Source organism: Zingiber officinale, chromosome 10A, assembly GCF_018446385.1.
Source record: "Zingiber officinale cultivar Zhangliang chromosome 10A, Zo_v1.1, whole genome shotgun sequence".
NCBI classification, from domain to species: domain Eukaryota; kingdom Viridiplantae; phylum Streptophyta; class Magnoliopsida; order Zingiberales; family Zingiberaceae; genus Zingiber; species Zingiber officinale.
This window is the reverse complement of record NC_056004.1, coordinates 77,970,212-78,042,300: the sequence shown is the minus strand read 5'-3', so window position 1 is coordinate 78,042,300 and position 72,089 is coordinate 77,970,212. Positions and strand designations below refer to the sequence as shown.

At 37.4% G+C, this 72,089-nt stretch overlaps 2 protein-coding genes across 2 annotated transcripts; one reads left to right on the top strand and one right to left on the bottom strand.

Annotated features, from left to right (window-relative positions):
- Window positions 1-37,102: 37,102 nt before the first annotated feature.
- LOC122026355 (putative methylesterase 14, chloroplastic) lies at window positions 37,103-56,143 on the top strand. Its single transcript, XM_042585039.1, has 5 exons — window positions 37,103-37,691; window positions 53,292-53,531; window positions 53,606-53,749; window positions 54,070-54,204; window positions 55,737-56,143. Exons 1-5 carry the CDS (start codon window positions 37,431-37,433, stop codon window positions 56,007-56,009), a joined length of 1,053 nt encoding a protein of 350 aa, XP_042440973.1. The 5' UTR covers window positions 37,103-37,430; the 3' UTR covers window positions 56,010-56,143.
- Window positions 56,144-56,208: 65 nt separating this feature from the next.
- On the bottom strand, window positions 56,209-57,688 carry LOC122026356 (phytolongin Phyl1.1-like). The gene has a single exon (XM_042585040.1). The coding sequence runs from the start codon at window positions 57,168-57,170 to the stop codon at window positions 56,346-56,348; it is 825 nt and encodes a 274-aa protein (XP_042440974.1). The 5' UTR covers window positions 57,171-57,688; the 3' UTR covers window positions 56,209-56,345.
- Between the last annotated feature and the right edge of the window lie 14,401 nt (window positions 57,689-72,089).

Here is a 72,089-nt window from a genome sequence, read left to right as displayed (position 1 = left end):
CCATTAGTAAACATTGACGGAAACAGCATTTCCGTCGGTAAATCATTACGATAATTATTGACGGAATACTGATTCCATCGGTAAAATAAAAAAAAAATACAAAAAAAATTTATATTCTTTTTTGTACCCTATTTACAATCCATATATACACTAAATTATCACAGACGATGACATTTCATACATACAAACACATACAAACAATCATATTCATACAATTACATACAAACAATCACATCCACACCTACAAATACATTTCATACATCCTAATAATTTATACATATATTTCATACAATCCATACAAACATAAATAAGCTATAACATCCATATAGATAGATTAATATAAATAGAAACAATCATAATTATCTAAAACAAACAAAATCTAACAAATCACAATAATAGAAACAAACTAAACTATCCAAATATCCATATCTAAACCTAAATTTACAGAATCAGATATTTTATGCATAACTAAGTTTGATACCTGGATAAAAATGAGCAGATGATCAATATGTCAATAGGAACTTCTGAAACATACAATAATATAATATTTAGAAATGTACAGCTTAAAATATGAAGATAGAATAAATATATTTTTATAGTGCTATAATGAAATGCTAAAACCTAAAAAAAATATACTGCATGCCTCAACTATTCATGATTAGATCTCTCAAAAATACTCAAACAAATAAAGAAGAATGTTAATAATTAAAATTGAGTGGGAAGAACTACTTATAAAAGGATGATCCCTCCAAAACTATGGTAAAGACTTCCTCTAGAAATTGTTATAAAGACACTTGTCAAATATGCAAGAAAGTAAGTGAGAGTAATGCACTAAAAAAGTATAATGCTTAACTAATTTTACATGTCAACAAAAAAAGATACCTAAATCATATTTTGGATATCTGCGGGTGGTGACGAATTGTTCCTGAGAAAATATAATACAATTAGAGGTGAGTAGATTATAATTAATATCAAAATAAAATAAATATATTTTGCATGTTTTATAAGTAATAAACAAAAAAGGTAAGTAATAGTTACACAAACCTAATCAAAGTCTTGTGAGTCTTGAGTCTCTTGTGCTTCAAGACGATATAATGTTTGGTTCCATTGAGCTTTCATTTTAGTTAAGAAATAGCATTTCTCGCATCATGATCGGTCATCCTCTGATTCATTATGGACAATTGATCTCTTAGTTTTTAATTTTCAATTCTTAATTACTACACCTCAGTAGAAGAAGAACTAGGATGGGTCCTGGCTCTAAAATCTTCAGATGATTTAGAAGTCTTAAAAATTGATGAGCCTAGTATAGTTAGTTATAAGCTGACACTATCCTATGGAACAATTTTAGATTCAAAAGCTACTAGATTGTTTTGTTGAGAGAAGGATAAGGTGAAGATATTCTTACAAAGAGATGAAGGTGGAATGAAGTGAAAGAGGCACAACATTGAATCTGCAACAAATTTTACAGATGTGATAGCAAAGGGCTTATTGTCTAAAATGCATGACTAGATTGCTTCACTTGCTGATCTCATTAGTTTTGGCTGCTTGTTGGACTTTGAGGAAGATGCAGTGAGCTACTTATTGAAGAACAAAAATCTCTAGTTGTTTCCTGAAGATGAAGAGTTTCTAGAGTCCTTCAAGCAACCAAAACTAATGAGCTCAGTAAGTGAAGCAATATGGTCATGCATTTCAGACAACAAATCCTTTGCTATCAGATCTGCAAAATTAGTTCCATATTCAATGTTGTGCCTCTTTCACTTCGTTTCACCTTCATCTTTTTGTAAGAATATCTTCGTCATATCCTTCTCCCAACGGAATAATCTAGTAGATTTTGAATCTAAAATTATTGCAAAGGATAGTGTCAACTTATAGCTAACTATGTTGGATGTTATGTTGGATTAGTACCTAGTTTGGATTTTGGCTGCATCAGAAGATGTGGTAACGAATTAAATGAAATCAAATAACCAAGACCATAAAGGATTTTGAAGTTGAGGTTTAGCAACTGATTCATACTTAGTTCATGAGTCAATAAAACATCATATCAATTGAACAAAGCTCGTGACTCAACACTTAGTTGTCTTGTTAGTGTAACAAAAATTAGAATTCACAACCAATTACATAACCTCATCTAACTACCATGTAAGCCCCATATAGGGGAGGATGTGTTGGTTCACACGAAGATAGTCTTCTCCAAAATCACACTTGAATGATGTTATAAACAAATAGACTCTATAAGATCCTATCAAATAATACAAGTGATATGACATGATTCACCGTTATGCTTATTCCATTTCCTTACTACATCAATAGGATGAAGGATGAACTAGAGGGCACAACTATAAAGTTGGACAAAACATCACCTTCCATTATATGTATCTAACAAAATATTACATAACTTCAATCTCTATTTTCTTGGTATTATTGAAGCTTGATAATGCCTAAAGAATATCGAGATGTGTAATTTGTTAGATAATTAATATTAACAATTAAAAAATAAAATCTCAAACATCAAAAGAATAATCTCATAAAATTATATATGTATTTTTACTAACTGAAATGTGCTATCCTTACTCTTCTAGCTACATTAGGTCTATCCACCATGACATATCGATCAAACCTTTTGGCATAGCCGTCGACCACGTGCTGATGACCAACATAGCCACCGACCACTTGCTAGCGGCCGACACAGTCGTGCAGTCGCTTGCTAGTGGCCGATACAATCGCCAGCATGCGGTTGGCGGCCGGCATAGCCGCCGACCTCTTACTAGCGGCCGACCTCTTGCTAGCGGCAAGCATAGCCGCTAGCATGCAGCTGGTGGCCGACACAACTCCCAGCATGCGGTTAGCAGTTGGCACCACCGTCAGCATGCAGCTGGCACAGTCGCCAGCATGCAGCTAACGGCTTGCAAAGCCACCAGCCTCGTGCTGGCGACCGACGGAGGTTGGGAAGGGGAGAAAAAGCTCGGGAAGGAGAGAACTTACCCGAAGATCACCGGAGAGAAGAGATCAAGCCGAGATCGTCGGAGAGGAGAAAGACGAGTGTGCGAGAGGAGAAGGGCTAGTGCCCTAATTTTATTTTCGAAATTATTGACGAAATCTAATTTCCGTCGGAGATTATCGACGGAATCTAATTTCTGTCGGAAATCTCCTACAGAAATTAGTTTCTGTTGATAATCTCCGACGAAAATTAGATTTCGCTAGAAATCTTGTTATTTTTCCTGATAATAAATAGTTTCCATCATTTTATCTACGGAAATTAAATTCCATCAGAAAATATTACCTACAGAAATTAAATTCTATGGGAAAATATTACTGGTGGAAATTAGATTCAGTCGGAAATCCTTTTATTTTTCCTAATAATGAATAGTTACCGTCATTATTTTATCGACGAAAATTAAATTTCATCAGAAAAATTATTGAAATAAATTTAATTTTGTCATTAATATCGAAATATTATCGATAGAATTAAATTTTTATTGGTAATATTGAAATATGTCCGACAGAATTAAATTTTTATCAATAATATCATAGTATAATGACAGAATAAATCAGATTATTTTGTAGTGTTAACAGGTGATTGATAATTGTAAATTTAAAAAGGATAAAACCAAGCTCAGTTGATTCATATGCTATTGATAATTAACCGACGGCAACGTCAACAAGTAAATTCGGTCAAAGGATAACATAGTCAACGATAGACTCACGAGCCGTCGATTCTTGTTCAACATTCAATTGACTAACGACAAAGTCATCATAAATATTGGTCAAAGGATAAATTATTCAAAACCATTCGACTTATGGAAGATATCTAATTGACTAATGACACAGTCAACTGATGATGATGTCTTTAATCCTATGACACAGCCATAGGATTCGATCTCAAAATTATCTAGTTTACACAATTGATAACAGAGTTAGTGAATAAAGACCAAACGAAATGGTTGATGTGTCAAGAGTGAGTTGACTGAAGGCAATTGATTGATAAATAAGGAACGGTGGTTATTATTATTATTATTATTATTATTATAGAGATTGATTAATCTTTTTATTATTATTTTTTATTATCTATTTATATCACCCTTTTCTTTATAAACCTTACGATTTTATAATATAATTTACTAGCCTCATTTTTCTACTACTTCTTTATCTCTTTCTCTTTGGGTTTCCTTTTACATTCATTTGCATTCTTTACTTTGTTCAATGATATTAGAGTCAATCCATCTCCCACATGGAATTGGCTCAATCGAGAATTATAATTTCAAAAGGAAGCTATAGAAGAATTGTATTTTCTTGGATTTTAACGGTTGGATCACCTTGAAACTTTGAAAAACATTCATCACATTCAGGACTACATTTTGAACGGTGGAGATCATATTTTGAGTCATTTAAGTCCACCTGATAATAAAAAAAAATGATTGGTGATTCTGATACGTATATTGTTTTATCGTTATAATGACGAGTGCAAAAGATGATTCACTTCAGTCTATTAGTGTACAATTGAATAGGTAAAATTATTCCTATTGGAGTCATGTGATAAGGAATTTTTTACAAGCCAAATGATGTGGGGATATGTTTCGGGAACATTTGTTAAACCTGTAGATAATGAAGATGGAAAATATGAAGAACAATTAGATTTCTAGGAAGCTTGCAATTCAAAAATTATCACTTAGATCAACAACTCTATGTTGCAATCGATAGGCGCCCAACTTGCAAAGTATGAAACCTCCAAGGAAGTTTGGGATCACTTGGAGAGAATGTATACTTAATCTAATTTTGCAAAGCAGTATCAATTGGAGATCAACATTTGTGCTCTACAATAAAATAGTATGAATATCCAAAAATTTTACTCTGCAATTTCTAACCATTGGGATCAATTAGTACTTACAGAATCCGTACAATTGCAAGGTTTTGTTCCATATGTTGCTTGTAAGGAAGAATAATGTTTTGTGTAGTTTCTAGTGGCTCTTCAGGATAATTTTGAGGGCCTTCGTGGAACCATTATGCATTGCAATCCACTTCCTTCTGTTGACTTTGTAGTCAATGAATTGTTTGCTGAAGAAATTCGCTTGAAATCTTGAGGTGAAAAAGTGAGCATAGAAAAAAGAATTCTTCCTCCTCCCAATCCTTTTATTTTTGTTGCCAAACTCAGGCCTCCCCCCAATATTTAAAATAGATCTCAAACAAAGGTAAGTTATGATGAGTGCAGTTTTTGCAAGAAAAGGGATCATTGGAAGGCTTCAATCGATTGGCAAGAAATGTGATTCGAACAGAAGATTTTGAATTGATTAGGAAGATTGCATAATCGATTGAGACATGTTCTAATCAATTAGGTTGATTATCTAATCAATTAGGAGTTATTTTTGCAAAGAACGATAGGGTTTGGAATCAATTAGTAAAGCAATTAACCCTAAGGCCAATCGATTGAGGCAATCAGTTGGGATCTTTTTAGCGAGAGCACTGAATGATGTGGAATCGATTCGATAATCGATTAGAAGCTAGCTAATCGATTGATATAACTCACAAATCGATTAGACATTCAAAAAAGAGTCATTCTATGGCTTGAACAGTCGAATTATGATGTGACAACTGATTGTGAAGAAAAACTAATCGATTATGAGGCGGAAATTAGCTCGAGAAGAATCCCTATAAAGGGGAGTTCATGCAGATTTCCACACACCAGTTCTTGAAGGGTTGAGGAAGAAGTGTTGTTGTATTTTCAACCATCAAGAGGCAATCCAAAGTGATAAGCAAACATCCAAAGCAAAGAATTCATTGTAAAGTGTTGTGTTTTCATTTTCCATTTATTTTTGGTGTTATTTGTTTTTTATTCTTGTGAAATAGTTTGTACGAGACTTCTCCACCTCTAGAAAGTTTTCAAGAGATAGGAATTTCATAGTGGATGAGATCATGAGAGCCAGACCCTTGGATTAGTCACCTCGAGGAGGTAGAGACCAAGTAAATTGAAATGTTAGCATTGCTTCAAGTTTTCTGCGGCAACATCAAGTTTGAAGAAGCGAAGTGAGCTATTCACCCCCTCTAGCTCTCTACATGTATTAACAATTGATATCATAACAAAGCTTCTCTTCATTGGACTAACCTCCGGAAGAAGCAAGAGTTAGATGAAGAAGAAGAAGTTGAAAGTTTGAGCCATAATTTCAACAAGTTAAGGACTAATCATCAAGGGAGCTAAAGTTCAAAAATAGATTTCTGAGATGGATTCGGATATGACATCCGAGCATCTCCACCCTTCGGATTGGGAGGATTCAACCAATGGAAGGTTAATTAAGAGTTTCCTAATGATGAACATAGAATAATGGTTTGCTCTAATGGTGAAATTTGAAGCTCTAATGGATAACAAAGGAAAACTTCTCAAGAAGAAGAAGTGGACCGAGGAGCAACTCCAAAAATATGAGGCTAATAATAACGTAACCAAAATTTTGGTTAATTTATTGCCTAATAATATCATGTGTAAGATAGGGGATTAAGAGAGTGCAAACGAATTATGGAGCAAGTTGGCAAAGCTCCATGAAGATTCATCCTCAACACAAAGTGAAGAAAATTCAAAACGGGGAAGTCTTTGATTCAAGAACATGAGAATTCAAAGGTTGAGAGGTGTTCAACATCCGAGGAGGAAATTAAAAAAATATCCACCTCAAGAATTGAGGGAGAGATATCATTAATACTGGAACGAGAAGTCTCAACGTCCAGAACCAATGAAGAAGGATCATGTGTCACCCCTATAAGCAAAGGTATAACAATTTCAATTACTAAGAATAAAGATTACATCATTTGTTTCAAGTGAAGAGAGACATGACACTATAAGAGCAAGTGTCCAAAATTGACCATGAAAAATATTCAAGTGGCACCCAAGGTCAAAGAAATATCAAGGGTTGTCAGAACCTTGATATTAAAGGGCAAGGAGCATATAATGTGCTCCTATGCAATAAAAAATGATATTATCAAAATTAATGTCCAAAAAGATGGCTTTAAATTAAGAACAAGGAAAGTCAAGAGGGAGCTTCTAAAAGTAAACCCAAGGTATCATTAGGTAATGGTAATTCTTCATATCGTGATAAAAAACATGCTAGGAATAAATTTTATGTTCTGGGTGTAATTTATCATGAAAATAGGAAGCATGATAATTCTAAGGAGAACTATAAATCGTATCATGCTAAAACTACCTTACCTAAGGATAGGAACATAGAAAATAATTTAAACAAGAACTCTAAATAAATTAGATATATGTCTAAAAAGAAAAAAAAAATCCAAGGTAATAGGAGAAAATCTAAGTTTGAGGATTTAAGTGTTGGGACTGAAATGTAGCTAGAGGGGGGGAGGGGTGAATAGCTCGTCGCGCGCTTCGTGTTCTTCGTTGCTTGTTTCTTTGATGGTGTGCAACGGAAATACAAGAAACAAAAACATACAACGCTAACACTTAAGGATTTACTTGGTATCCACCTCCCAATAGGTGACTAATCCAAGGATCCACACACGCATGCACCCTCCACTAATAAAACGCTCCTTTACGATAACTACCGAAGGTGGAGAAGCCCTACAAGACTCTCAATACAAGAAGAAAGAAGAGGGTAGTAAAGAACAAGCAAAAGCTTACAAGAAGTGCAATAAAAGCCCTAACCCTAACTTCTCTTCTTCGCCTCTTGACTTGGACAAAGCTTCCAAGAATCTTCAAGATCTGGCGTGGAGAGCTCTGTGGAGAAGCTGTGGAGTTGCCTGTGAAGATCGGAGTTGTATGCGTGAAGTTCTGCCGAAGGAATCGAACGCCTGTAGCTAAATACGACGCCAACGGTCGGATCCCGATCGATTGGAACGCTCCCAATCGATCGGGGAGGCTTTAGATTGACCGACCGATCGATCCAGAGCGCCTCTGTGCTCTCTGGAATAGCCTGGATCGATCGATCGATCAATCCAGGGCTTATTGCGCGAAATCGCGCCTCCCAATCGATCGACTGATCAATTGGGAGCTCTGGATCGATCGTCCGATCGATCCAAAGGGGTTCTATTCGCGGGACACTTCTCCCCAATAGATCTACTGATTGAGTGGGATAATGCTTATCGCGGGGACTCACCCGATCGATCGGCCGATCAATTAGGCATGATCCAATCGATCGGCTGATCTATCCAGATCTTGGTTTTTGCCAAAACCAAGTCCAAAGCCCCCTAAACCAACATCCAGTCAACCATGACTTGTTGGTACATAAAACCTAGCATCTGGTCACCCTTGACCAGCTAGGACTCTCTCACCAAGTGTCTGGTCAATCTCTTTGACTCACTTGGACTTTTCTCTTCTTGCCAAGTATCCGGTCAATCCCTTTGACCTACTTGGACTTTTCTTCCTCGTGCCAAGTATCCAGTCAATCCCTTTGACCTAATTGGACTTTCACCAGATGTCTGGTCAACCTTGATCCATCTGGATTTCCCCGTGCCTGGCTTCACTCACCAGGACTTCCCTTCTGCTTAGCTTCACTCACTAGGACTTCTCTTCTGCCTGGCTTCACTCACCAGGCCTTTCACCTAGCTTCACTCACTAGGATTTTTACCTGACTTCACTCACCAGGATTTTCCTCTGCCTGACTTCACTCACCAGGACTTCCCTTCTGCCTAACCTCTAAGTTAAGACTTTCACCTGGCTTCACTCACCAGAATTTTTTTCTACCTGACTTCACTCACCAGGACTTCCTTTGTCTAACCTCCAAGTTAGGACTTTCACCTGGCTTCACTCACCAGGATTTTTCAATCAAGTATCCGGTCAACCTTAACCTACTTGACTCTTCATCACAATCTCCACACATGAACAATTGCACCTGCAATCTCCATGTGTTGTCTACATGTATTGTCAACATATATTATCAAACCATCAAAACATAAACATTAAGACTCGAGCTTGACCCAATTCAAGCTCAGTCAAACTAAGTCAACCTTGACCTGGGGAATATTGCACCAATAATCTTCCCCTTTTTGATGTTTGACAATACCTTCTTTAAGTTAGGCTAATCTCATAGCCTAAACCTCCTTCATGTCACTAGGCAATGAAGGCATAAGTTAAACCCTTCATTTTCCTCCTAAGAGGGCAAACTCCCTCTTAGATAATGAAGTCCTAACTTAAACCCTACATTTCTCCCCCTATTGGCACACATCAAAACAAACTCTCCCCCTGAAGAGTTACTCAACGTTGTTCACAACTTCACTCGATGTGATCAACCCGATAATGAAAGTCTTATACCTTTCATTTTCCTTTAACTCTACATTCTTCCCCAATGTAAACAAATGTCCATCCTTGAGCATTTTTAACTTAAACAATGAAGATATCCACTCTCCATTGTAAACAAATGCTCAACCTTGAGCATTTTTACTAAAGAAGGTAAAACCACCTTCCAAGGTGTATGAAAATAAGTTTTCATGTCCTTAAAGAGTAACTCCCCCTAAAGACATGCACGTAACTTCTGTCATTGCACCAACAATGACTTGGAATCCCTAAACCTTTAGGAAACCTAAAATTAGAAGTTTTGAGGTTCAAAAATTCAATATTGAAACCAAACCTCAACCTAAACTTCAATTTAGTCTTCCTCAACCAATCCATCCTTGTTTTCAACATAAAAACACTCTTTTTATGTATACAAATGTATTTTGAGGGGTTAGGAATGGTTTCCTAGACTAAACTTGGTTTGGAATGCTGAAATCAGGCTTTCCCATCCAAAATCAGCTTCCTCAATCGATTGGAGTTGGGTCCCAATCAATTGAACCAGCTTGAATCGATCCACTGATCGATTCAGGAGGGCTGGATCGATCGGTGGATCGATCCAGGAAGCTTCTGTTCGCGAGAAGCTTGCTCTCAATCGATCGTCCGATCGATTGAGACCCTTCAATCGATCGGGTGATCGATTGAATGCCTGATAGTTCTGAAATTCACTTACGGGGAATTTCATAAACTCCTCAAAAATTCCCTAAAATTCTAAAAATCATGAAAATTTGTGTAGACACTATTTAGGGCATATATTATCATGGAAAAATATTTTTATAAGAAAATACTTCATATTTTCAAAGATTTACACAAACTAGAAAACTTGTAAAAACTTTAGTGTTTTCTTCTAGTTTGTGCATAACTATTCAATGGTGATTACTATCAAACGATAGCCTTCACCAATGGTTTTCCAAAAGTATTTTAAAACAATTTTCAAAAACCAATATCCCGCCATATTCCTTGGGCTTAATGCACATGACTTGTACATTAGCTTTCCCAATGATGGGAAAAACACATAACTATGTGTTTTGATGAACTTAAAACTCAAAAGAATGCACTAAATCAACATCTTGAGTTTTGTTCATCATCCTAATATCTCACTTGTATCTAATGTGCACTAAAACATATACAAGTCACCTTATGGGTCTTTGTGAGATGTAAAGTTTGGTTTTTCCCTAATCTAGGGATCATGCATATCTATCTAGGTATTTTTGAATTATAGACATCCACTAAGGATGTTACTTGTTAATTAATGTCATTAGTCCTTAATTAAAAAGGAATTAAAATGATGCATGATGATGTTATGGCATACATCAAAAAGAAATAATTTTCAAAAGAAAATTTCCTATAACTATATAATGTATGGATGACATGACATGGTATTTTGTGTTTTTCATAATAAGGCATGAGTGCAAACACAAATAAATAAATATGATGTCATGACATTTGACGGGCAAGCAAAGCATGGAAAGTTAGCATAGATAAAATACCTAGATTACCTACCTAAGTATCCTTAACCCTTAGCTAACTTAAAAATTTAAATCCTAGATTACCCACTATTTCCCAAGAAAATGTCAAAAACCAAATTTGACATTTCTTTTGCTTTTCCTAATTTGTGCCAATTTAAATTAAGCATATTCCTCAAATTTTGGCACAATTTACTCTTTTAAAGAGTAATCAATTGAGTTAAGGCTTAAATTTGCCTTTAACTCCCTAAGAACATACCAAAATCCCAACTTGGTAGTTCTTATGATTTTCTCAAATTGTGTCATTTAAATTTCATCCAACTTCTTAAAATATGACACATTTTACTCTTTCCAAGAGTAAATCCTTTATCCTTTTCATTTTCAAAGGTTAATAATAACCTTGAAAATGCTCCTTGAGTGTCAACTTCATCATGATTAGGTTAACTACCCTTCCACTTAGAGTTGACACTCTCTAACCCATCTATGGGGTAGAGAAGATGCTCCTAGGAACCCAAAACCTATTGGTGCTCCTTGGATGCTCTAGGTACTCACTAGGGATAACTTCCCTAGATACCTTCCTAGTGACCTTGTTTGGCTTCTTAGAAGCCTTGGCTACATTTTCTAGGTCAACCCTAGGGATTGCTTCCCTTGTGACCTTCTTTGTGACTTTCTTGGACTTCTTAGAAGTTTTAGTCACATTTGTTGCAAAGATACTCTTAGGAATAACCTCCCTAGTATTCTTGACTTGACCACTAGATCTAGGATTTGTTTCATAACTATATGGAACTCTATGGTAAGTGGGTACATCCTTTTTAGTTTTAGGTTTGTATCCCAAACCTCTATGGCCCTTGGATGACTCTTGTTGTCCTAAACCTAGATTTTGCTCATTTTGCCCTTTAAGGATATTTTCCATCCTTTTTAGGGTCTTTTCTAGTTTGTCAAGTCTTGACCTCAAGACTTGATTTTCCATTACTAAGTTCTTAGTTTTTGGTTTTCCATTAAGTCCATGAGCATTTTTATTTCTAGGCTTATAGCTAAAATCCTTAGAGTTCTTGCCTAAAATTCCATCTACCTTCCTAACCCTAGGTGTGGTAGTTTTAGCATGGAGAGCCATGTGTTTTTCCTTAATGCTATCATGCTCTCTATTTTTATGGTAAATAGCATTAAAATGATAAAGACTTGAGTTAGCATGCTTTTTGTCATTGTTCAAGGGAGTAGGCTCAATAAATGATACCTTTCTTTTTACCTTGGAGACTCCCCCTTGAGGTGTGCTTCCTCCTTGAGCCTTGACGGTCTTCTTCCCCTTGGGACATTGACTTCGGTAATGTCCCTTTTGATTGCACAAAAAGCACACAATGTGCTCCTTGCTCCTTTTTGTTCCGGGAGCGGTCTCCTTAGGCTTCTCCTTGCCCTTTTGTGTCACTTGGCCCTTCTTCTTGGCCAATTTAGGGCATTTACTTTTGTAATGCCCTTTTTCCCTACACTCAAAGCAAATGATATGATTTTTGTTATTTTCTATTGAAATTGTTATACCTTTGCTTGTAGGAGTGATATCTTCTCCTTTTGATCCGGAGGTAGAAGCTTCCTTTTGATCCGAACTTGATACTCCTCCAATAGATTTGTCTTGACTTGTGGAGGTGGAAGCTTCTTCATCCTCTTCTTCTTTTGACACGGATGTGGAGGCTGTTGGTGCAACCTTATGTCAAGGTTGACTTGGTTGACCTGACTCGAGTTGGTCAAGGGTGACCTGACTCGAGTTGTATTTTGATGTTTGACAATGTTTGACGAGAGTAGAAAAGTTGTATTCTGATGTGTTCACAAGAATACGAACTTGGGAGATTGTTGGTGCAACCGTAGGTCAAGGTTGACCTGGTTGACCTGATTCGGGAAAAAGTCCAAGCAGGGAGCTTGGCACTGGAAAAGTCCAAGTATGGAGACTTGGCACTGGAAAAGTCCAAGCAGGGAGCTTGGCACGCGAAAAGTCCAAGTATGGAGACTTGGTACTGGAAAAGTCCAAGCAGGGAGCTTGGCACGAGGGAAAGTCCTAACTGGGATGTTAGGCAGTTGGAAAGTCCTGGTGAGTGAAGCCAGGCAGTGAGAAAGTCCTAACTGGGATGTTAGGCAGTGTGGAAAGTCCCGGTGAGTGAAACGCAGTGGGAAAGTCCTAACTGGGATGTTAGGCAGTGGGAAAGTCCTAACTGGGATGTTAGGCAGTTGGAAAGTCCTGGTGAGTGAAACCAGGCAAGGGAAAATCCAGATGGATCAGGGATGATCGGACTTCTGGTGTTGAAAAGTCTAAGTGGGTCAAAGGGATTGACCGGACACTTAGCGGGGAGTGCTAGCAGGTCAAGGGAGTGACCGGATACTAGGCATGATGTACCAACAGGTCAAGGTTGACCGGATGTTGGTGTGGAAGCCTTAGGTTTAGGGCTGAAAAGTTTGGATCGGGCTGCAGACCGATCCAATGATGGTGACCGATCAGTGACCGATCAGTATGCTACTGATGGTTATCTGATCGGTCTGGAGACCGATCAGAAGGAGAACAGTGGCAGCGGAGAAAGAAGCCTGATCGGTCCGTAGACCGATCAGGAGGTTCCCTGATCGGTCTGTGGACCGATCAGGAGGTTTCCTGATCGGTCCATGGACCGATCAGGGACGGAACAGAAGCATAGGCTTCTTCCCTGATTGGTCTGCAGACCGATCAGGATGTTGCCTGATCGGTCCACAGACCGATCAGGGTTCTAGCCGTTGCGACGCAACGGCTAGTTTCTTCGCTGTTTCTTCTTCGCAGGTATAAAGGGGCTGAGAGCTTCTACAGGGATACTGCTTCTTCTACTTCTCCCTGCTTCTAGCTTGCTGCTGCTTGCGATCTGAGCTTTGTTGAGCTCTCTGTTATCCGAGAAGTTGTTGCTTCACATGCAGTCGACGAGAAGGCGAGTTAGTGTTTATACATTGTTCTTGTCTTTCTACTTGTATTCCTTGTATTCTAGTCTGCTGTTGCAAACGTTTGTGGCGAGGTTTCTCCACCCACAAGGAGTATATTGTATTAGCCGGTTTTCCGGGGGCTCATCCACCGACGGATTGATAGGGCTCGTCCACCTCACGGACACGCCGAGGAGTAGGAGTTCATCTCCGAACCTCGTTACATCCTTGCGTTTGAGGTTTGCTTTCTTCTTCTTAGTTTCTTCCTTGTATTTCCGCTGCAACTAACCTAATCGTAGGAAGAAACGCGAAAGATTGGGGTTGGCTATTCACACCCCCTCTCTAGCCGTACGAAGAGATCCTAACAAGTGGTATCAGAGCGAGGCCGCTCTTCGACGGATCAACACCCGGGGGAGCACGGGCTAGAGATGGATCTCTATGGAGAAGATATCACGATTCAACCCTTCTACGAGTCTCACGACAACTTCACGTATTGGAGGGTAAGGATGATGTATTTTCTTAGGACTAATATGTTAAATTGGTTTTGTGTACAAGAAGGGTTTTCCCCTCCGATGGATGAGGAAGGAAAACCTATCAAGAAGAAGGAGTGGACGAAAGAGCAAATCCGACAATCCGAAATCAATGACGAGGTAACAAAAATTATTGAATTTGCGTTACCTAATAATGTTTTGTGCAAGATAGATAGGTACAACAACGCCAAGGAATTGTGGAACAACTTGGCCAAGTTCCATGAGGAGAGCTCCACTTCAAGCCATGAAGAGGAGTCAAGTGAGCTAAGTAGCTCACACCATGGAGGAGAGGAATTAGAAGTTGAGGGTTACTCAACATCTAAGGAAGAAGAGGATGAGAGCACTTCTTCAAGATTGGAGCAAGAAGAAGAAGCATCTACCTCCGAAAGGGATGAAGAAAAGAGCATTCATCCATCTTCAAACCTAGGTAACTCAAACATGTTAATTTCAAGTAAATTGCATATAATGTGTTTTGAGTGTAGGGGATTTGGGCACTACAAGAGTAAGTGTCCAAAGAGGGTAAGAAAGACTCCACCGGCACCAAAGGTCAAGAAAGCAGGAGTCCCGATACGCAAAGGCAAGGAGCACGTAGTGTGCTTCCAATGCAAGCGAAGGGGACACTATAGGAGCCATTGTCCAAGGGGGAGGCAACCTCATAAGGACAAGGGATGCACATCGATAGGGGGAGCTAAGACAAACCCTAAGGTACCTTTTAAGGCATACTATTGCAATTCAAATAAGAAACATGCTAGTAGTTTTATTGCTATTGCAAATAATGATGAGCATGTTAACACTAGAAATCAACACATGTGCTTAGGTGCTAAACATGTCAACCTAGATAGGGATACTACTAGGAATGCCAACCCTAGAATTATCTCATCTAAGGTTAAGGAGAACCTAGGTAGGAATCCCAAATCAACTAGACACATGCCTAGGAATGCCTCAAAGAAAAATGACAAATCAAAAATTGAGGTATTAGAGAAGGAGAATCAAGTCTTGAGGTCAAGACTTGATACTTTGGAAAAGGCTCTTAAGAACTTGGAGAAGTCATCTCTAGGGTTTAAGGGTCAAATTTCAAAGCCCAAGGACAAGAAAGGTTTGGGTCACAAACCTAAGTCCCAATTGGTCAAGCCCACTTACCATAATGTTCCATTCGATTATGGAACAAAATCTAGGACTAGGAAGACCACCACCAAGGTCACAAGGAAGTCACCCTATAGTTGACCTTGATGAGACCCAAATGACCAAGGCTTTAAAGCCTAAGAGGGTCATTAGGAGGGTTGCTAGGGAAGTCATCCCTAGTGAATATTTAGTGAACCCAATGAGCTCTAATAGGTATTGGGTTCCTAGGAGCATTTTCTCTACCCCATAGATGGGTTAGAGAGTGTCAACTCCAATAAGAAGGGTAGTTAACCCAACTTTGAGGAAATTGACACTCAAGGAGCATTTTTAAGGTTTTTGGGAACCTTTGAAAATGAAATGGAATAATCTTTGTCATTCACTCCTTGGAAGAGTAAGTTGTGCCAAAGTGAGAATATATTAATCTTACTTTAAATTGACACAATTTGGAAAAACCTAGAGAAATATCAAATTGGGATTTTGATATTCTCTTAGGTAATCAAGGCAATCCGGGCCTTAACTTAGAAGTGCTACTCTTGTAGAATTTTAAATGGTATAAATCAAACAAGAGATCAAGAAATGTCAATTTGGGTTTTGACATTTTCTTGGAGCACTTTGGGCAATCTAGGATTAGAATTTAAGTTAGCTAAGTGATTAAGGATACTTAGATAGGTAATCTAGGTATTTTATTTGTGTTAACTTACCGTGGTTGTTTGCCATATGCCATGTCATGACATCATATTTAATTTATGATCATTTGAAATGCCATGATAATGCTTAGGTTATTATATGTCATGTGTTAGTTTAGTTTCAAACTTTATGCCATGACATCATGACATTGGCACATGTTTTTACTTATGATATCATTATATGCCATGTCATCATCTCTTGCATTATAATCAATAAAATTGATTTAAGGACAAACATATAATTTGATATTGAGATCAAATTGATGTTTAGAAAATGCATGAGAACTTAGCCTAAGTTGACCTTAACCCATATCTCACATCAAATTGACTTGAATGTGGTTTGATACACCTTAGATGTGTGTGAGATATTAGGATCATGAGTTAGGATCAAGATGCATAGTTTTTGTACCTAGATGAGCCTAATTCAAGAAAAGGAGGATCATAGGGAAAGCTTGTGTACAAGTCATGTACATCTAGCCCTAAGATTATGGTCCTAAATTCAAATGATTTTAAAAGCATTTTAAAATTGATTTGAAAAACCTTGATGAAGCTTTCCTAGTGATAGCATTCATCATTGAACATTGTGATACAAAGTTGAGTTAAACTTGAACTATTTCAAAGTTTTTGAACTTTGTATCAAGATTGAAAAATGGAAACTATTTTCATAGAAAATTATTTTTCCGTGATAGTATATGGTATGAGGAGTGTATCCTCAAAATTTTACGATTTTTGGAATTTTCTGGAATTTATTAGGAGTTTCTGAATTTCCGGGAAGGGAAATCAGAAATCTCTGATTTCAGAGTGTGGATCGGTCACCAGACCGATCCAGGGAAGTTCTGATCGGTCTGGTGACCGATCAGTGACGATCCAGTGCGATCAGTGAAGCGTGGATCGGTCTGGGGACCGATCAGTGCGTGCCAGTTTCTGATTTTCAGCTGTTGGTCTGAAATTTCAGCTGGAAGTTGGGTTTTGTGGATTTCTAAAGGTTTGAAACTCGCCAAGACATTGTTGGTGCAATGGTCAAGGGGGAGTTGACCTTTAGGGGAAGTTTTACCTAATTGTCAAGGGGGAGTTGACTTTTAGGGGGAATTTTTACTCCAAAAGACTTTTAAGGATTAGTGATATGGGATTATCACTAAGTTGATTGTTGAGTTTAGTATCATAGGAAATTAAGAGTTTCAAATGAAAGGTATGGGACTTTCATTAGGAAGAAACTCTTGACCTTGATACCTTCCTTTTTCTTTTTGATGTGTGTCAAAAGGGGAGAGTGTTCATTGGAGAATTATTGGAGAACCCAAGTTAGGTTATCGGGTTAACCTAAGCTAGGAAGAATGTCATGGAATGTTCAAGGAAGAACATTGGAATTCTTTTGATGTGTGTCAAAAAGGGGAGAATTATTGGAAAACTCAAGTTAGGTTATCGGGTTAACCTAAGGGGAGAATGTCCAGAGAATGTTCAAGGAAAGAACATTGGACATTGGAAGATGGTTGGAAAACCTAAGTTAGGTTATCAGGTTAACCTAACTTGATTTTGGATTTTGTCAAACATCAAAAAGGGGGAGATTGTTGGTGCAACCTTATGTCAAGGTTGACTTGGTTGACTGACTCGAGTTGGTCAAGGGTGACCCGACTCGAGTTGTATTTTGATGTTTGACAATGTTTGACGAGAGTAGAAAAGTTGTATTCTGATGTGTTCACAAGAATACGAACTTGGGAGATTGTTGGTGCAACCGTAGGTCAAGGTTGACCTGGTTGACCTGATTCGGGAAAAAGTCCAAGCAGGGAGCTTGGCACTGGAAAAGTCCAAGTATGGAGACTTGGCACTGGAAAAGTCCAAGCAGGGAGCTTGGCACGCGAAAAGTCCAAGTATGGAGACTTGGTACTGGAAAAGTCCAAGCAGGGAGCTTGGCACGAGGGAAAGTCCTAACTGGGATGTTAGGCGGTTGGAAAGTCCTGAGTGAAGGTGAGGCAGAGTCCTAATGGGATGTTAGGCGGTGTGGAAAGTCCCGGTGAGTGAAACCAAGCAGTGGGAAAGTCCTAACTGGATGTTAGGCGAGGGAAAGTCCTAACTGGGATGTTAGGCGGTTGGAAAGTCCCGGTGAGTGAAACCAGCAAGGAAAATCCAGATGGATCGTGGATGGACTTCTGGTGTTGAAAAGTCTAAGTGGGTCAAAGGGATTGACCGGACACTTAGCGGAGAGTAGCAAGTCAAGGGAGTGACCGGATACTAGGTATGATGTACCAACAGTCAAGGTTGACCGGATGTTGGTGTGGAAGCCTTAGGTTTAGGGTCGAAAGTTTGGATCGGGCCGCATCGATCCAATGACATGAGCTCATCCGACGGTCGGTGACCGATCGTGACCGATCAAGATGCTATCGATGGTTATCTCGATCGGTCCGAGACCGATCGAAGGAGAACGATGGCGCGGAGAAAAAGCTGATCGGTCCGTAGACCGATCAGGAGGTTCGATCGACCGGACCATCAGAGACTGATCGGTCCATGGACCGATCGGACGAAGCATAGGCTTCTTCCCGATTGGTCTCGCACCGATCAGATGTTACTGATCGGTCCACGACGATCAGTTCTAGCTGCGACGCAACGCCAGTTTCTTCATTTCTTCTTCGCAGTATAAAGGGGCTGAGAGCTTCTACAGGGAAACTTCTTCTACTTCTTCCTGCTTCTAGCTTGCTGCTGCTTGCGATCTGAGCTTTGTTGAGCTCTCCCCAGTAAGCTTCGTGTGAGCTTCCAGTCGACGGTCAGCTGCTGCTGTTGTCCGAGAAGTTGTTGCTTCACAGACAGTCGACGAGAAGGCGAGTTAGTGTTTATACATTGTTCTTGTCTTTCTACTTGTATTCCTTGTATTCTAGTCTACTGTTGCAAACGTTTGTGGCGAGGTTTCTCCACCCACAAGGAGTATATTGTATTAGCCGGTTTTCCGGGGGCTCATCCACCGACGGATTGATAGGGCTCGTCCACCTCACGGACACGCCGAGGAGTAGGAGTTCATCTCCGAACCTCGTTACATCCTTGCGTTTGAGGTTTGCTTTCTTCTTCTTAGTTTCTTCCTTGTATTTCCGCTGCAACTAACCTAATCGTAGGAAGAAACGCGAAAGATTGGGGTCGGCTATTCACACCCCCTCTCTAGCCGTACGAAGAGATCCTAACAGAGGCTTCTTCTTGCTCTTGATCCGGTGTCAATGAAAATTGCTCCCCCTCAATCCTAGAGGTGGAGGCTTCCTCATCCTCATCTTGTACATGGAACAAGGAGTATGCTCCCTCCTTGCCTTTTTCATTGCATTCCTTTGAAGATGAAGCTTCTTGGACTTCCTCTTCTTCAGACGTTGAGCATCTCTCAACTTCGGAGTCCTCTTGCTCTTTATTTTGATCCAATGAGTCGCCCTCTTTGGATTTTTCTTGGTCTGGTATAGTGGAGGAGATCTCATGAATTGATGTCAATTTGCTCCAAAGCTCCTTGGCATCCTTGAACTCTCCAATTTTTCTAAGAATGTGGCTAGGTAATAAATTGACCAAAAGCTTGGTCACTTTATCATTGGTCTCACATCTTTGGATTTGTTCTTGGCTCCATTTGTTTTTCTTGAGGACTTTGCCCTTGGAATTTGTTGGAGCCTCGAAACCTTCCATGAGAGCAAACCATTGTTCTATCTCCACCATCAAGAAATTCTCGATCCTTGATCTCCAAAGTGTTGGAGTGTATACTGAAAGCCTAAGCTTTGTAAACATTCATTATGAATAAAGAATCACATTTGGTCAAATTGTCTACATTTGTTTGTAGTTGTTCATTTAATTTATATTGTAGATAACATAGTATGTGGTGTCACATACAGAAGATGATGTTATCAGTACCTTATAAATTATAAACAGTAGCTCACGACTAAAATGGAAAGGAACAAATCATTAGAAGGTTGTAGTGTAATTAGGTATTAGTTTATCTTGACTATATAATTACACTAGTACACTCAGAGTGTATTGAGTAGGACCATTAGAGGTCGTTTCTTTTATACTGACTTTATAAAGGAACAAAGACCTCAGTTATTATGGAAGCGTGTGCTCTTAATCCTAATATAATAACAAGCACATATGTTTGATATTTATTTCTTTAATTTATCAATGGGTGAGATTTAGTTCGATGAATCAATAAACCCGATAAGTTGGGAAATGGTATCACTTATAGTGTGTGTTGTTGATTATAGAAGGAAACTGTGTCCTAGAGATACTAGGTTGATAATGTCCCCAAGAGGAGCTCATAAAGATTGTCATGTTAAACCCTGCAGGTGGACTTAGTCCGACATGACGATAAGGTTGAGTGGTACTACTCTTGGACTTAGATATTAATTAAATGAGTTATCAGTAACTCACTTAATTAGTGGACATTCGATATCTTAAACACAGGGAGACTAACATGCTCATAATAAGAAGGAGCCCAAAAATGTAATTTGGGATTGGTGCGGTAGTTCAATGATAGTTCTCTAGTGGAATGAATTATCATTGATAAAATTAAGTTGTGTGTTCGGGGCGAACACGGGATGCTTAATTTTATCGGGAGACCAAAACCAATTCCTCCTCTCGGTCTCTATCGTAGCCTCTTATTTATAGAGTTCTATACCCACCTATACCCACCTTCTATACCCACCCAATAGGGGCCGGCCAAGCTAGCTTGGGAACAAGCTAGGGCCGGCCTAGGTATGAATTTGGGTGGCCCTAGCTTGAACCCAAGCTAGTAGGGCCAAAATAAATTAAAAAGGAATTTTAATTTTAATTTTATTATGTGGAAGAAATAATTTATTAAATAGAATTTAAATTAAAATATCTCTCTTATAAAAGATTTATAAAAAATTAAAGAAAGAGATTAGATCTCTTTCCTTATTTGTAGATTGGTGCGATATTTTATTTTTTATTTAAAATTATTCACATGTTAATAAAATTAAAATTATAGAAATTTCCTTTTATTAACCATGAAGAGATTTTTAAAGAGAAATTTTATTTTTTAAAATTTCTGGAAACAAATTAGGAAGTTTTAATTTGTTGATTGAAACTCTCCTAATTTGCTCTTTTGATTGTGGCCGGCCATTACAAGTTGATTGGGAAATTTTATTTTATTTTTCTCAATTAATTCATGTCAAGGAAAATTAAGGAAATTTTATTGTAATTAAATTTCCTAATTTGCCTAGGCCAAGGAATATAAAAGAAGGGGTGAGGGTGCCTTCATGAGACATAACATCTATTATTTCTCTTCCTCTTTTGTTCCTTGGTGTGGCCGACCATCCTCTCCCTCTCTTCCTCTTGTGGTGGCCGAAACATTCTCTTCCATTGGAGCTCTTGTGGTGGCCGGATACTACTCGGAGAAGAAGAAGAAGAAGGAGAGAAAGCTAGCATCTCTTGGAGCTTGGTTAGTGTTTTGATTTTCTTCCTTGGTGAAGCTTCCTCTTTGTTGGCCGAACCTAGCTAGGAGGAGAAGAAGGTGATTGGTGGTTTCTCGTCTCGGAAGATCGTTGCCCACACAACGTCCGAGGTTAGAAGAGGAATACGGTAGAAGATCAAAAGGTTTTTCTACAAGGTATAATTAGTAATTTTTCTTTCCGCATCATGCTAGTTATTTATGGAAATAATACCAAATACAAGAGGCTTACGTTCTAGAATTTCGAATATGTTTTTCGAAGTTGTGTTCTTTTGTTTTTTCTTTTCCTTGTGATTTGATTGTTCTTTTTGGTTAACCTAAAGTTATTTTAGGAAATTAAATATTAGCTTTCTATAAAAGGTTTTGTCTAGTCGGTGGTGGTTGCTCCCATATCCAAGAAGGCCATGTGCCTCGCCACGTCAGTACTGGGAACCAATTATGGAAATTAATATTTAATAACTTAAGGAGACTTGGATCGAACGTGTTAAGTTTCGCAGGAGATCCAAGTCAAAACCTAAAAGAACAAATAGATTAAGTTTTGGATCAAACGTGTTAAGTTCCGCAGGCGATCCAAAATTTAATTTAAAAGAACACATGGTAGCTAAGAAAGGGTTCAGACCTTTGTACAAAATTTTTGTACAGTGGAACCTATAGGTTTTCCGAATAGCAACCAACACAAAGATCAAAGCTTATCATGGTGAATGGTGGAGGCACCCTCGTGTCGAATCCGAGTTCATCTCGGAATTCCATTTGAAGTTGAGCTTCTTGTGATGAAGTCTTCGACTTGTAGAATTGCTCCAACTTCTTCACCCTCTAACTTTGCCCCTTCCGACGATGATTCCGGTGAAGAGCGACCTTGCTCTGATACCACTTGTTGGGACCGAAATGTAGCTAGAGGGGGGTGAATAGCTCGTCGCGCACTTCGTGTTCTTCGTTGCTTGTTTCATTGATGGTGTGCAGTGGAAATACATGAAACAAAAACATACAACGCTAACACTTAAGGATTTACTTGGTATCCACCTCCCAAGAGGTGACTAATCCAAGGATCCACACACGCACGCACCCTCCACTAATAAAACACTCCTTTACGGTAACTACCGAAGGCGGAGAAGCCCTACAAGACTCTCAATACAAGAAGAAAGAAGAGGGCAGTAAAGAACAAGCAAAAGCTTACAAGAAGTGCAATAAAAGCCCTAACCCTAACTTCTCTTCTTCGCCTCTTGACTTGGACAAAGCTTCCAAGAATCTTCAAGATCTGGCGTGGAGAGCTCTGTGGAGAAGCTGTGGAGTCACCTGTGAAGATCAGAGCTGTATGCGTGAAGTTCTGCCAAAGGAATCAAACGCCTGCAGCTAAATATGACGCCAATGATCGGATTCCGATTGATTGGAAAGCTCCCAATCGATCGGGGAGGCTTTGGATCGACTGACCAATCGATCCAGAGCGCCTCTGTGCTCTTTGTAATAGTCTGGATCGATCGACTGATTGATCCAGGGCTTATTGCACGAAATCGCACCTCCCAATCGATCGACTGATCTATTGGGAGCTCTGGATCGATCGCTCGATCGATCCAAAGGGGTTCTGTTCGCACGACACTTCTCCCCAATCGATCCACTGATCGATTGGGATAATGCCTGTTGCGGGGACTCACCCGATCGATCGGCCGATCGATTGGGCATGATCCAATCGATCGGCTGATCGATCCAGATCTTGGTTTTTTCCCAAAACCAAGTCCAAAGCCCCCTAAACCAACATCTAGTCAATCATGACTTGTTAGTATATAAAACCTAGCATCCGGTCACCCTTGACCAGCTAAGACTCTCTCACCAAGTGTCTGGTCAATCTCTTTGACCCACTTGGACTTTTCTCCTCTTGCCAAGTATCCGAACAATCCCTTTGACCTACTTGGACTTTTCTTCCTCGTGCCAAGTATCCGGTCCATCCCTTTGACCTAATTAGACTTTCACCAGATGTCTGGTCAACCTTGACCCATCTGGATTTCCCCGTGCCTGGCTTCACTCACCAGGACTTCCCTTCTGCCTAGTTCACTCACTAGGACTTCTCTTCTGCCTGGCTTCACTCACCAGGTCTTTCACATAGTTTCACTCACTAGGATTTTCACCTGGCTTCACTCACCAAGATTTTCCTCTGCCTGACTTCACTCACCAGGACTTCCCTTCTGCCTAACCTCTAAGTTAGGACTTTCACCTGGCTTCACTCACCAGGATTTTCTTTTGCCTGGCTTCACTCACCAGGACTTCCTTTGCCTAACCTCCAAGTTAGGACTTTCACCTGGCTTCACTCACTAGGATTTTCCAGTCAAGTATCCGGTCAACCTTGGCCTACTTGACTGTCCATCACAATCTCCACACATGAACAATTGCAACTGTAATCTCCATGTGTTGTCTACATGTATTGTCAACATGTATTATCAAACCATCAAACATAAACATTAAGACTCGAGCTTGACCCAATTCAAGCTCAGTCAAACTAGGTCAACCTTGACCTTAGGAATATTGCACCAACAATCTCTCAACATTAAGGATTGAAAATCAAGTTTTGAGGTTAAGACTTGAAAAATTAGAAAAGACCCTAGAGAAAATGACAAATAGTGTCAGTGGATCTAAGAATCAAAATCTAAGTTTAGGAAGACAAGAGGCATTCAATGGCAAGAAAGGTTTGAGACACAAACCTAAAGTCAAGGACAATGTGTCATCGTATCATAGAGTTCCATTTAACTATGGAACTAACCCTAGGTCTAGGAGTTAAATCAAAGTTATAAGAAAAGTTATCCCTAGAGTTGATTTTGAGGAGGCTAGAATGGCTAAGGCTTCTATGAAGCGTAGGAAAGTTATTTGGAAGGTATCTAGGGAAGTTATCCCTAGTAAGTACCTAGTACATCCAAGAAGTATTAATAAATTTTGGGTTTTTAAGAGTGTGATATCTTCATACTAAATGAGTTTAGAGTGTGGCAACTATAATTGGAAGGGTAGTTAATCCAACCTTAATAAAGTTAGCACTTTAGAGCTTTTTCAAAGTATTATAATATCTTGGAAATGGATTTTCAATTTTTTACTCTTGAAAAATTTAAAGTGTGCCAATAAAAAGTTTGAGGCATTGGGATTAATCAAATATGTACAAATTAGGATAGAATTTAATAGTGTGCTAAGTCTGGATTTTGACACATTCTAGGGACTTAGGGATACTTATACTTCTTTTGGCATAATTATTAAGACATGACACTTAGATAGCAAAACTAGGTATTTTTTGTGTTAGGTATTTTCTTTTGTGTTAGAATTGTCATATTTTATATGTCCTATTATATGTCATGACATCATATTTTATATTTATATTGTTATGAAAATACTACATGTCATGTCATACATGCATCATTAAACTATAATAATTTTTCTTTTAAAAAAATGCTTAATTGATGTATGTTATATTCATTTACATGCATAAATTCCTAATTTCTTGAAATTAAGGACAATGATATAAATTAGCATCCTAAATAAGATGATCAAAGTTAAAGTGTCTATATAGAGATGCATGATCCCTTAGTTTAAGGAAAACAACTTTATATATTTCACAAGAACTATAGAGTTAACTTGCATGTGTATTGATACATTAGATATATTAGAAGCAATGGCATAGCCAGGGCTGGGCTTTACCTGGCTCTAGCCCAGTGTAGCGCAGCAGCCGAATAATTATTAAGCTTATACATTGAGACCGAATCTAGCAGCCTAGTAATTTTTAGACTTCCATCCCAGTAAAACCCAGTAGCCCAATAATTTTTAGGCTTATATATTCAGTTCAAATCTAGTTGCCTAGTAATTTTTAGACTTATATATTGAGCCCAAATTCAAAAAAGAATTTATTTTATTTATCATTAGACGCATCGAGGAGTAGCAAATCATAGAAAACACAGTCATAGAACAATAATAACCCAGGGCAGTTGAAGATCCTAGCTACGCCATTGATTAGAAGGATGTGTAAAAATTAAGATGTTAATTTAGTCCATCTGTGAGTTGTTAAGAGGATGAACAAAGCAGAAGATATTGATTTAGTGCATTTATTTGGGTTTTAGTTTCATCAAAGTACATGGATTTAGTGTTGTCCAATCATGGAGAAAGCTAAAATGCAAGTTATGTATATTTAGCCCAAAGATCATGATTAAAAATTATTTTAAAATCATTTTGAAAAACTTTAGTGAAGTCTATTTGTTAATGGAAATTATCATTGACTAGTTAGATATAAAGTTAGAGTGAAATATTGAAGTTTTCAATGATTTTCAATTTTGTATCATTCTTTGAAAATGAGATTTATTTTCATACAAAATTATTTTTCCTTAATAGTATATGACATAAGTAATGTTTATGTGAAATTTTTTTGTTTTTTAAAATAGAGTAGAATTATTTATGAGTTTCTAAAATTCAATCTGAAATTGAATTCGGAAATCAGAAATCTCAATCGATTAGGCACTATTGCTAATTGATTGGGACGTGCTGCAATCGATTAGCAATGGGTGTCAATCGATTCACACGAGTTGTGATCAATTGGTAAATGAAACCAATCGATTAGCATGACTATGTTTTGACTGAAATGTCTAATTTCAGTCAATTAAGCCATGTTTAGTAATTTAACTATCCCTAACCCCTTAAAATGCTTGAAAAGTATTTAAAATCTTTCACGGTCAACTCTAGAGATAACTTCCCTTGTGACCTTCTTAGTGACTTTCTTAGGCTTTTTAGAAGCCTTAGTCACACTAGTCTTTTCAAAGTTACTTTTAGGGATAACTTTCCTTATTACCTTGACTTGACTCCTGACTTAGGGTTAATTCCATAGTTATATAAAACTCTATGGTATGAGGGCGCATTCTCTTTGGCTTTTGGTTTGTAACCCAAACCTCTCTTGCCATTGAATGAGTCTTCCTTATCTACCTTTCGATCTTATTCATTTGACTTCTTAAAGACATTTTCTATTTTTTTAAGGGGTCTTTTCTAATTTATCAAGTCTTGATCTCAAGACTTAATTTTCTCTCCTTAAATACTTAAATTTGGATTTTTCTTAATTTCCTTGGGTATTTTTATTTTTAGGCATATACCTAAAGTCCTTAGAATTTTTGCCCAAATTCTTATCTACCTTCCTAACCTTAGATGAGGTAATCCTAGTATGAAATGATTTATAATTAACCCTAGGTTTTCTATGTTTTCTATTTTCATGATAAATAGCATTAAAATGATAAAATTTAGATCTAACATACTCTTTATCATGACAAAAAAATACCATTAATTAATGATACCTTAGTATTATTCTTGGAAACTCCCCCTCGACTGGAGCTTCCTCATTTCTTCTTGGTCAGATCTCTTTCTCTTGGGCATTGATTCCGATAATGTCCCTTTTGATTATAAGAAAAACACGTACACAATGTGCTCCTTGTCTTTGTGTACCACAAGGTCATCCTCCTTTGACTTCTCCTTGCCCTTGGGTACCATTTAACCCTTCATCTAGGTCAACTTTGGACACTTGCTCTTGTAGTATCCATTTTTCCTACACTCAAAGAAAATAATATGATTTTAATTTTATAAATTAAAATTGTTATACCTTCTTTACTTGTAGGAGTGACATATGATCCTTTTTCATTTGACCCAGAAGTAGAGGCTTTTTCTTGCTCCAGTGTCAAAGATTAACGTTCCCCCTCAATCCTTAATGTGGATGTCTCTTCAATATCAAATCTTGTGTACAGATACTCCTAAATAGAATGATATGGCTAAATAGAAACATAGACATCTTGTTAAAATAGTCCGTTCATTTTTATTTTCTGCCAGTATTCCTAGTACCTTTGGGGGGCAATCCTCACCGCTGCTCACGTGATTAATAAAATTCCAACTTCACACAATTCAGGCTTGTCACCTTTTGAAAAATTATATGGGCATGCTCCTCTCTATTTCTCTTTGCGTGTTTTTAGTTGTACTTGCTTCGTCCTTTGTCCATATGTTGGTGTAATAAGTTAGCCTCTCGGTCTGCTCTTTGTATCTTTTTGGGTTATGGTATTAGTCAAAAAGGATATTATTGCTTTAATCTCGTTAGTCAAAAATTGTATGTCTCTCGTTATGTTATGTTTCTTAAGCATATTCTATTCTTTTCTATTCCAACTAGCTCGCATAATATGACAAAGTCAGATCTACTTTACATTTATTCTTTCAATACCAACACTGAGGAAGATTCACCTATAGCTCCTACTGGTAGCTCAGCTAAATATAGTACTTCAGTTCCCGAGATATCCACTCCATTTGCTCCTCCTTCTACCACTAGCCAATCATCTCCTAAGGTTGCGAATGATCATTTTCTCCATCGTCATTAATCCACTCATATTAGTTAGTCTACTAAACTATCATATTTTACTTACTCTTGTTATTCTCATTCTTTTGCTTCATTTGCTGCATCTCTTCATTGTCTTTCTTAGCTTGTATCCTATAGAGAAGTTATTTGTAATCCACTTTGGTAGAGTACTATGGTTGAGGAACTAACTGTTTTGCATCAGACTCATACATGAGATTTGGTATCGTTGCCACCAGGAAAATATACTATTGGTTCTCATTGGATATATATGATCAAAACTAAATCTGATGGATCTATAGAATAATGCAAAGCTCATCTTATTGCTAAAGGTTATTCTTAGGAGTATGACATGAATTATAAAGAAACATTTACTCCTGTTGTAAAAATGATAACTGTTCGTACTCTGACTATTATTGTTTCTATTTGTCAATAGAGAATATCTTAGATGGATATTAAGAATGCATTTCTAAATGGTGATCTTCATGAAGAAGTTTATATAACACCTCCTCTTGGTACTTTACACTAACCTGGTGAAGTTTACAGACTTCATAAAGCGCTTTATAGTCTTAAACAAGCACCTCATGCTTGGTTTGAGAAGTTCTCTACAGTGATTACTTCGCTTGGTTTTCATTCTAGTAGTCATGATTTAACATTGTTGGTCAAATGTACAAGTGCAAGTCGTATTCTTATCTGATTACATGTTGATGATATGATTATTACCTGTGATGATTCTGATGGAATTGTTTCCTTGAAGTCTGAGTTGGCTCATTGTTTTGCTATGAAAGACTATATATTATGCTATTTTCTGGGCATTGAGGTTGCTTATTCCCCGAAAGGTTATCTTTTATCTCAATCAAAGCATATATCTAATTTGTTTGAGCGTGCTCATCTTACTGATAATAGAGTCGTCGATTTTCTCCATTTGATGGCTCAACTTTGCCAAATCCTAGTTTGTACAAAATTATTGTTGGAAGCTTGATTTGTTCCACCGTGACTCATTCAGATATTGCAGATATTGTTCATGTGGTTAGTTAATTTATCGCTACAACTATAGTTCATTGGCTGTTGTTCTTCGTATTCTCAAGTATCTTCGAGACAATCAATTTCAAAGCATTTTATTTCCTTCTACTTTATCTTTGGAGCTACGTGCATACTTTGATGCTAACTTCTGCGTTTTTCCTAGTGATTCTCTCGTTTCTTGGAAGAGTAAGAACATATTACCATTGACTTCTGCATTTTTCCTGATGATTCCCTTATTTCTTTCTATATTTTTCCTAGTGATTCCCACGTTTCTTGGAAGAGTAAGAAACATATTACCATTGATTTTTGCATTTTTTTTTTTGATGATTCCCTTATTTCTTGGAAGAGTAAGAAACATGTTGAAATTAATTGTCACATTACTTGTCATCATCTTAAGAACGATATGTTTATCAAGATACATTCCGCTTCACGCTTTTGTTTCTTGTTTGACAACTTTCAATGCTTGGGGATGCTAGATTATATTTATTTATTTATATCTTTTAGAGTAATTTAGTCTCTTTTTCCTTTTATATTTAGGGTTTAGGATTTCTTAACTTAATTAAGACTTTAGACATGTTTTTCCATTGATCACTAGGGTAAATCGAGAAGCACTCACAATGGACGGCCAAGAAGCGTAGTATCCTTTAGTTACGCGCCCTATTTAGAGAAAAAATTCTATAAATTTATCATGATTAAAAATAAAATCATAAATATTTAGGTGATAATTTGAATACACTACCATTGTACCATAGCTTAGCCTGGGTGACAACTTTTTCTTATTTATGCACATTTATTAGCATTACATAGTTGAAACTTTCCTTCTTGCTCGTATATCAAAGTTATAAAGTTATAAAGTTATAATTTTCCTCTTTGTATATATATGAAAGTTACAGAATTATAATTTTCCTCGTTTTACGTATATTAGTTATACTTTTTTATGCACATATATAAGATAGAATTATAGATTTTTACCTTGCACATATATCATAATTGCAAACTTATAATTTTTCTTCCTACATCATTATCAATCAAGTGTTGTTTAATAATAAAATATGATTTTCTTCACTTATTTTTTAATTGAGGGAAAATTGCACATGAGCATTTTTATCTTTGGTAAATGATAGCCAAGTTATTGGTGCAACCCAAAAGTGAAAGATGCAAAAGATGGAATCGCCATCTTAGCGGCCTCTCGGATTCGATCCCACAAATATCCAGAAGGGATAAATCCAAAAATGAAAGTGAATAAATAGGACGTAGTTCTAATATTAGTACCATATAGCATCGCTTAAATACAATTTATTTTTATAGCTGCATGATACACCATTTTTATGGGAACCAGTGACGAATCCAGGAATTCAAATATGGAGGGACGATTTTTACACATAACAAGAGGTGGTATCCTCTATCTCTATCAGTGGAACCCTATAATACTAAGGGTTCCATCGTCGATAAAAAAGAGTGATCGCTGATGTCATCCCCCGTTGGATCCACCCTTGATGGGAACATATTGTTTGTGAATTATTCAGGAGCCTAATAAGTTTAGGTACGATGACCCGGAACAACAAGGCTTGTATTAGACAAGTCTTTTATTTATATATATATATATATATATATATATATATATATATATATAACTTGACATAATTGGTTTGTTGTTATGCCAAATCCAACACTAAAATTATACGAGTTGATTGGGTTAACCTGATGACCTTCCTATTCTACCAGACTATCACCCTCCTTTATTTTGTTTCATTTTTTATAATCCAGGTATCAAAATGTAATGTGCCTTAACTAAAATTTGTAGTCATCCTTTCTTATTCAATATCTTAAGGGAAATAGATACACTAACAAACTAAGTTGTACCATTCATCCTTATTTTATTTTAATTTTTTAGAACAAAAGGTGAAGTGTCTCTTTCTGATCTCTATAAAATAGAATAAATTATGAGACACATTTAATTTAGTACAGAGGGCATTTATACGGAGAAGTTAAATACGTATTAATTTATAGAGGTATCTTTGTTTTATTTGATTTGGCAAAAGTCACATATTGATATCAGACATCCCGTACAGCCGATTCTACTCTCATTTATAAAGAGATAGATTAAAAAACACAATAACCCATCACGTAAAAGGATAAAAGGGCATTTTTCTCTCGATTTCATTAGGAATCAATCCTTATTTAATTTAATTTGACAATTCTCACATCCTAGTTTTATTTTAGATGGTGAAGGAGGAGTGGGCCGATCAATAAGGTGGTTATCAGTCTTGATCGATATGGATCAAATTGGGATTATAATTTAAAATTAATGCACATGTTCAATTTGTGGGGTGGTTAAGGCAACGCCACACAACCACTAATAATCATTGTCCACCCTTTCGATACCAGAAACGGTTGTTCCATCATATAGACCCAACTTAAACCTAGGCCCAGACCTAGACCTAGATTGGAGACAAAAATGTGGGTCACAATCACTTACGCTATATTTAGTAGGATGTAATCTACCTTGTAATATAATTAAGATTATATTATAATATTGATTATTTTATTTGGTATAGTTTTAAAGCTATAATGTAATCTGAATTATAAAAGATAACAAAATTTTGTAATCTAGATTACAAGGTCAATACCATATAATCCGATTACATCATGATGTCACTGTTTAACTAAAATTTAAATGTCAAATATACTTCTAGTTCATTTTCGACATCAACTGGTCACTAATGTCGCTTCCATCGTCATCACCGACTGCTACCTCCGAGCGCCTCCGCTTGCCGCACAAGCCGTCACTTGCCGCCGACCATCGGGCAGCGTCGCCGTCGATCGTCGGGCGTCATCTGTCACGCCCCGAGGGAGTCCCTATCCGAAGAAATTTCGACAACATCTCCCCTGTACAGCTGACAATCTGAAATTTCTACAATGCCTTCAGGGCCACATATACATCGGCTAACGCGATCGGAACAATAATAATAATAAAACATAACACACATCCAAACATCCACGCAGTTTAATAGTGAACAACTAAAGCAATGATAAGAAGACTCAAAAACAACCCTACTCAACTATACCCATGAAGCTCAAAACAAATTTCCTACTCCACTACACCCATAAAGCACAAATCCGGTGGAATAAATTCACTCACCTCTTCTGCCGTCTAGGCAGGTATGCAGTAAAACAAATCCGAATGAAATTCATCGACAATATCCATATAGTAAACTGATACAAGCCCAGATGTATCAAAACAGCACAAGTCTAATAAAGGAGAAAAAAACCAAAAGACCAACAAATGTCCTCGTGGTCTGTAGGAGACTAGCGACTGGAACTCTCCGGACAACATCAACCTGAAAATAGCAACGGAGGAGGGTGTGAGTCCAACACTCAGCAGGTAACAACTGATATGCATAATAAAGAAAATAACAACCAGCACTAATCATGCGTACAGTCTCTTGATACAAGAAGGATAAATGCAACTGAAACAAGCAGGAGAAACTGTACTAACCAGGACCAGGGTATAAGTACAACAGGGTCGTCAAACCAGTGTCATAAATCCTGTATGCATGTCAATCATATGCATCCATATAAATGCAGTAAATAAATGCAGCAAACACAACCAATAAATGCATCATGCATATGATGTCAATGTCATGGTCACCCCTGACGCTAGTCAGCCAACTCACACACAATGGTGAGACCGAGTGGGTAGGGCTGTGACAACCGTGCACTCTGCCATCACTGCTCCTGATGAGTGACCGAGTGGACGGGATGCTGTCGGAATACACCTATCCTTCTACCCCAAATCATAAATGGGGGAGCTCAATGTTCTCATCTCCCGGTACATGATGACGGGGAGGAATCTCTGTCGGCTACCACGCTGCGTCACACTACTCATGAGCGGACCAACAGAGCCAAACAAAGTCCAACCGTCTGTCGGCTACCACGCTGCTACACTAAACCAGCGGAGCCAAACAGAGCAGAACTGTCTGCCGGCTACCACGCTGAGTCACCAGACCAACGGAGCCAAACAACAGAACTGCCACACACCTGTCTGATATACCACTAACCCATGAGTGGTGGTGTGTACAGATACATGTAACTGGCGATGTGCTCGACAATAATGGAGCAGACTATCGCACAGCATGCAATTATGCGAGATGATGCATGACACTAAACATGACAATATCATGTACAGCATAGCAATATCCATATATAAATATAAAATGTGTACCATAGGACAATGAACCAAATCAAAGGTACACAGATCAGATAAAGTATCAAAAACCCTAGGTCCTGAACATAATAAATAACATGGTTGTGTTACTACCTCTATAAGCATGTATAATCAGGTAAATACTAACATGATGTGCATAACAAATAAACAAACAAGCATGTAACAGATCAAGTAGTGATCAACCGAAGCAAATAAGAAACACAATCATTGTTATTTGTTAAAAACATTATTATGCATATCAAACGACATAAAGTCAAAGTACCCACCTCCAAACGAAAAGTCCAAACCGATCCAAATTCAACGTCGAGATACTCGTCTTGCGTCAAAGTCCTGTATCACCAATATATACATTTTTATTTAGCTAATATCCAATAAAATAGCTAAATAAAAATTTCTAACACTAAATTAAGGTAAAACTCTAATCATACCACTAGATAAATTCCAAATCTAATCCATTAACACATAAACAACTTAAACTTAAATGAATTTCTGTACTATTCATTTCTTATTCTTTCCTAGCTTCAAATTCATGTATGCTACAACAAGATCAAATTCCTAATTCCCCAAAATTAATACCTCGCCTGTTAGAAATTCACCTCACTGCTCGGATCAAGAAAAGACCAAAAAAAATCCACCACTACCAGATTGCGATTTCCGCACCGGATACCCCTAGTGAGCAAGAGACAAGATTGCTCAGTCACTTAAGAATCTCAACTTCTATACAGAACATGAAATTAACCTAATACCAATCCAATCTTACCAAAACCAAATTAGTAACCTCCTTCCCAAAGCCACTGTGGAGCCACTGTGGTGACGAACCAGTAGAGAGCAGCGGCAAGAAAAGACCCGCTGGTGCCGCGATGAGGAGACACCAAGAGTCGACGGTCTAGGGCACAAATGAACTCGGCTGCCGGCGCTAGGGCACAGGCGACAGTGGCACTAGTTCGGGTTGAGAGACGGCAGCGGTGCCGAATACAAACTAGGGCAGCAAAGGGCTACGATATGTGGTGGGTCGGTCCTGGTGGGCGGCGACAGTGCTGCACAGAAGCCGATCTAGGGCACGGTGAGGAGTGGCTGGCGATCGGCGCTGTCGCTCGGCGAGGAGGAAGAGAAGGGGGTCTCGGCGTTGCTCCGTGCGGCGGTCTACAAAGAGGTTAGGGTAGAGCTCAGAAAGAAGAAGAAGAAGAAGACGCCAAGAACCCTCGGTTGTGGCTTTAATCGCGAGGAAATCGTCGCGTGCGGCGGTTAGGGCAGAGAGGAAAGGGTCGGGCGGCTCAGCGCGAGGAGGAGGGAAGAAACGAAGGAAATAATTAAGGAGAAAATAAAAGAAAAAGAAAAAGAAATAGAAAAAGAAAAGGAAATAAGAACATAAACATTTCCTCGCTTAAATGGGTAGCCTAAATAGGCTTTTCCGGACCCCGTTTTTATCCCCGTAAACTCGTCCCTACGAGCTCCAAAAAATTTCCAAAAATTCCCTTCAGGTGTTACGCCCATTTTCGGTATTTTACATCATCGTTGTCGTCGCTTGTCGCCGCTGGGCGTCGTCCCTACCAGTCGCCGTCGGCTGTTGGCCACCGCCTTTGAGAGTGGTCGCCGCCTCCTAGCGCCGCCGCTGGTTGTCACCTCTGGGAGCAGCCGCCAGCCGCGACCTCTGGGTGACGCCGCCAACCGCGGCCATAGGGCGAACGCCACCTCCGGGTGCCGCAACTGCCACCTCCGGGCATTGCCATCGGCCACTGCCTCCCGACGTCATCGACAACCTCTCCCGTCGGCCGCCGCCGATCACCGACGTCGTTGCCGCCACCGCCGTCGGCTGCTCTGACTCCTGCAGAGGTGTAGCGGCCACTGCCATCGGCTGTCTCCTCCAGTAGGATATTTTTATCATTTTATAATAATACAAATTACATTTCTTATAAAAAAGTATTAGTCACCAAATAAAAGAATATAATCATCCTTGTAGTCAATGATTACATACATTATATTACTAATGCAGTCAAGATTATATTACATTATATTACAAATTGACTTACATTACAAGCTAGATTACATTATACCTAATCAAACATGATCTTAACCATATTCATCAACTTGTACAATTTATCTAATTAATTAATGTCGAAGGGACAGATCTAATTTTATATAAATATTTCACTAGTTATCCGGATAAATCAAGAAGTATTACTTAATTTATCGTTCCACTAAAAAACTATCTTTATAATGTATCATAATTAAGATTTAAATATTAAATATCTAATTAATCATATGGAGGACTTAACCGTAGTCTGGGATATATTTAATTATTTTTCTTAATTGGCACCAAGTATCCATTTACGTTGACTAATCTGGAGTGATCGATCCGTCTCCACAGAAGTTTTCCATCAGCTTACAGGATAAAATCGCGAAACATTTGTAGATGATGACCAATCAACACAGTGTCCATTAACAAAAATTGAACCGTTAATTTATCAAAACTGAAACTCGATTTTTAAATACTTGAGAAATTGAGAAGGTGTAGTTCTACTGTACCATTGACTTGGACCATATTCAACCATTCTCTATTTTTTTTTAAAAAAAAATCCAGATATCCAACTTTTTGAGCTATCTAATTCTAAAGGTGATCGATTCAACCCTATAAATTTTTTTTTTATCAAACACAAAATAAATGACCAGCCTCGCATTCAACTCTTTTTTTTTTTTATAATTCAAGTATCTAGCTCAACCGACAAATTCTAGAGATGACCGGCCTAACTGACAGAAGTTTTTCATCAGTCACTAGGATAAATTATGAAGTGCTAATGGATGTCCATCCAGATGGCCAATATTATTAGGTCCACTTTTCACTGGAGAAAAAAAATCTTGTACAGTGTGTTGTAGTTAAAATTTAAATCGTAGATCCTTTGATTATCTGTTGAAGGGCCAGGACCAACTTTAGGCATAGACTATTAAGGTCTATGCTTAGGGCCCCAATTATATATATAATTATTAAAAGATTTGCAACATTATCTAATTAGATTTCACAAAAATATTTTTAGATTTGCATGCTACATGTTCTTATTAGATTTTCCATAGATTTTATTACGTTACAATGAATTTATCAAAATTCTACCTTTCTTTTTATCCCTCTTATTTATAGAAACCTTACATTTTCATTGAATTTCTCTGGTTACTTTCCTCTCTTCCCTTTTAACAATTTTCTAACTTGAAGCCAATTTGAAAAAATGACAAAGGGGAGAAATTGTGATGCACAGAAACTATTTTTTGGTTAAAAATATTTTCTTTTGATTTTTTTTAGAGAAAAATTATTATTTTATTTCATTACCTTAAAGCCTAAGCACAACAACTTGTTATTTTTCCAATGAATGATTAAATTTTGTATTCTATTATAAGAATGAATGTAAGATTACAAAAAAAAAAAAAATTTTGAACAAGATAGTGATTTAAAAAAGAAAAGAGGAAAAATGATAATTATTATTATTATTTAAAAATAACTTTAACTTTAAAATATATTGAGAGATTCTATATTATAGAATAAATTATTGTATACTAATTAAATGAATGTTATTTTTTTCCCCTCTTGTTTATAAAAAAAATCTAAAAGAATGTTTTTTATATTATGCAGGTAAAAATCAAATTTTGAAATATCATTATATTAAAATTGTAAAATATAAATCAAAATTTTATTCTTTTAATTTTAAACATTTTTATTTTGATAAATTAGTAGGAGCTTATATTTTATTATTATTATAATAAATATATTTATTAAAAAATATATTCAAATAAAAAGAATGAAAGATTTAGTTTAAATAATATTAAAGTCTTAATCTTTTTCCGCCTAAGACCTTAATTAGACTTGAGCCGGTTCTGTAAAGGACTAACCATCGCGGGCTTATATTCAACCTTTCTCGAGCGAGCAGTTGAGCGTTCATCATCATGTGACGTGCAGGAATTTGATTGGTCCATTATAAACAATTGCCTAAGGACCGCGTAACGACACGGAGGGAGCTCCAGCACAGGCTTGCATTTGACTTGCCTGCCACACGATTTCTGGAAACATGGGTACGGATGGGTCACGATGGCACGACGAGTCACGAGAAGAAGAACTCACGTCACCACCAAGCCCTCAACCACAACGAACCGTTTCTTCGACTTTCTCCGCGCTTTGTTTTGCTTTGCTTTACTTTGCTCACCAGTCAGCCCAATCTTCTTCTTCTCCCACTTTTCCCGTCTTCCTCGTCGCTACTCTCCACTTCTTTCCGTCGGCGGCGCAGTTTCCAGTTTCTGAACTGGAATCTTTTGCGATCTCTTCGTTGGGACTTCGGATCCATCTCGCTTCCTCGCCAAGGTTTTTCTTCCTTGTACTTCTCCAGTGATTCCTGAAATTTTTTGCCCGGCAGCGCAGCGCGCGCCTCTTGGGGCTCCTGATCCCTGCTTCTGGGCTGCGATGGGCAACGCCTGCGGCTCTACGCCTGCGACCGACACGAGAGGTGGGATCGAGTTGAGGGGCAGCAGGAGGGGGATGAGGGCGCGGTCGCAGCGGAAGATGACGGCATCGGAAGAGGAGTTGTTGCACCGCCAGGCCCTGGCAATCGCCATACAGCAGACTCAGTTGTCGCAACGCTTTGAAGGTTCCATGTCGCGGAGGATTGGGTCCACGAGTTCACGGCGGAGGGAGCTCCCTGATTCGCTTGCTAACGCGAAGCCGGTAACTTCTCTTCTATATTTCCTTGAATGCTTTTATCATATAACTCGAGTGACCATCAAAACTTGACATCCCACTTCTTATCCTGATTACTGATAAGACATTATCGTAGGCATGGAGGTTAAGGCATCCATTTCCTTTTTTTTTTATCCTGGTTAATGATTCCGGATTGCCAATCATGATACAAAGACCCTCAGGTTTATTAGACTAATGGAGTTTGTGGTCCATCCTGCTTTTGCAGTTAAAACTTAGCCAGGTTTGCATTTAGAAGGATCCCTCACATAACTAAGTAATAAATCTTACTACGATCCAGGCTAAACAATGAGCTGAGAGAAAAATGTTGCCATCTTCCATTAGGCCAAAACAGTTGGTGCTGCATGCCTTCCCCCATCAGCATCACATGGCATGTTGAAAAGCATCTTAGTTGTCCTTTATGGTGATAAGATAAAATCAAAGAATCAATCCTATTGCAGTCATTTACTGTTCCTAAACATCATAGATTTAAAATTTATTGTTGATACCAAATTGTAGGACATATACATGAATGCCTTAGGAATAACATGTTTCTTGTTGCTGCAGTCGCAGGTCTTTCTCTAATTTTGTATAAAATTGTTTGTCAATTGCATGTTGCTATTTGGCTTGTCAATTAAGTGATCATATTAAATTTTACTGCTATTGAAGAGATTAGGAAGAGTAACCTTGTATTTTGTTCAGAGTAGATGATTAGAAGGGATTGCTAAATGTGGTTAGAGGTTTCTTATGTGAAACCACAATGAAAGTGCCTTTTTCCTGCTTCTCGCCAACTTATTTTGCTCAAATTTAACAATGTGCTTGATTTCTACATTGAAGTGTGGAACAAGTTGTGTTATGACTGAGTGGTTTAATTCCAATCTTGTCACCGGGCGCTATTTAATGCACTTGGGCAAGTTGAGGCGACACTTAAGTGCCTCATATGAAGTGGATTCTGATCTTTAATCATCCACACCTCATGTAATGACTTCTATTTAAACGTTGGGAAACTTAACTAACATCTTACCTAGGTGGCCTTTAAAGACCATTATATAGAAATAATTCCTTTTCTTTCATAGTGCCACCCTCAAATTTGCGTAGCGCTCCAACACCTCCAGAGCTTACATCTCCTAAGAGGACACAAATCTTGTTTCTTTTATATATTTTTTACTATTGAATGAATATAAACAAACTTTATTGAACCGAATACCAAATTTGTGCACGAATGTTTGGTTCACATCTTTTCCTAAAAGCCACTTTGAATATTGTGCTCATTTCTAGAGTTATTCCTATTCTGTGCCGGTCTTTGAGATATTTGCGTGGAGTTGTTTCGTTTTTAGATAATACATTTTTTTTTTAGTTTAGTTAATTGTGCTTATTTTCTCCGGTGTATCTATAGATTATGCATGTCATGCGAATCTTGCTTCTTGGTGGTCTAAACTTGGGTGTGGCTTTGTAACATGATATCAAAGCTTAAGGTTAGGGATTGATGCATACTAACATTTTAATGAAATTCTTGAATTTATTGTGTAATCCTAGGAGTGCTATCTCGAGTTGATTATATGGATTTCTAGGTGAGGGTGCTTTATTATGACTTGTGGTGTAAAGCATAATTCATCTCAATGTGATGTGATTGATCGCCACCATAAGCTGATTTGATTTAATGTGTTATTTTTATATAGTTGGTAGAGCCACTTGATTTAATAAGGGCACTTATGTAGCATGATGATCAATTATATAGAGTGATTATGAGCTATTGTTTTTTATTTTGTCCAATCAAGTATAGTGTTTTGTGCTACAACCATTATTATACCAAATGTTTGGTGGCGTAGGTGGCATGTGCATTGAGTGCCTAATTTGTGGCATTTTATCCGCCTTGTAGTTAGCAATGTTAATATAGTTGTAATTTTCATAAGATAGCAGATATAACTGTGTTGTTAATCCTAATAATGGTCATGTGTTATGGTGGGGTATAGTATTCTTCATTTTTTGTGATTAAGCTCGGTGGGAGTAAAATGTGTTTTTAATTTTATGGCATAAAGAGCATAGTGGAATGGGTGATCATTCATGTAATATGTGGTTGCATATATATTTGTGTGATGATCAAGTATGTCGTGTGTTGACCAACATTGCACTTGATGATCTGCATTAGTGACTTAGACAAGTTGTAAAATCTGAATTCTGTTATATGTCAGTGACTTACTTTGATGTGTACTAATTGAGTTGTTGAGTTAAGGTCGAGTTATTGATTTTCATAATATACGTAAGTTTTTTTTGAGCGAAGCTTGACTTAGTTTTGGGGATTAATTTTCTTAATAGGGGCATTTTTAATGGTTTTTGGGTGAGTGGAAGTAGAAGATATAATAGAGAGATTACATAGAAAATGTTCTTTATTATGGAATATGATATTTTGAATCCTCATGTGATCTACAAGCTTGTTGAATTTAAGAACTTTATATTACCCTATGACCAAGATATGAAAACATATAGGCGAGAAGAGTAGGATTTGGATTATTATGTGATGTGATAAGATGCACAATTTAAGAATACTAATCCATGAATTGCTTAACTTTGCATATGTGACGTGATAGGATGTACACTAGTAATGTGTGAGTTGCCTAACTTTGCATATGCAATGTGATAGAATGTACACTAAGAATATTAGTTTGTGAGTTGCCTAACTTTGAAATGCAACATAGGGTTATATACTATGAGGCATTATAGGTGATAGCATTTTGGAGAAAGTGTTAACTTGTGAATTGATTAGGCTTTGAACTCTCTTATAGTGAGTGGTTGATTTGGAATTTGGATCACTAAGTGATTGTGCACTTAATAATTTAGGAGTATCAATTTATAAGCTTCTCTATATGTGGTGGGATGTATGGATTTATGATAAATTATTCTATTGAATCTAGAGATTGATAGAGAGATCTTATAAACGGTTGAGTTAATTTAATTTTGAACTTTGATGGAGGAGATTTTGGATCTAGTGATTAAATGATTTTAAAGGATTTTAATAGACCGAATGAAATTTAGAGAACTAAATTCTTTAAAGGCTGAGAGAATATTATAACCCTAAGATCTAAATAAGGGGAAACTTCTAGAAAGAATAATAATTGAGAGTAATTAGGGTTTGTTGGTGGTTTTTAAGTCTAAATTTAATTTATTTGGGATAGATTGGTTGTGGTTAGAGGTCGATTATGAGTTAGGTATGAGCTGGATTTGACTTGGAGTTTGTTTGTCTGGGTTAGTGCTAAATCTAAACTAAAATAGAGCTACTTTGGAGCAGGCAGCCGGGGACCAGTGACTCAATAAGGTCTAAATACATTTTTGGTTGAATGAGCATTATGAACAGGCTTGAATTGGATTCAAGTTGGTTTGATTTGGAGCTATTTAGATTAGTTTAGAGTTGACCACAATTTATTTTAGGCTAGCTTTAGTTTAATTGTAATTCTATGGTTGAGTTGGGTCTTGTAGGTTTTACTTAAACTCCTATTCCTCCCTTGAGAGCTCAAACCCCCAACCCCTCCTCTTCTCTTTTACTTGGCCTCTCCCTTTTGATTGTTGATCTTCCATAGCTAAATAGAGTCAGTGCTCATTCTCCTCCAACTGAGTGCATCAACCGAGTGCCATTGGTGCATTATTTAAAATGTGAAATTTATATAATTTATGAGTTGGATTAAATGTAAATTGTTTTCAAAGGGGATAATAATGTGTTCTGTAACTAAAAACAAAGTGATAGAATCACTTAATATCATGCTTCCTATGTTTCTTGTTTTGTTATCATGGAGCAAAGTATGAAATTTTGACACGTGCCAATTTTTGGTTTTCTATCGGAATGATACATTTTCGGTACTTTAGTGATAAAGTTTCCGTACTTTGTTGAAATAGTTTCTAGATTCTTTATCCATAACTAATTCATACCATATGGGTAACAATTATCGATAAGTTAATTAATTATAAATATAATTATTTATAGATTGCTAATTTAAATACATAATTATTTACATATTATTAGTTACATTTTGTTATAAATTGTTCATATAATATGCAGATCCAGGGAAGGGTTTATTTTGCGCAATCTTACCTTGCATTGTAAGAGGTTGCTTCCATGACTCAAACCTATGACGACCAAGTCACATGCCAACAATTTTGCCATTGCACTCCCCCTTCTGCATGTAGCAACCTATGAAGTTTTAAATCTAATCATGCATTAATGATCTCCCAAATACATTGGTATCGAACCTCAATATCTTTAAAGTTCATTGGAATGTGCTCTTCGGCTATGTCTATTGCTACATAGATATATCCTATAGCTAGTTTTGCATTACCATCTGCAAGTTAGAGAACTTTAACCAGTGGGGTACACAATTCAAGAAAAACTTTATTGATTTCTAAAATATCTTATTCACGTAACATAATGTCTCACACTTATTTTGCTTCAATTGCTTGTTTAAGAAGTTTTTGCTATCCTTCAGATGCAGACATTAGTCTAAGAACCCACTTCTTTTCTATTTTACTCTTCAACATGATATAGATGTGACAAATCTAGTCTTACTCACCGTGCTTAGCAAAATTTCACTACAAATTAAGTACTAATGTGTGTCGATAAATAAAGATAGTGTTACACTTTACCTTTAATTAAAATAGTGTTGCAAAGCAAGAATAGATCTAAATACTGTGCAACACAAGAAGACAAAAATAATGTTTTTATTTGCTCTTTTGACAATCTTCTTCATAATTGGATGTACTATTTGTAACAACCTAGGCAACATTTCCTTCACCAATCTCATTAAACAATTGAAACATTTTATCTGCATCTTAATTGTAGTTGATGCATCAATAGATTGTTGGGACTGTAGAGAAGGATAGAGGGGGCGTGAATAGTTGATTGCTTGCTTTTTTTCTACAAATGATTAATGTAGCTGAAAAAAAACAACAAACCACCAACAAGAAACAGAAACCGACACAAATTAAATGACAATCAATTTATGTAGTTCGACCGTCCTCCCTAGGATCCCTACTCCATGTCTTAAATTCTTAAGGTAGATCACTCTCTCTTCTAGTCTTTCTCCTCGGAATTCTTCTAGAGGTAGAGAAACCTCGAACAAGCTTTTAGAATCCCTTGAATAACAATTTGGAGCACTAGAAGAGAAGAAGAAAATGAAGGAGAGTCTATTAGAATTAAGGAGCAAGAATGTAAGCTTTCAGTAGTCTTCCTGTACTCCCAAACCTTGTATTTATAGAGCTTCTCTCAGCTTCAAAGTCAGTTACCTTCTGCAATTTTAGGCTTGCCATCAATTGACTGCTACTGGTTCTAGCAATTGCTCCCTCTAAGCTACTGTTTTCTTTTGTGTCACAATCTGCCTCTTGTCTACTGCAAATAGTATCTGACTATTGCATATTGTTGTCATTAGATCAATGGCGTTATGCTCTGATTTTACTACTGCATTAGTTGGTTATTGCACCAGTCGACGGTTGACTGACCATCAAGTTCTGTTTAGTGCTTGAGTCGACTAACTAATCGATTGCCCTAGCATCAGTCGAGTGAGTAGTCATGAGATCACTATTTGTCGGTGACGAACAATGATGAGATTAATGAAGTTTGTTGACAGATATGACTTTGTCATTGAGGGGAGCATGCAACTTTGTGACAAGGGATGAAGAGGAGTTTGTAATCACGACAAGAGAGGAAGAAGCGTTTGACTGAGGATGTAGGCTAACCTAATTTAATAAATTCAAGTACAAATCTATTTGAATCACTAGACCTCTGAATCAAATTGTATGATTCTGATAACGCTAAGTGAAACTTCTAAAAGCGAGGGAAATATACGGAGTCCCTTAAGAGAAGAGAAATCTTAGTACATATGAATGTATAACAACATATATTTGAAACAAAGTAAGTGATGTGAAGACTTCGAACTAACCCACCCTAAGATTTAGACTTTGGGACTTTGATCTATTAGCACATTGTAAGCATATTAGAATAGTCTCTACGTAGCTAAGTGTAGGGTTTTTTTTATCCTCGCCTGCTATGTAAGGGTTTTGCCCATTTTATTATATTGAATTGACATGACAACAAGGTAGTGATCCCTTCACATGAGACTATATATTTGTGAAATTTTGAAAGTAACTACTATGCTTCACCATAATCATGAAACAAAATTGAGAAATAAAAGGTATATGAAAAGACGTGAACTTTGATAAGAGAACAATATGTTCTTTTCTAAAAGGAATAATTTGGAGAGGATTAATAACGTGGATACATAAGTAAACAATATCAAATGACGACGATAACAACCAGGTCCTATCCTACTAGGTGGGGTCAGTTATATGAATCTTTCTACTCTATTGGGCTATATCCCTTACTATATTATCATCTATACTTTAATTTTATTTTATTTTATTATTACTAACCAAGTTTTTTTTAATCTTCCTCTTCTTTATTTTTCACGTAGCCTAACCGGAGCATTTATTGACCATTTAAGTACATGTTTATACCATCTTAAACATGTCTCTTTTTTCCCTCAATAGATGTAATTCCGACTCTCTAATACTCATTTTTTATTTTGTCCATCCTCGTATATCCACGCATCCACCTTAATATTCTTATCTCCGCAACTCTTATCTTCTGCTCATGTGCTTGAATCATAACCTAACATTGACATAGCAGGTCTAATCGTCATTTTGTAGAATTTTCCTTTAAGTTTTAAAGATACTTTATGATCATATAAAATACTTGACGCCCTGCTGCATTTCAACTATCTTGCTTATATTCTATATAAGACATTTTTCTCAATCTCTCCATTGTTTTATAAAAATGATTCTAAATACTTAAAGCTCTTAGTTCTAGACAACTCGTCATCTCCTATCTTAATAATTATTTCATTATTTCTAATATTGCTAAATTTAAATTTCATATATTTTGTTTTTACTCTACTAAGTTTAAAACCTTTCACTTCTAGTGTTTTCCACCAAACTTCTAGTTTATTATTTATTCCTTCATGTGTTTTGTCTACCAAAATAATATCATCGTAAACAACATGCTCTAAGGTACTGTATTTTGAATGTGTAATAAGTTCGTCCATAATTAGTATAAAAAGATAGAGACTTAGAGCTGATTCTTTATGTAACCCAATTTTTATTGGGAATGCTTCAGTTAATCCTTATGAAGTCTTTACTTTGTCGTTACTCCTTATATATATTCTTAATTAGTTCGATATATGCTACGCTAATACCTCTCTTTTCTAGAATTCTCCATAGGGCTCTATCATAATATTTTTCTAAGTCAATGAATACCATGTGTAGAGCTTGTTTTTCCTCCGATACTTTTCAATTAGTTGCCTGAGAAGATGTATGACTTCAATTATAGACCAAATTGATTTTCGGTCACTGTAGTATCCTTCATTAATCTTTTTTCTATTACTCTTTCTTAAGTTTTCATGATATAACTCATTAGTTTAATACCCCTATAGTTTGCATAATTTTGTATGTCTAACTTGTTTTTATATAAGGGAACTAGAATACTTATCCTCTATTGATAAGATATATATATTTTTTCAATATCATGTTAAATAAATTTATAAGTCATTCAGGTGACGTTTGGTTCTTTCCTAAGAATCGGAATGAGAATGAGAATCATAGTATTGTGGAATGAGAATGGGTATGAGCGTGGATATCACACTTAAAAATAATATTTGGTTAATCGGATATTTTCTATCAGAATAAACCAAATTTTTCTTTACCCTTAGAGGAAAATAAGAGAAAAAAATAGATGTGAGAAAAATATGATGAGAGAGAATGATGAGCGAGAAAGAATGATGAGAGAGGAAATGTGATAGGTAAGAATGAAGAGAGGGAAAGTATAAAAAAAAAAAGGCAGCCCGGTGCACGAAGCTCCCGCTATGCGGGGGTCCCGGGGAAAGATCCATTGTACGCAGCCTTACCCTGCTTTTTGCAAGAGGCTGTTTCCAGGATTCGAACCCGTGACCTTTTGGTCACAAAGCAACAACTTTTGAAGAGAGGAAAGTATGATAAGAGAAAATAAGGAAAGAGAGTGATGAGAGAGGATAAAGAGAGAGAAAATATAATGAGAGAGAAGTGTGATGGAAGAGAATGAAGAGAGAGAAAGTGTGATGAACGAAAATGAGGAGAAAGAATGTGTGATGGGTGAGATTGAGGAGAGAGAATGTATAATGAGAGAGAAAGCGTGATGAGAGAAAATGTGATGAGGAAAAATGAGGAAAAAGAGTGTGATGGGAGAGCATGGTGAGAGAAGATGAGGAGAGAGAAAGTATGATGGGAGTGAATGAAGAGAGAGAAAGTGATGAAAGAAAATGAGAAGAGAGTGTGTGATGGGAGAGATTGAGGAGAGAGAAAGTATGATAAGAGAGCAAATGTGATGAGAAAAAATGAGAAAACAGAGTGTGATGGGATAGAAAGCAAGATGAGAGAGGATAAGGAGAGAGAAAGTGTGATGAGAGAGATTATAATGGGAGAGAATGAAGAGAGAGAAAGTGTGATGAGAGAAAATAAGGAAAGAGAGTGATGGGAGAAAAAATATAATGAGACAGAATGAGGAGAGAGAAAGTGCGATGAGAGAGAAAATATAATGGGGTGAATGAAGAGAGAGAAAGTATAATGGGAGAGAATGAAAAGAGAGAGAGAGTGTGATGACAGAAAATAAGAAGAGAGTGTATGATGGGAGAGATTGAGGAGGAAGAAAGTATGATGAGAGAGAAAGTGTGATGAGAGAATGAGGAGAGAGAAAGTATGATAAGAGAAAATGAAAGAGTGTATGATGGGAGAGATTGAAGAGAGAGAAAGTATGATGCGAGAGAAAGTGTGATGAGAAAATGAGGAGAGAAAAAGTATAATGAGAGAATAAGGAGAGAGAAAGTGATATGAAAGAAAATTTTAACAAATATATTAATGATATTTTCATCCAAAACTTAATTCTCATTCTCATTCCCATCAAAACCAAGGGAGGAGGTGGGTTTCGTCACTACCCAAGTTTTAGATTTCATTCCAAAATTTTAATTCTATTCCCATCAACTAAACACAAGGTTTGGAAATAAATCCATTTCCTCATTCCTAAACCCCTAAACCAAATGTCACCTCAATACCTTGGTTCCCTAGGTACTTCCATACTTCTATCGGAATATTATCTGGCCCAATGACTTTTCTATTTTATATCTCATTTAAAGTTTGTTCTACTTCTGAAGTTTAAATTTTATAATAAAAATTTAAATTTCTATATTTATTTGACCTACTTAAACTACTTAAGTTGAGTTAATGAAAATATCTTACACTGCTATTTTATTTCTCTATCATTTACTAGTACCCTATTGTATTTATTTTTAATATATTTTGTTTGGATAGGATCTCTTATCTTCCTCTCTCTCACTTTAGTTATTGTATAAATGTCTCTTTCCCCGCCTTTTGTATTTTATTTTTGATATAACCATTCAAAAGTTTTATTCTTTGTTTCATTCACTGCTTTCTTAACCTCTTTCTTGACTATTGTATATTTTTCAAAATTTCCTCGATCTTACAAATATATAATTCCTTATATACTGTTATTTTTTCTTTACTTTCTCATTTCACTACCAAGATTCCTTACTTGGTGGTGCATGCTCCTTCGACTCATCAAGCATACTCTTGGTTATTATTTTTAACTTTGATACCATCTTATCTTATGTCGTATTAGAGTCACTGTATATTTTACCTAATGCTTGTACTCCTACCTTTTCCTTAAATATATTTCGTTTCCCATCCTTTAACTTCCACCACTTAATTCTAGAAGTTGTGTATATTTTTCCTTTAGTTTATACTATCATTGAAGCGTATATCCAACATTACTAACCTATGTTGGGTAGTTAAGTTTTTCCTAAGGATGATATTGCAATCTTTACAAATTTTTCTATTCCTCTTTCTAAGCATAAGAAAGTTAATTTACAATTTATTATTCTCACTTTTGAACGTGATCAAGTGTTTTTTTTTTAAAAAAATATATTAGTTTGTATAAGATCATATGCTATCATAAAATCCAACATATTTTTTTCTTCTTCCAAACCCATAACCCCTATACACCCTCTCATATTCTTTATTTTTTACTCTGACATGCCCCTTTAGATCGTCTCATATTAAAATCATTTTATTTGGCAGAATATTTTTGTAATATTTCATCTAGAATGTCTTAAAATCTTGATTTGATATCTTCATCTAATCCTACTTGAGGTGTGTATATGCTAATTACGTTCATAGTTTCTTTCGCCACTGCTATCTTGGGAGCTATAATTCTATCCCCCTTTCTAACTATTATAACTTCATCCTTTAACGAACTTTCTAAAAAATCCTTAACGAACTATCTTAAAAAAATACCCACTCTATTTTTTATTTTACTCTTTCCTGTGTGTCATAACTTAAAATCCTAGTTCTCTATTAGCTTTGCCTTCTCACCTATCTATTGTCTCTTGTGCACACAAAATACTTATTTTTCTCCTAATCATCGTATCTATTATCTCAATTACTTTATCAGTCAGGGTTCCTATGTTCCAAATTTTAGACTATTAGTTTTCCTATAATTTTCATTCTTATTCAACTTATGGTGTGCAACTATTGTCTATTGAACACTACACCCAAGTTCTGATGAAGATCTAGCGGTCCTTGCCGATGCGTTACAGTTAGATCCTGCAACGCAAACTCTTGCATATTTAACACTACACCCGAGTTCTGGAGATCTAGCGGTCCTTGCCGAGATATTAACGTCAGACTCTGTAACGCGTTCTTTCTAGGAAATAACCTAACATTATTACAATAGTTTAATGGATCAATTCATTGAACATTTATCATAGTTTAATGGTAGTTAGCAACCTAACGCAACCCTCCAATTTTATCCGGGCTTGGGATTAGCCATGATTGGTTCGTCATGGGCTGAGTTAGTAAACAATATCATAGTGTAATTAAAATGTGAAGATAACTTATATGTTGTATGATTAATAAATGTAAATAATTTTGATAGTTAATTGTTTGGATTCTTAAAGAGATAAATCAGGTACACCTTTTTCTAAAATTTACTTTGCATATTGTGCTCATATTTTAAAGTTTTTGACCTCCAGTTACTCGACTTTGGAATGCTTGTGTTTGTATTTATTGATTGAGGTATGCATTTAGTTAGTTGTGCTTATTTGTTTTGACTTTTCATAGATCATGCCTTATCAAATCTTGCCTTTCTGTGAGCCTAGCTTAAGCAGGGCACGATAATAATTTCTCCACCCTTGTTAACTTCTTTCATTAGTGAACGGGCTTCATGTTTATGTATGACTTGATAGCTTGAGAGGATTGTGACATTGCGCTAACTCTTTGAGAACTGTAGAACTTGCAATAAGTAGCTCTGCAAGGATCATATGAGATTCTAAGATTGATTTCGTCAACTCAAAACAATGCTAAAATGGTTGAAATCTCTAACAAATTCTGTAGACTGAAGACGAATCACGAAATAGTTCCTTCAAGCATTTAGTTGCCACCTTAAATTCACCACTGGCACCTTATGTTGACACTCCGGCATGGTATTGAAATTGTTTTGTATTGATGTATTGAAACTTTCAGAATGACATTTTAAACCTTGGTTGTCACCACACCCGAAAATTTTCGTCAGTGTTGGCCTGTTATACTATGTGTACTAATTAAACTCAAGGTGCTTAGATCTAAGGACACTCCCTTATTGACACATTCTCTACAATGCACTGATTTGGAAAATCATTAGCTCTCCTAATCATTGGCACTAGAGTACTCTAGCCATAGATTTTTATATTCAACCTATTTTGTTAAGGATATAACCTGATCTGACAACTACAAGCATATTGACCAGGGTGCATACATATCAGATGAACCAAATTCTGAATGTTCATTTTACTAGGAGCTGTTACATAACCAGTATTACTTTTTTTTTTTCTGTGATTCCCTACCTTGAACAAGAAAAGAGAGTACTTTTATCTTTCCAAGTTATAGCAAGTGCAGATATCCCTTCGCTTGAATAGGTTAGATCTAAGTAGTTTTGAATTCATTGACATCTTAATGCATCTTAATTTAACACCTTATGATAAATTTAGACCATACTGTTGATGTCTTAACGTTTGTGTGCTGGTAGAATCATATCTCCCAGTTAGAAATTAGAATGATTTTTTTATTTTGACTTCTCAGTTTGTAAAGCAATTCTCTGAGATTCACCCCACACACCCATCACACTGATAAAATTGTTCTCTCTAATTTTTACAGTTTTCATCATCTTAATGTTCAGACGTTATGTTTATTTAGATCTCTTCAGTTTCTCTGGCAGATCAAATATTTAAGGTGATTATGGTTGTTCAGTGTATTGTACAAAATATACAAATACATTTGTCGGTGTACTCTGGTAAATAAGAGCAGAGATAGAAAGAGTCTCTTTGGTTGCATTTTGTTTCAACAGAAGCACGGTCCTTGGGGGTTCTTAAATGTCAGGGTTAACTTGTTCAAGACTCTAACTTCTTTTCATTGTTAAGAAGCATTTAAGGGACAAAAAATAAAAAGAAAAAAAATCTGATATGATGATTTTCTAGTATCTTATGTTGCCTACAATTTTGTAAGATTGGCATCACAATCCATATGTAATGAATGATTGAATTCAAAGTATTAAGCAACTAATTGAAGACGTTGATAAATCAGTTGTTTCTCTGCAATATTTCCTGAGATAATAAATTTAGCATTGCAATCGAGCATGGTAACCAGAAGAAATAAAGGAGCTTGACATGGTGACCCTAACTTAGTGTACAAATAGGAACACAATCAAACTAAACACCTATGATTTAATTAAGTGAACAAACTGATCGTGCCAAAGTACCATTTGCATTAATAAATACTCAATCTGATAACAATTTGTACTCTCTGTCAAGGAGGAAAATCAGGTATAATTTGAAGACGTTAATTTCAACTTCTCAGCAGTGCTTCACATGTTTATCTGATTCTTTCCTTAATAGTAGGTTCATTCCATCAGACTAACTTTTATGATACTGATGCCATCTCTCAAGGAAAGAGTTGGTTGTGTTCCCTTATTGTTCTTTGTCTCACTTTTTTTTTTATTTGTGTTGGGCTTTGTTCCCTCTCATTCATCTACCCAAGCTTCTCTAGATCTGTCTCTGCCGTTGAATTTTATAACTCAAACCCATTCCACACTCAGAGCAACAACAATTTACGTAATGTATCCAACGAACATGGATACTTTGCCTGGATTAAACGACTTTAACATCTTTTCAGAAGATTGACTGCCTGAATTACAGAAAATATACATGAGTCGGAGGCCAGATTGATTAACTTAAGCAATTTCAATGCACTTCTACGCAATTTAGCCCTATGTGATTTAATTTCAACCCATTTTCGCTTAGTTGGAACCCAATTTACATCAAGGACTCAATTGAACTTCCCTAGCACAACACAAATTTTCCTACTTACTACTTGATACCATGGTTTGAAATCTTGTACTTTGCGGAGCGAAACGTATTGTTCTGGTAAATCATTAAAACTCAATACCATTTAGCACCAAGGTTCAAAATCTTAAGTCATGTCGTAGTTTGGATCTTTGACTGGAAAAAATATTGTTCTAGTATCATGTTGACATTGATGCATGGTGTTGGTAATAGATTAGAGGTCAAAGGAGATGAAGCAAAGGAAGGTGACATTGTCTGCACTGGGTGGTATTGAGTTTTAATTTACGGGAATTATAGATTTTGATTGTTTCGTTCGATATGGTACAAGATTTAAAACCATACTTGGCACACACAATGGCTCTTTTTTATGCTTCATCACCTTCCTTCTTCAACTCTAATTCATTATCGGCGCCATGCATTGAAACATAAGCATGATTCTGAAATAGTATTGTTCTAGTCAAATACTGAAACTTCGGCATGGATTGAGATTTTGGACCTTGCTTGATACAACTCAAATTAGGACTAATTACATTCTGAAATCAGTTAGACTCAAATGGAATACACACTCAATATCTATAACAAGATTGCACTATAGCTGAGATACTCACATTGCCCAATATGTGGCTTGGGTGTCATGTCTCAGTCTAGTTCCCCACGTCTACATGAGCCTTGAATCTGACCCTTTTTTTTTTTTTGGCTTCAATAGGGACCCAATTGGATAATTACTTGATTCTTGCATACATTGAATTCATTTCCATGCTCAATGTTTACTTATAAAATATACTACCTACAGAGTAGAACAGATTTAGCACCTTAAACATAACCTACTAAGTCTCCTCTTTCCAACATACATATACTTGGTTCCAAACTTAGCCTACAAGGTAACAACACCGCTGTGCTTCTGATCTTCATTATCCACATAAGACCCTGATAATGGGAAATGCTCAAATTGGGCTCTTATATTCTAAAATATCCAACTTAAGCCTTCTTATTTTTTGCAACCAAATTACTGATGATTATTGAAAGAATCAGGCTGTTTGGTGGCACTAGAGTGATTAAAAGAAAGTTTTTAAAAATTTAAAAAATTTGAAGCAAATGTTCATTTAAGGAAATCTGTTTTTATTTTAAAAAACAACTAATTAATTTCAGTTAGTCAATCTATTTGTTAAAACATTAGCTTAGCTAAATTATTTGTTTTTTCTGATTTGTCTTTAAAAAATAAATAAAATTGAATTATTTAAAAAAAAAAAAGAGATGGGCTCTCATTGTGTGAAATCGATCCTTTTGAACAATTCAAAAAATGGGAAGTAAATGTCCAATTAATTTTATTGGTAAATATTTTTATTTAAAAAACTAATCAATATATTTGATGAAACTATTTGTGAAAGTAACTTGATGGACTGATTTTTTTTTAAAAAAAATAGTTCTTCCTTCTGTAAAAAAAAAAGACACACAGCAATTATATTTAACTAGATTTTTTATTTGCTAAAAAAAATATTACTTTAGTTAGTCTATTTGTTTTGTCAAACTGCCCTGGCTAGTTGAAATTTAATTTTTGTCTTTTTAAAATTTCAAATTAAAAAATGTGGATTTACTCATAAGATAAAATGGTATTTACTCTTTTTTGAAAAATAATTTTTTTTTTCAGTCATTAATTTTTTTTTTTAAACCAACTTGATTCAAAAAATCAAGCTGCTTTCATAGTCGAAGGGATTTTGGTTCAGAAAAACAAGAGGCTTGATTTAGACATTTTGGAACATATTTGGGATTTTCCAATATCGGGAGGTCCTATTTGGGTAGTTGCTTGCATATTTTCCATAAATCTTGCTCATCTTAGTTAATTAACATGTTTTCTATGTAATATAATTCATTTGTTCACAGTTTAGGATTTCTCTACACTATATATACTCAGAACTTCTTGCTTCCTGTTTTACCATAGTGCATTATGATTTCCCAAATTTTATTCTACATCTGTTTTCTCTGGAGTTTGAACTTCTAATTGTAATTAAGAATTCCATATTATTTCCACTAACTCTTGGAAGCAGCATAATTCTTCTTTCATTCTTTTTCGTAATTTTTTTGTGATTCTAGCTTTAGTCAAATTTTTGGATTTTGGAAATTGTAATTTCAGCTGCCACTTCAACTTGAGCATCTTGAAACTAAGAAAATTATTCTAGTCCATGGAGAAGGTTTTGGAGCTTGGTGTTGGTATAAGACTATCTCACTTTTGGAGGAAGTAGGGTTGGATCCAATCGCATTGGATCTCAGAGGCTCTGGGATAGATAACACAGATCCGAACACAATAGCTAATTTAGCAGATTATTCAAAGCCTTTAACTGATTATCTTCAGAGCATCCCAGATGATGAAAAGGTAAAATATCCTTTTTGTGTGGCCTTTGTTTTCTTGAGCCTTGAGCTTGCTTATAGTTTTGTAAATGTTTCCAGGTCATATTGGTAGGCCATAGCTGTGGAGGCGCTAGCGTATCTTATGCAATGGAGTGTCATCCAAAAAAGATATCAAAGGCGATATTCCTTTCTGCAACAATGGTATTGGATGGGCAGAAACCATTTGATGTACTCTCCGACGAAGTAAGTATGCCTACACTGGAATTTATGTGCAGTATCAATGTGCCTCTTAAATTTGATTAATAATATTTAGATGCTCTGGTCTTGTATGAATTTATTCAATATTGTCTATCTGTTTATTTAGCCATAAAGTAGTTTCAGTGTTTCTATTGTTAGTGTTATGAGTATAGATAAAGGTTGAAGGACTGGTTTATCTCAACATGGATAATGTACAGAAAGCTTGTTATCTCGAATTCAAGTTCTTGTACCATAGAACTACTTTTTCTGCTCCTGTCTATTGTTTAGCATTATCTTAATTTTCTAAATCAACATTCTTTTTGCAGTTAGCATATGCTGACTTTTTCCTAAAAGAGTCACAGTTTCTAGTTTATGGAAATGGAAGAGACAAACCTCCTACAGGACTTATTTTTGACAAACAACAGATCAAGGGACTCTATTTCAACCAAAGTCCTCTCAAGGTTTTGTAGAACATAACTCTACCCTTTTCCATTTGACAATATTTATTTTATTTTATTTTATTTTACTTGATAAACATGCATATCAAACGAGGAAGATGAAGACCAAAAAAGACTTAGTTAGCAACAATAAAACAAGATAAAATTTATTTAAATATAGATGATGATATAATAGGAGATAGAGTTCAATGGCGTAAAAGGATTCATACAGCCGACCCCACCTAGTGGGAAAAGGCTTGGTTGTTGTTGTTGTATTTTATTTTACTTGAAGTCCTTCTACTTGTTAGGGTTGAATTTATCATGATTCTTCGGTGTGAAAACTGAAAATTCATGATCTTAAAAAGTGCCTGCTTTGAGCGGAACCACATTAAGTGCTGCATGTGGCATATGTGGCCTGCAAATGTAGTGTTACGGGTATAAACTAAGCATGGAATGTATAATATCATCATTACTCAAGAGTAGTGTTAATCAATCAATGTGATAATTAATCGGTAAATATTAAACGGACATGGCGAAAGAGGTATTTAGAAAATAGTTGGATAATAGCTTGACTGGGACACAATGCTCGCCACGTGTCAGTCTCACAACTGTGAAACCTATAAAAGGGTAACATGCTCCATTAATTGGACCAATGAAGGTTTATTCGAAGGCAACTAATCTCCTCTATAAACCTTCCATATTGACAATTACCTTTCTAGATTTACTTTGCTTGAATTGAATCCACCTTGGCCAAGTTGCACATTGACCTGGTTAAGTCTGTCTGAACTGTTCCCAGTTTGGTCTAGCTAACGAACAATTCAACCGAGCCAAGTTCACTTCGGTTGAATTGCACTTGATCTTCTATTACTCCTTCAACACTAAGCTGACATTCAGGCCTGCATTTGTTGAATGCAGATAGGTTCCATAATTCAGCGAAATTGGCCACATCATGCAGTTGAAATGAACTATTTGGTTAACAAGAATTTAAGCACTCAGATTCACGGACTGTTAAACCTAATCAGTAAGCTGGCTGCTCTGTAGACTTGCTTTCCTACGAATTTGATGGAACGACAAGTATGATACACTTTTTAAGTTCATCTACTTCGTTGTGATAAAGAGAAATTATGTATGTTTTTAAATTTGTTTATTCATACGTGCATGTGCTTATTTTCACTACAAGTCACCTTATTTAAGTTATAGGAAGATGATAATATCCAGCTTAAACATGCGAGCTGCTGGTTAATTCATCCTGCAATAATTTAGGATTCAGAAAGAACTCCCAGGGAGGTTAGCACTTGCTTTGCGTGATCTGCCATGAACTGGAACCTCCATGCTCCTAAAAACTAACCAAATCAATTGGGGTTTTTATAATACAACAGTGTGATTAAATATAGAAAAGTCCATCGCATGTAAACAACAGGGCAACCCCCATAGTTGTACTCCAAACATCAATTTACTTTATTTGGATACGATGAAACTGTTTCTCCTTGTCACACCTTATTTTCAGTATGGAGCTGATAGCTCGAATGATTTTGAAGTCTGAACGGTGCTTGCAGGATATAGCTTTGGCTGCAGCTTCGATGCGGTCGATCCCACTGGCACCTATCATGGAGAAGTTATCTCTTACCTCCGAGAACTATGGCACGGTCCGACGATATTTCGTCCAAACACTAGACGATCACATGCTGTCACCAGATATCCAGGAGAAGCTGGTGAGAGAGAACCCGCCTCACGGGATCTACAAGATCAAAGGGAGCGATCACTGCCCCTTCTTCTCAAAGCCACAGTCATGGCATAAAATTTTGCTTGAAATTGCACAGCTGCCCTAACTAACTAGTTCTGAGGTCGCCTTCCCTGTGTAAGTTATTTTAGAGAAACTGGGTCGTCTCAATATCGTTATATTGTTTGCAAATATGCGCCACGTTATGATTTTTCCGAAGATTCAAAGATTATTTGTGATCAAGTAGCTAAAATTACCTTCGTTTTTTTTTTTCCCTAACAAACTGTTGTGTGAACCTTGGCTCCAAAACCAACAAACAAACAAACAAAAATTGATTTTAAAAGAGATACTACATATTGCAGCAGCAAATACAGATCCCACGCTGTAAACAAGTATATCATGGATTTTCAGTGCTAGAAAATCAACCACATCAGCAGAATTTTCATTATGAGACACAGCTGAAACCCTTGCACACTGCCAACCAGGCGAGAAACAATAACAAGCAGATAACCACATCAACAGCTACGATTATCTTGACACGGCGACACCACAGCCTCCTTCCTTGTTGCACGGAAAGCCTCGACGAGCTGGAGCTCCTGGGCTCAGACATGTTTGGTGCCACCTCAATCTTGAGCACACCGCCACCGGCACCGTGATCGCCAGCCGCCGCACCATCATCGGTTCGGACTACTTTTTGATCCTTCATCTTCTTTCTTTCATGATGCTTGTTCCAATTCTTGCCTAGCAATGGAGCCTTGGTCGAAGTAGAAGCATCGCCGGACGCCGCGATCCCCTCGGAGCTATCGTCCAATGAGAAGGCCGACGGAGGCATGTTTTCCAGTGATTCAATTAGCCGCTGGATGATGGGCATCATTAACTCATCCTGCAAACCATTCTTTGCTACTACCTTCACGAAACCATCCCGAATGTGCTCCAAGAATCGAAGAATGACTGGATTTCCGACGCTGGGATCGATGATGGCGAAGTAAGTGTGGCCGTCCGCCATCAAGAACCCTAAAGTCCTGGGGCCGACAGAGTGGAAGTACCACCGGTGGAAGGCCGGCGCATTCTCAAGGCAGAAGATGGCCAAGCTCTCCAGCTGCGCGTCTTTTCCACTGTAAGAGTAGAGGATCTTGCTCCCTTTGGCCACGCAGCAGTAGACCGTGTTGTCGACGGAGTGATTCATCGGTGAGTTCTCCCCCAGCTCTACTTCTATGGACAGGGATGTGGACGAAACGAGCTTCACCGATCTGGACCGCCGCGAATTCATCAAAGCTCCAAGTTACCATTCGAAGATCAAGAACACAGCCAAAGATCGACGCTAGGGTTTCAACGATTATCAACCTCTACTAAAAAACTCCAAGGAAATCGTTGATCGGAGGAGCAGTCAACTCGGATCGAACAACTAATTAGATTTAGGACGAGCTCGAAAGAAAGAAGGGGGCCGATCATCTCCGATCCATCAAGAACACGAGTTGCGTGGTAGGAAGAAGAATAAGATGAAGAAGAAGAAGATGATTTTTGGGTCAACGTAACAGAGAAAGAAGGCAGTGATGATGGCCATCCTTTTCAAAGTGTTGAGTGTTTTAATATTAATTGGCCCTCCTCTCTTATGCAAATTTGGCCAAATGTGATTTTGCTCCTCCCGAACTTCTCTCAACGTCAATCCCAGGTAAATCACGTACCGAATGTGACCTAGTTGGCATTTTTGACCAACTCGGGTTTGTATAAATGGATCTTTGTGGTGATTTGCATGTAATTGTATACCTTTTGACTTGGTAAACGTGTTGAGTTGAATGCTTATATTAATTTTACATGCAGTTCTTATTGATAAATAAATTTTTACATATAATTTTTATTCATGAAAATTTTTATTTTTACTTCCCAGTTAAACATCTTTACCTAATTGCCCATGATATTTTTAGGTACAAAAAGTTTAAAAATCAGTATAAATCCTCTTAAATTGAGTATATTAACTTAGAATCTAGTATATTTTCTATCAAATTGAGTACGATTTTTTTTTCACCTCAAAATATACTCGATTTTAGTTTAATGTGTTGAATTTAATAGAAATTATACTCATTTTTAGACTATTTGTATCGAAAAATATGAGGGTTAATTTCGATAGAAAATATACTCGATTATAGTATAGAGTACTAGATTATAGTGTAAAGTGGTGAATTTAACATGAATTATACTTATTTTTAGACTTTTTATACCTAAAAAATAAGAGGGACAATCTTGATAGAAAATATACTCGATTTTTAATATAAAGTACTGACTTTAAGAAGAATTATACTCGTTTTTGGACTTCTTATACTCAATTTTAGAATTTTTGTACTTAAAAAAATCTGAGGGGCAATTTAGGTATCAATATTTGCATGAGAAAGTTGAAACAAATAATACTTTGCATGCAGGGAGTGGAAACAAAATTTTTTGGACATGAGGATTGTATGCAAAGTTAATATTGTGATTGAAGATTTTTCTCTAATTTATCGTTGAATTATTATGAATTTGATGGAGGAGAAAAGAGGGTACATAAAGGATTTTTTTTATATTAGATTAAATAATTAGATAATCAGATATGAATAATCGCACAAGGATATGAATCTAAATAGTAGTTTTCTATACCGATCTAAATGTTCAATTAAATAATACTCACTATTTTTTTTTTGTTATTGTTTAATATGAATATAATTAAATTAGAAATAGGCTAGAAATGTTTAATCTATTTTTTTAATTATATATATATTTTTGAATATGATATTAATTTTAATATGATTTTTTTAAATGATTATAATTGAATTATTAATGTATAAAATCTCTAATATTATAATGGATATATGTATAAAATGGATATCCGATCCAAATTCTACCGAATGACATCCCTAGCTTATATATTATTATATTGAAAAGAATTGTACAAAGGAAAAGCAATTCCTAAATCAAATCGAGAGAGAAAAAGAAATAAGTAAAAAAAAAACGATAATAATTAAAATTTTAAATTACCATTGCAACTAAACAAAAAATAAATTAAAGAATGTTTTCTATTTTAAAATAATACTAATTTTCTATTTAAACAATAAATAAAAAATTAATTACAATCTCTACTAGAATTATCCTATTTTTTAGTCAAGAATCTTAAGTTATATATTTTAATTATCTTAAATTAATTAAATTTTTATCTTTCTCATAAAAAATAAAAACATCCTTCTTTATTTATATCATAAAAAAAGGCTCATACTTATATTTTTATGTAAAATACATCAATTCAAAGGTATTTGTTATATTTTTTTCATTTTAGTTTCTATTTTTTATTAAAGTTTTCTATTTCTATTTTTCTTTCCTTTCTTTTTTTTACTACTATTTGTTTTGTTTCTTTTTTTCTCTACTATCTATATATATATATATATATATATATATATATATATATATATATATATATATAGATTTTCTATGTTATTTTTTATTTGTATTTTACTTTTGTTCCTTTTTCTATTAAAATAAATAAAGAAAGAAACCTAATTTTTTTAAAAAATAATTAATTTAGAACGGTTTTGATTCAAATAACAAAAAAAAAAAAAAACAAACAAACAAACAAAGGCTCACGCATCATTTATTTCCACATCCTTTTATGCTTATCTTGATATGGTTACCTACTTGGTTTGCCACCATCTATTTTTTCAGCAAAGAGACTCGCATCAATCTAATAACATCGCTCTCATTCTCCATCTTTATGATAAAAATGGAAGACACACCATCAGAGAGACCAGCTTAAAACCCTCTGATCGAGAATGGAAGACTTAGAATGAATTAAAGTTTATATTATTGAAACTAATAGATAACGAAAAGGAATAGAATAGAGAATAATTTTTTGATCTGTTAGTTACTAAAGTCAATAGACTTATTTATACAAGTTGTCCAAATAATAATTGAAAGATTAAATATGACATATAATTATAAGAATAGTAATAAATATAATAAATTTAGAAGTATTATTTTGACTATTTGATTTCTGTCAACCTTAATTGTGATGTTGATCTTGATTGTGATGCCAAATATAATAAGTCTCAATTGATTGAAATCAATTGAGATTATTTTTCATTATTATCATTACCTCCGACAAACTCAACGGGAGTGCTTGAACGTTGAATTTGAGTGCTAACTGTTGGTGCAACCTTAGGTCAAGGTTGACCTGGTTGACCCGACTCGAGTTGACATGACTCGAGTTGTTTTTTGATGTTTGACTTGGGAAGATTGTCGGTGCAACCTTAGGTCAAGGTTGACCTAGTTGTGTTGCATGTTGATGTTTGACACTCGTGAGAGAGTTCTATTCTTGATATGGGACAAGAATAGATGTTTGGGAGATTGTTGGTGCAACCTGACCTGGTTGACCTGATTCGGAAAAAGTCCAAGCAGGAGCTTATCGAAAAGTCCAAGTATGGAGACTTGCACCGGAAAAGTCCAAGCAGGAGCTTGGCACGCGAAAAGTCCAAGTATGGAGACTTGTCTGGAAAAGTCCAAGCGAGGAGCTTGGCAGAGAGAAAGTCCTAACTGGATGTTAGGCGGTGTGGAAAGTCCCGTGAGTGAAACCAGGGAAAGTCCTAAGCTGGATGTTAGGCGTTGGGAAAGTCCTAACCGGGATGTTAGGCGTTGGAAAGTCTGGTGAGTGGGCAAGGAAAATCCGATGGATCGGGATGATCGGACTGGTGTTGAAAAGTCTAAGTGGGTCAAAGGGATTGACCGGACACTTAGCGGGGTGCTAGCAGGTCAAGGAGTGACCGGATGCTAGGCATGATGTACCAACAGTCAAGGTTGACCGGATGTTGGTGTGGAAGCCTTAGGTTTAGGGTTGAAAAGTTTGGATCGGGCTGCAGACCGATCCAATGATACATGGCTCATCGATCGGTCGGTGACCGATCGCGATCGATCAAGATGCTATCGATGGTTATCGATCGATCGGCCCGAGACCGATCGAAGGAGATCGATGGCGCGGAGAAAGAAGCTTGATCGGTCCGTAGACCGATCAGAGTTCTACCGATGTGACGCATCGGTCCCTGATCGGTCCATGGACCGATCAGTGACGAAGCATAGGCTTTTCCACGATTGGTCCGCACCGATCAGATGTTCTGATCGGTCCACGCATCGATCGGGGTTCTAGCTGCGACGCAACGCTAGTTTCTTCGCCGCCTTCTTCGCAGTATAAAGGGGTCGAGGGCCGCGCGACAACTTCTTCCTCCTTCTTGTTGCTAAGTCTGCTGTGCTTGAGTTTTGTTGAGCTCGTCCAAAGCTTCGCGTGAGCTTCCCTCGACTGGGACTTCAACTGGACAGTTGGTCTGCTGCTTCATCCGGACTCCAGTCGACGAGAAAGCAAGATTGGTAGAGTGCTTGTGTATTCTTATTGTATTTCTTGCTTACTCTTTGTTCTTGTACTCTTTGTTTGCTGTTGCAAACATTTGTGGCGAGGTTTCTCCACCCACAAGGAGTATAGTGTATTAGCCGGTTCTCCGGGGACTCATCCACCGACGGATTGACTGGACTCGTCCACCTTACGGACACGCCGAGGAGTAGGAGCCCTAATCTCCGAACCTCGTTACATCCTTGTGTTAAGGTTTGTTTTTCTTCTCTTTCGTTTCTTTGTATTTTCCGCTGTACTAACCTAATCGTAGGAAGAAACGCGAAAGATTGGGGTCGGCTATTCACACCCCCTCTCTAGCCGTTCAAAGGATCCTAACACTAACTTGGTAAAATATTATCGGGATAATGACTTGATAAATATATCAATAATTTAATCTTCAGTAGAGATGTATCTTCAGTAGAGATGTAAGAAACTGAAAGAGTCGCCACACGCTCACGAATAAAATAAAAATCAATGTCTACATGCTTGGCACGAGCATGAAAAACATGATTTGCTACAATATAAGTAGCTCCAATATTATCACACTAGATTTGGGGCATAGTAGTAGGGGAAAAGTATAATTTCGAAAGAAGAGATTGTAGTCAAATAATTTTTGACGTCGCATTAGCTATAGCTTTATATTCAGCTTCAGTACTTGAGTGAGAGACAGTAGGTTACTTCTTTGAAAGCCAGTAAACAAGATTTTGCCCAAGAAATATGATGTATCTACTAGTAGAATGTCTATCTTAGGGAGATCTAGCCCAATCTGTATCACTGTAGGCAATTTGTTGGGATATGCTCGATGCGGTGTGTGCTAAAACATATTTTGTAAATATGCATAGTCGAAAATAAAACAATAATAATTTCTAAATTATTACATCACACGCACCATATATATATAAGGATACAACATGTCAAACATGATCGGATAATTAAATTTTTACGGAAAGTAAATTTATACTAGGTGTACCTTACAAATGACTTGTAACGAGAAGGACATCAATCATAGCGACGTTGTCGAACCTCACCTCTATTCGTATTCACGCCGAGCTCCTCAAGACAACCCCTTGACTACAAGTCTCTCCTTTGGAAGCTACTAGTCACGAGTGTTGGTGCAAGTTGCACCAGAATCAGACCTAAGTTTTGATGTTGTCAAAGGTTCAAGTTAAGTTTTGTTGTGATCTAACAAGTTGACTGAGTGTGCAGGCTGTTTACTCAACCAGAAAGACCTAGTTGGAGGCTGGGCAGGAGAAATCTTAGCAGATCGTGGAACCCAGGTGCAAGTCTAAGTGGGTCGAGGGGACTCGAAGCTTGGCGGTGCGATCGAGAGGTCTGGAGGACCGAAGATCAAGGAAAAAGTCCTGGCGAGCCGATCAAAGCTAAGTGAAAAGTCCAAATTAGATATGAAGGATCTAAATTTGACAGGTAGGTTGAGGTAAACAACTGGAGGAGCGACAGTGAGGTCGGGTTCCCATAGGGAACAACCTTAGGTCGCTGATCCAACTGAAGAAACTGGGAAGGTTTCCAAGTTGAGATTAAGACAGTTCTACTGTCTTTTATATTACTCATGTATTATAATATTATTGTGCTAACATTTGTTTTGTAGGATGTTTTGCTTAACACTATTTTGCAGGTCCGACCAGATCGGTCGACCGAACAGGAGGATCGGTCGATCGAACCAGGCCAACTCAAAGCAATTCTCAGGTCAGAACAGATCAGACCAGAGTCCGGTCAAAACTTGATCGGTCAACCGAACCGGAATATCGGTCGACCGAACCATGATGACTCAGCACAGAACAGATCATCATTGTAAATCAGAAGGAAAATGAAATTTGGGCTGATCAGTCGACCGAACCCGTGCATCGGTCGACCGATCCAATCAACATTAAAGGAGCATTAAATAAAGATGTCAACAGATTTCAACAAACAGGGAAAGAGCTTGTTCGGTCGACCGAAAAGATGGATCGGTCGACCAAACCATTAAAGACCAGTTAATGTAGAATATTGAGCTAGCCTCAGACTCCAACCAGGAAGGAGGGGAGCATGTTCAGTCGACTGAACAGGTGGATCGGTCGACCGAACGTCCAGTATACCTATAAAAGGAGGCTCGAAGTGTGAGGCTATGTGACACTTTCTGATCGACTCAAGTTCTCTTCTGCAAGCTGCTTGTGCTACAAACCTTCATCAACTCTGCAAGTCATTCCGTCCGTGCCGACCGAGCTTCAACTTTCAAATCCTACTGTCGGTATATTTATTTTGTACTGCACTTAATTTCATATAAGATAGTAGGAGTGTTACTATCTTACATCCTTGTATCTGTACGATCCACTTCTTTCCGAGGATTTCGGAAAGAAGAGTTATAGTGCTTTGCCCATCGGTGTGGTCAAGGACCGCGGGCCTTCGAGTAGGAGTCGAGCTAGACTCCAAATGAAGTAACAAACGTGTCTATTCTTTTACTTTCCGCTGTGCACGACTCTGCTTCCAAAGTTTAAAGAAAAAGTTTTTAAAGCGCGATATTCACTCCCCCTCTATCGCTCTTATATGCTCTATCAATTGGTATCAGAGCCTCGTTAGCTATGCAAGTTCTTAATCGATTTTCGAAGCATTGTTAAAAACTTTTGTCTTTTTCTCAATTTTTTCTCTTATCTTTATTTTTCAAGCACTACTCATCCCAAGACAAAAGTCTTGGAAATATTTTTTTAAGTCTTTTCTTGCAAGGATGTCTAACTCGTATCAAGAAGGTTACAGTACTGTCTGTCCTCCACTATTCAAAGGAGAAAATTTTAGTTATTGGAAGAATAGAATGGAGTGTTACTTGAAGTCCGACATCGAGCTCTGGTTCATGATCTTGAAAGGCTACACTCCCCCGACAAAAGATGGAATGCCTCTTGAACCTGAAGATTGGACTCCCCCAATGATTAAGAAGGCGCAATTGAACTACAAAGCGATCAACACCATTCAGTGCGGACTTACTATGGAGGAATTGAACCGAGTCGGCCCCTACGACAATGCCAAAGAACTGTGGGACTCTCTAGTCAAACTACACGAAGGGACCGACGAATCGAAGGTAAATAAACAGGACTTACTCTTAAATAATTTATTTAATATAAAAATGGTTCCCTGAGAGACGGCCTCGCAACTACACGCTCGACTGAAGGACATAGTTAATGGCCTCCACCTGATCGGACACAACCTGAAAAACCGTGACACGATAAGGTACGCTTTAAATACTTTTCCGAGGAATGCTTTGTGGGCATCAATTGTAGATGCGTACAAAGTCTCCAAGGATCTTTCAATTCTTAAGTTAGACGAGTTATTATGTGAATTAGAATTACACGAACAATCTAATGTAAGCCATGTCGGGAAAAGTGTAGCTTTGTATGCAGGTCCAAGCAAGGAAACTAAAACAAGAACAAAGATCAAGTCTGAAAGTGAGTCAGATTCTGACTCAACGACCGAAGAAGAATTAGTCAACATGGTCCGGAGACTGTTGACAAAGAAGAAATTCAGAAGAAGTGCCAAGAAGACACCGCTGAACTAGACCCAAAATAAATCAGAAATGATTTGTTATGGATGCAACAGGAAGGGGCATTTCAAAAATGAATGCCCAAATCGGAAGGAAGAAAGGCCCAAATCGACAAGACGAAAGAAGGCTCTTCAAGCGACATGGGACGAGACTTCTTCTGACAAATCCGACGAGGAGCAAACAAAGCATTCGAACCATCTTGCATTTATGGCAAGAAACGAAGATTCCGACTCCGAGTTCGATGAAGAATATGAATCCAAAATCGACATCGAGTCTGAGGAAGGTCGCGGATCCGAAAATCCAAATATGGTAACGATTTATTCCAAGTCTAATTTACTTAAAGTAGTTAAATGCTTATTTAAAAAATTATCAAAATCTGAAAAACAAAATAACTTGCTATTTAAGGAAATAGACCACCTTAAGCAACAAGTTAACTTGAGTAATTCGACTAACCAAGTTCAAGTCGGAACCTCAACTCAAGTTGAAAAACTTGATGAAGAGAATTCCAACTTGAAGGGTCAAATCGAGCGACTCAAGAAAACGTTCGAAAGGTTCGAATTGGGATCCAAGTGTCTAAATATGGTACTTGGGTCGCAACGAGCCGTGTACAATAAATCAGGATTTGGTTACAACCTTAAATAAACAAACAAATCATACTTGTCATTAATTAGTCAAAATGTTAGAAGTCAAGTCCAAGCATGGGTCCAAACAAAACATTTAACCAAACCAATTAAATCAAATCTCTACTTGATCCCTAAGAGTCAGATTCATTACTTAAATAGACTTTATCTAAGCTATGACTCAGGGGGAGCAACTAGAAAGACAATACAACCAACTTGATTAACCAAACTCATACACTTAGGATTAGGTTTATTTTCTGCTTAGAATGGTTAGATAAAAAAAGGTTTACTAAACCCTACAACATAGCATCGGAATGAATTGAGATGATAGTACGTCAAAGAAACTTTATCGAAGGCATGTCTAGGCTGAATCTTGTGTATTCTACCTGGTGCACTAGACTTAGTGGATCTGACCGAAGTTACCCCAGTCAAACATGGGCTAGTTAGACAACATTTAGTATTAAGTTTTTTGAGCCGGAATAGTTTGGAAAGTGTTCAGCAAGTGGTCCACCGTTGATACACAAGAAGGCCATAAGCCTCGCCACTGAACTAAAAACTTATCCTTAGGAAGCCTTCTTGATTAACCCAAAACTAAGTTTGAATCTAACATGGGTTCAACAACCTTTTTTAATAATTCAACTTTTAAAAACTAATTCAAATCATTTTAAAAATTAATTAAAATCTTTTTAAAACTTAATTAAAATCATTTTAAAAATTAATTAAAATCTTTTTAAAACCTAAATAAAATCATTTTAAAAATTACTTAATTAAAATCATTTTTTCTTTAAAAAAAAGTAAAATCTTTTTAAATCCTAACTAAAATCATTTTAAAAATTAATTAAAATCTTTTTAAAACTTAATTAAAATATTTTTTTTAAAAAAACTAATTAAAATCATTTTAAAAATTACTTAATTAAAATCATTTTAAAAAATTAATTAAAATCTTTTTAAAACTTAATTAAAATCATTTTAAAAATTAGTTAAAATCATTTTAAAAATTAAATAAAATATTTTTAAAATTAATTTTTTTTTAAAAAAAACTTAATTAAAATCATTTTAAAAATTAATTAAAATCTGTTTTTAAAAAACTTAATTAAAAAATCATTTTAAACTTAACTTAAAATTTATTTTAAACTTAACTTAAAAATTATTTTAAAAACTTAATTAAAAAATCATTTTAAACTTACTTAAAATTTATTTTAAAACTTAATTAAAAATCAATTAAAAAAATATTTTAAAACTTAAAACTTAAAACTTAACTTAAAAATATTTTAAACTTACTTAAAATTTATTTTAAACTTAATTAAAAATCTTTTTAAAATTTAATTAAATAAGTTAAAGCCAATGTTGAACCTGTATTAGAAAATCATGATCGGTCGACCGATCACAAGTTTCGATCGACCGAACGGTCGTTGACTAGTCAGTCATGGCGATAATTAATTTATCGGTCGATCGAAAATTATGATCGGTCGACCGAAAGAGTAAATTGCAATCAATTTTGGACCGTTCATCTAACTTGTATCTGTATCGAAGTAAATATATCGGTCGACCGAACATGGTTTCCGGTCGACCGAATATCGGTTACTGGTCAAAAAGGACGACGTTGTAAAGGGATCGATCGACCGAACCCTGGATCGGTCGACCGATCGACCTCTATATAAACAAAATCGAGCAAACCACAAGGCTCATCCCATTAATCTTCTCCTCTTCATCTTCTGATCTTTGAATCCATTCGCCGATTCCAGCTTCGATAGTGTGCGACAATGCCTCGGTATTTTCCATATTTATTCCTGTTTTATCCATTTACATATTGCTAATGTTTTTTTTTATTTATTTTATTATTTTAGTGAAAAAAGTAGAGCAATTGCACAACGAGAGCCTAGCTCTCTTAATCCCAGTCAGGACCCTAGGTTTTCATCTGAGGAATTAAGGCAATATTTTCCAAATAAAAAATTTAAGGTGATAGGTACTCTTGTCTAGATCTTCAATTCTACCAAACTTACTGTCCTGTAGCCATAGAAATCAACCAATACTTTCAGCTAGATAGCATTGTCTTTTGCCGACATGCTTATAATCCCATTCTCTGTTCTGAATTTTATCACAACTTGTGTGAACTTGATCATCATCACTATAAAACTAGAGTAGTCACCAGAGAGATGCTGTTTGATCTAGATATGTTTCTTCGATTTCTACGGATCCGACCCTCGATGAACCGTATATTTTTCAGTGCTTCTATTCCAGATCCATTACCTGCTCCGTTTGCACATCTTACTCTTGATCTTATGTATGCCGACTTCTTTGAGGGACCACATCCTAAAAAGATGTCTACTGTACCCCTTAGTCCGATAGACAATGCTTTTTATAAGATGGTTGTTTCCTGCATTCATCCCCTGTCATCTAGAGATCAGGGTGTTTTACGACCAGTTCATCTTTTTCTGATGTATGCACTGCGACATAGACTAGATTTTGACTTAGGATACTGGGTGTTTCGATCCATCATCTATTATTCGGGGTACAACACCTCGAATAAAATTCATATGATTCAGTGTCATGTTCTCACTACCTATTTTGCCTATGTAGGGGTAGGAGTTCACCATGGTGAACTAATTGAGTTATCTGATTTCGATCTTGTTGGTATTAGGCAGCTGCCTTTGGTTGGGATTAAGACTAGCGTCGAAGGCCTTGTGTATAAACAGACTCATCCATTTACGTTCAACCGGCTGTCGAAGAACCTATTGTTGAAGATGATCCGATTCCAGTTTCTGTGCCTCCTCCGGTATTTATTGATCCAGGATTTGCCATGACGCCTTACTTTGACTTTGCTCAGAGCAGTACATATGCACCACCTCCTCCGCCTAGTGGCTTTTTTATCCATCTTCATGATGATATTTTTAGTCGATTTACCTCCTTAGAGACGAAAATGGATGATCAGTATAGCTCTCTTCAAGGTCAAATTGTAGATTTTCGTCAAGAGATGATGGATCGTACTGATGCTTTAGAAAAGGAGCAGCGGAGGATGTTTGACTATTTTCGAGATGATGAGGATGAGGAGGAGTGATTTTAGGATTTATTACTTGTGACTTATTGTATCTATTAACTAGGATTATGACTAAGTTTGATGTTAAATATTTTTCAATTATTAATATTTTTTGGTAAATTTTATAGAATAGGTTCCGTTTTTTTTGAAAATTATAACTTAGTTTATTTTTCAAAAATTATTTTTGTAAAAATCCCTCCTTCAAAATTTTGGTTTTCAAAACTCTTTCAAAATATTTTAATTTTCTGGAGTAGCCTAAGTTCTACCGTAGAACTGCATGTTCCTATAGTTCTAGGAGCCAGCATCTCACAAGCACAGTAGGATCCCTTGCTTGATAACTTAGAATAGGTGAGATGCTTAGGACTTAGCCTAAGTTTTCATATGCTTATGTCAGTGCATCGCTATAAATCTGGGCTTTAAACAGCATACATGAATCAATTTGAGTTAACTAGCTAGTAAAAACCTAGTTAGTCTTAAACACTCAAATTGACCAACCTGAGTTAATAGCTACTGATCCTGTCCGAACGCTGAATCGATGGACGCTGGGTACGTGGTGCTCTCTGAACCAATGACGTGGATCTCTAACCGGCCGTATGGAGCTCCGGTGAACCTGCAAAGAAGTCGGGCCGGGAAGGGGTCCCCAGCGACGACCCTCCGACGCTCAAGTCAGGCAAGAGGAAAATACAGAGGTGGCTTTGAATCTCAGAGAATGCGTACCTCCGGCGAAGTATGAGGACCCTTATATAGAGCTGTGAGGAGGCTTATGCACACATATCGAGGCATATACGTGTCCTCTTACCATACCTCAGTATGGGCTTGCCAGAGGAGCTTGCCTGACACCATACTACTACAGTCCGAGCACCTCTCTAATGGGACAGTAGAACCTTCCGTCATAGGACTCTGTGCATGGCTTGGTCTTCGAACATGCTTGTTGTCAGAAGATGTTCCTCGATGTCCCCTTGTCCTTTTGTCCCTTCTCTCCCCGCGCCGAGCATCCAGCCGCTCGGCAGTCCCATCACGTCCGATCGGACACAAGTATTGGTACGCTCGGGAGATTCCCGGTCATGTGCTCGGTTGGGACCGTTCATGGCCTTGCTGCTGTATGTCTCGGCCGAGCGGGCCACCCGCTCGGCCCGGCGACCTTGTTCACCATGAGCGTCGGAAACCCGACTCCCCGCCGGGCTGTCTTTGATTCTGTTCTGACCTGTTCGGCCGGTTGACCCGACCCTTACCCGATCGGCCGAACCTCATCTTGCCCTTAGACTTTTGACCTCTACGTATCATTGACTTCCCTCAAAGGGGGTCCCCTGTCTGTGCCGCTGGATCACTTGCCTCCCCTTCAAGTCTAGTCGAAGGAGGCGATTAGTCAGACTGACTGGACTGTTAGTTGCGTCGAGCGGCGTCTCCGTGAAACTATCTTCCGCTCGACCCCACGTGGGTAGCCACGACGTTCAGTCAACGGCAACATTCCTCGGATCTCTTTGGAATTTGCGCCAATCTTCGACATTAAGGCCAGGCACGCGCTCTATGCCTCAATAATGTGCTTATTAAATGCTCTCCCGTGGTGGAATGCCACGTGGCATTGCTGCCGTCATCGTACGGCGGCGCCGCCGTGGGTGACGAGACCGAGGCGGTTTGAAATGGACGGCGCGATGCGTGCTCCGGTTCTCGCGACCTGCAATCGACGGCTGAGGCCGCTCGGGCTTAACCCTATAATGCCTTCGCCTTCTCCTCCTTCTTGCCGCATTTGCATCTTCGCGTGCTCCGCAGCGTTTCTCACTCAGCACTCCGGCGACCCTGTTCTTCTATTTTCCGGCGATTCCGTGTTCTTCGTCGACCTTCATCCTTTTCTGTAAGGCTCTTCTTCTTTTCTATCTTTAGTTATTGCATTTTCTTTGCGTTTCATTCCCGAGTTTTGGTCATCTGGGCGCTGTTTCATGTATCATCTTCTTCCTTCTATCATCCGCCTCTCTTACCTTTTGTGATTTCGCCCGTTCGGACGATGGCTAGTTCCTCTCAGCCTCAAGACCAAGCCCTTGGCCCTTGGTATACTGCCCTGGAGTCGCGCTTCGATCGGCGCGACGCCGATGTTCTGATAGATAATTTTGACATCCCATCCGACTTCGAAATTATCTTACCTTCTCCCTCTGCTCGGCCACACAAACCGCCGCGTGGAGCTTTTTGTGTTTTCCGCGACCAATTCACAGCCGGTCTGCGATTTTCAATTCATCCCTTCATCGCTGAAGTTTGCAATTTTTTCGGCATTCCGCTCGGAAGCCTAGTCCCCAACACTTTCCGCCTTCTATGCGGCGTTGTCGTCCTGTTCAAAATCCACAACATTCCCCTCCGACCGGAGGTCTTCTACTATTTCTATTACCTCAAACAGTCCGAGCTGGGCACTTACATGTTCCAGGTTCGGCTCGGTTTAGTTTTCTTTAATAAACTGCCCTCTTCCAATAAGCATTGGAAAGAGTTCTACTTCTACCTTCGTATGCCTGAGCGAGCCTCCTTCCGAACCAGTGGCATGTCGGACCGCCAATCTCCCCAGAGCTCAAAAGGTTCAAGACTCGACCGGACTATCTTCACGCCGCCAACATGCTAGCCGGTCTGAAGTTTGACATCACTAAGTTCCTGCCTGAAGGGGTGATGTACATATTCGGCCTGAGTCCGATCAGGACCCCCCTCCCGAGCGGCTTCGGTAAGAATCTCACTTGTACATTTGCCTTAATTGCTAACTGATTTCTCCTTTTTCCTTTGCAGCGAACATTATCATGGAGTCGGTGATGGCAAACATTTTGAAAAGGAAAGCGGCGGCGCTCGAGGCCGCGGCTGCCAAAGAAATGGAGACGCTTGGCATTGAGCCGGTTGGCTCACATGAAGGAGAGAGCGATACGAATGCGGGGGAGTCAGCCGCTCAGGCTTCTCTCCCGGAGCCAGCGGCTGGCGCAACTGCTAGTCGAGAGCCTTCTGTCCGGGAGGAAGGCTCGGCTCAGGAGGAAGAGCGCCTCCTCAGACAAAAGAGGCGCCGCACGGAGACACCACTCCGCTCGGCTACTTCTGCGGTCCATCCGTCTGAGCGAGCCACCGCCAATTCTCGTGGCAAAGCGCCGGAGGTGGAGGCGATCTCGTCCGATCGGACGCCATCCCAACTGGACGCGTCTGCGGACCCCCTCGAGGCCGTTCCGATCAGCGCCCTTCCGCCCGCTCCCCGCCAAGTCCAACGGTCGGCGATTTTGTCTCAATTTTTTGCGCCGGCCTCCAATCCTTTCCCGGCTTCCGCCCAGACGACTCCCGGTCGGCACCGTACCATCCGGGTCTCCTTGCATCTCCCCACCGAAGAGATGATGCCTGAATCTGATCGACCAACCGCGCCCGAGCACCTGATCACAATGAAGGGGCCCCTAGCCGAAATGTGGGCCGACGCTCGGGCACGCGTCGCTATGATTCCGCTCAGCAACTTGGCCAATAGCCACATGCAGCAGGCCACCGGGGTAAGTGTATTTTCTTCCGATGTTTTTTATGCATTCTTTCCGATCGACCATTAACAATTCTTGTTTATGCCAGAGATGGGTGGAGGAGATCACCGTATGCAACCGTCTGGCTATTGT

Excerpts from the sequence above, each read along its gene's own strand:
- LOC122026355 (XM_042585039.1), top strand. The coding sequence starts at position 37,431 with ATGGGCAACGCCTGCGGCTCTACGCCTGCGACCGACACGAGAGGTGGG. Across the intron at positions 53,532-53,605 it reads GCATCCCAGATGATGAAAAG|GTCATATTGGTAGGCCATAG; the intron begins GTAAAATATCCT and ends AAATGTTTCCAG. Across the intron at positions 53,750-54,069 it reads TTGATGTACTCTCCGACGAA|TTAGCATATGCTGACTTTTT; the intron begins GTAAGTATGCCT and ends TTCTTTTTGCAG.
- LOC122026356 (XM_042585040.1), bottom strand. The coding sequence starts at position 57,170 with ATGAATTCGCGGCGGTCCAGATCGGTGAAGCTCGTTTCGTCCACATCC.